The sequence below is a fragment of the Gossypium raimondii genome, chromosome 11 (genome assembly GCF_025698545.1).
Source record: "Gossypium raimondii isolate GPD5lz chromosome 11, ASM2569854v1, whole genome shotgun sequence".
Lineage (NCBI taxonomy): Eukaryota > Viridiplantae > Streptophyta > Magnoliopsida > Malvales > Malvaceae > Gossypium > Gossypium raimondii.
The window spans coordinates 17,301,962-17,374,050 of NC_068575.1; the positions used below are offsets into that span (position 1 = coordinate 17,301,962).

The 72,089-nt window shown below is 33.5% G+C and overlaps 6 protein-coding genes across 11 annotated transcripts; 3 read left to right on the plus strand and 3 right to left on the minus strand.

The window, feature by feature from the left end:
• Positions 1 to 9,204: 9,204 nt before the first annotated feature.
• Positions 9,205 to 13,878, plus strand: LOC105804425 (vacuolar-processing enzyme). 6 transcript variants are annotated; one of them, XR_008191113.1, is made up of 8 exons: positions 9,207 to 9,603; positions 9,698 to 9,777; positions 10,084 to 10,132; positions 10,411 to 10,620; positions 10,757 to 11,882; positions 12,212 to 12,293; positions 12,413 to 13,170; positions 13,612 to 13,878. XR_008191113.1 is itself a non-coding variant. In XM_012637051.2 (6 exons), the coding sequence occupies exons 2-6, from the start codon at positions 9,737 to 9,739 to the stop codon at positions 11,812 to 11,814; spliced, it is 519 nt and encodes a 172-aa protein (XP_012492505.1). In that variant the 5' UTR covers positions 9,205 to 9,603; positions 9,698 to 9,736; the 3' UTR covers positions 11,815 to 12,205. The 6 variants fall into 6 exon arrangements, 1 of the variants encoding a protein (XP_012492505.1); XR_008191114.1 differs by having other exon boundaries at positions 12,759 to 13,170; XR_008191117.1 differs by lacking the exons at positions 9,207 to 9,603; positions 9,698 to 9,777; positions 10,084 to 10,132; positions 10,411 to 10,620 and having other exon boundaries at positions 10,820 to 11,155; positions 11,803 to 11,882; positions 12,413 to 12,523; positions 12,759 to 12,813; positions 13,050 to 13,170.
• Positions 13,879 to 16,901: 3,023 nt separating this feature from the next.
• Positions 16,902 to 17,957, plus strand: LOC105804424 (uncharacterized). The gene is made up of 2 exons (XM_012637048.2): positions 16,902 to 17,354; positions 17,431 to 17,957. The coding sequence occupies exons 1-2, from the start codon at positions 17,031 to 17,033 to the stop codon at positions 17,902 to 17,904; spliced, it is 798 nt and encodes a 265-aa protein (XP_012492502.1). The 5' UTR covers positions 16,902 to 17,030; the 3' UTR covers positions 17,905 to 17,957.
• Positions 17,958 to 18,037: 80 nt separating this feature from the next.
• Positions 18,038 to 23,065, minus strand: LOC105804423 (5-methyltetrahydropteroyltriglutamate--homocysteine methyltransferase). The gene is made up of 12 exons (XM_012637045.2): positions 22,898 to 23,065; positions 21,681 to 22,033; positions 21,499 to 21,586; positions 20,795 to 20,922; positions 20,282 to 20,673; positions 20,015 to 20,178; positions 19,809 to 19,889; positions 19,528 to 19,694; positions 19,334 to 19,439; positions 19,002 to 19,252; positions 18,690 to 18,891; positions 18,038 to 18,587 (listed from the first exon to the last, which is right to left on the minus strand). The coding sequence occupies exons 2-12, from the start codon at positions 22,028 to 22,030 to the stop codon at positions 18,219 to 18,221; spliced, it is 2,298 nt and encodes a 765-aa protein (XP_012492499.1). The 5' UTR covers positions 22,031 to 22,033; positions 22,898 to 23,065; the 3' UTR covers positions 18,038 to 18,218.
• Positions 23,066 to 32,936: 9,871 nt separating this feature from the next.
• Positions 32,937 to 34,200, plus strand: LOC105801584 (transcription factor UNE12-like). Its single transcript, XM_052623468.1, has 2 exons — positions 32,937 to 33,759; positions 34,030 to 34,200. The coding sequence occupies exons 1-2, from the start codon at positions 33,643 to 33,645 to the stop codon at positions 34,153 to 34,155; spliced, it is 243 nt and encodes an 80-aa protein (XP_052479428.1). The 5' UTR covers positions 32,937 to 33,642; the 3' UTR covers positions 34,156 to 34,200.
• A 26,978-nt stretch (positions 34,201 to 61,178) lies between these two features.
• LOC105804422 (protein VAPYRIN-like) lies at positions 61,179 to 62,994 on the minus strand. Its single transcript, XM_052623260.1, is given in 2 exon segments — positions 61,179 to 61,844; positions 61,847 to 62,994. Coding segments are annotated over 2 exon segments (1,488 nt in total). The 5' UTR covers positions 62,823 to 62,994; the 3' UTR covers positions 61,179 to 61,332.
• A 440-nt stretch (positions 62,995 to 63,434) lies between these two features.
• Positions 63,435 to 64,043, minus strand: LOC105801185 (uncharacterized). Its single transcript, XM_012632519.1, has one exon. It carries the CDS (start codon positions 64,041 to 64,043, stop codon positions 63,435 to 63,437), a length of 609 nt encoding a protein of 202 aa, XP_012487973.1.
• Positions 64,044 to 72,089: the final 8,046 nt, after the last annotated feature.

Below are 72,089 nucleotides of genomic sequence, written 5' to 3' on the forward strand. Positions count from 1 at the left end.
TCAGCTATTAATACATTGTTTTCAGGATAGTCTCATTGGAGCAGCATCGAAATGGTACAATCAATTGAGCCGTACCGAGATTAGTTCATGGAGGGACCTAGCACAGGTATTCATGAAACAATACGGTCATGTAACGGATATAACCCCCGACAGAATCACCTTACAGAATTTGGAAAAGAAATCGAATTAAAGCTTTAGACAGTATGCACAGAGGTGGAGAGAGGTTGCAGTCCAAGTTCAGCTGCCACTCCTAGAAAAGGAGACTACAATTCTCTTTATCAACACATTGAAGGCATCATTCATCACGCACATGTTGGGAAGTGCTTCAAAGAGTTTCTCAGATATAATCATGAATGGTGAAATGATTGAAAACGCCATCAGAAAAAGGGGTCGCTAGTCAACAAGGTTCATTGAGACAAGAATCTGCAGTGAAACCAAGTACTGAGAAGCTCCAGTTCACACAAATTCTGATGTCGTATAAGGAGCTGTATCAACGCTTATTCGATGCGCACATTATTTCCCCTTTTCTACTCAAAACCCCTGCAACCTCCGTACCCCAAATGGTATGATATAAATGCACAGTGTGATTATAATGCGGGAATTGGGGGACATTCGATAGAAAATTACACTGTCTTTAAAAAGCTTGTTGAAAGGCTCATTAACATGGGTGTTGTCAAGTTTGATGACTCCAATGCAGAAAATCTGTTACCCAATCATAATTGATAATGGAGTGAATGCAATGCATGAAGAAGAGTGGGAAATGTTCACATCGACGAAAAGCAACTGAAGAAGGGACCTTGTTAGATATCCGCCCTTATAAAATTGGGAGTGTTCTAAGCAATTGGGCTGCAGAAGAAAGTCCTGTAGTTTTTAGAGCTTATTTAGAATAATGTTCAGAACATTTTTGTTGTTTTTAGCCTAAAAGTGATAGAAATTCCTTTGTGAAATAGGCTAATGTCTGAACGCCATTATTCTAATGAAATACATCCTTGCGATCATTTTTGAGCCAATATTCTTTCATTACTCATTTATTCTTTTAAATTGTCTTCCACATCATTCTTTCATTCATAATTATATTGTACAAATAATTATTCATAAATTCACACATTCTTTTGTATATTCTTTGGTACTTGCTATGGGTCCTCAGATATCAATGACATGAATGACACTGCTACAGACTCAAATTTTCTTCTTGAGCGAGGCATGTGTTTAGACGGATCTCATGAATTTGGAAATGAAATAGATCATAGCTTATCTCTGAACTTGTCGAGGATGGTAGAACAAGAGGATAAACAGATCCTACCTCTCAAGGAATCATTACAAATTGTGAGCTTGGTAAAGATTAGAATTAACCTGACCACAAAGACAAAGCAATACCTTGTCGAGTTACCTCTAGAGTTTTGAGATGTCTTTGTATGATCATACCAGGATATGCCTGGGTTAACCACTGATAATGAAATCTGCACAAAAGCACGATGTCAGAAATTTACAGTATGAACAATACAATTCTTCGTCGGGGCAATGCCTCTCTCGTTGTCTCAGCATAGCTTTGCCCATTTAAAGTCGAGTTTCCATCCCTTCAAGATGTTGATCAGAATTTTCTGTCATAGTTGCACCCCAAAAGGCTCTATGAAAGAAATCTGATACCAAAGAAGGTTTCGCATACAAGATGAAAGTGAGAAATCTTATGTAGAAGACTTTATCTATAAAAACATTAATTTTGATCGAAAGAGTTCAGATTCAATAAAAAAATCAAAATCAAAAAATTAAAATCAAAATATAAAAAAATGAAAATGAAAATGAAGAAAAAGAAAAGAAAAGGAGAGGCCAAGGTGAAAACCCGCAAAGGGCGTTTTGTGACCAAAGGTGGTTTTGAGTTGAAAACCCAAGAAGGGTGACTCAAATTTTGAGCAAAATGGGGCATGGCCGTCATCATCATCGAAGGCTTCTAATGGGCATTGCTTCATTTTTTTGATCATTAGAGGCTGCTTCATATGCCAATGTCATCATATGCTTTTATAGAATTCCAAAGAAGATGGTATTAGAAAACGTATTGAACTTCAACAATAGCACGACAGCTGAGGTCTGAGATCAATTTAGAAGCAGACACCACGTCTCGTCACTGAATTGCCTAGAGATGAACAAGGACTGACATGGGAAATTACCATTGGCCCTCATTGCTTGCCAAACATCTTTGACTGGGACAACACATTTCTCTTTGGTTTACGGGATTGAGGTAGTCCTACCTATTGAAAACCCCTCTCTCCGGGTATTAGTTGAGCTAGAGTTAGACGGATCCAATCGTGACGTGATCAGTTGAACCTAGGAAAAGGGTTAAAAGCTACTCATCAGGGTTGGGTGTATCAGAAACAAATGATACGAGCCCATAATAAACAGGGTCATCTCAGAGAATTCCACAAGAGGGCTGGATGTTGAAAAAAATCCTTTCTCAACAAATGGATTCTAGAAGGAAATGAATGCTAATCCGGGGATGTCCCTGTGTTGTAAAGGAGGCCTTTTTCAAAGGAGCACTAATCCTGAGAGAGATTGCTAATCCTATAAACTCGGATCCATTCAAGCAACACTTCGTTTAAAGAGGAAGAAAGGACCAAGGTGAAAACCTGCAAAGGGCACTTTGAGTCAAAAAAAATGATGAAAAATGAAAACATGAAAAATGAAAAAATGAAAAAGTAAAAATGGAGAGGCTAAGGGGAAAACCCGCAAATGGCACCTTAGGCCAAAGGGGATTTGAGTTGAAAACCCAAAAAGGGCGGCTCAAATATTGATCAGAATGGGGCATGAAGTGATCAAAGCAACTCGTATCTTGATCAGATTGGGGCATATGGTAATCTTGTTATATCTGAATCAACAGGAAAGGGTAGGCGACATCTTGGGGCATCGACAAAGCACTGCGATATTTGGGGCACCCAATTCTCATATTATTTACATTGAATTTGTTCTTTTCCAAGATATACATTCCCGATCAATTTCTTTATTATCCTTCTTTACTATTTGTGACAATTTATTCATTTTGAGCTATGCCCAGAACCAACTTTATTCTTATCCATTGTTATGACCCTTTTTGCAAGCATGTTGCATTGGAATAATGATTAATGGACTAATAAAACTTTTACAAAGGAAGTTTTGCATAATACTTTGAAAAGTTTCTAAATAATATAGGAACCTGAAACAGGACTATTGTTTATAGCACACCAAGTTTAATGTTGGAAATTTGAGAAGGAAGAGTCTAAATTTGGACTTTCTCTTTGGATTTTGTTGTCAAAAACATTGATTGAACAAAATGGCAAGGATGTGGTATGGACAATAGATAAACAAGCAAACAATGATTATCAGATTACCTCGGAGAAGAGAGCCTTCATTTGTGCATGAGCCTTTGGTACAACACCCTGAGAATGGTGTAAGAAACCAGAACGATTCAGATCCTATATCCTTAATTGTGATAAGAGAGGATTGGGGAAAAGATACATATTTCTACCCTTGGATTACAGTGGGAGAATGATGGTACAAATTTTGTGCCCTAATGGATTAAACTTTGAGGTTTACAATGGGGGGCAACCTGGCTAAATGTTTCTTCAGAAAAGCCAGTCAAGTAAGAAGGTGTTGTAGCACGTTAGCGATAAAGCCTTAATAAACTTCGAGTAATGACAAAGTGGAATCATTGTCGGAAAAATAAAATTTTGCATTTATGCAAACACCATTCACACATGTCTATTTAGGAGCATTTGATTCATTTTGATCATGATATCCTAATCGTTAGGCATAATTAGGTTTATTATACAGGTCGTGTTCCCCAAAGAACATATCAGTGAATATAACAGATCTTATCTCCCTGAATAATAGCGGAGCAGATCGAAAATGATGAATCTTATCTCCCTGAGATTACAGCGGAGCAGATTGAAGCCAGTAATCCTATTTCCCTGAGATTACAGTGGAACGAATTAAAATAAAGGATCTTATCTCTCTGAAGTTACAGTAGAGTAGATCGCATCAGGTCTTATCTTCCTGAGATTACAGTGGAATAGACCGAAGAATTACAGATCTTATCTCCCTGAGATTACAGCGAAGTAGATTGAAGCCAGTAATCCTATTTCCCTGAGATTACAGTAGAACGGATTAAAATAAAGAATATTATCTCTCCGAAGTTACAGTAGAGTAGATCGTATCAGGTCTTATCTCCCTGATATTACAGTGGAATAGACTGAAGAATTACAGATCTTATCTCCCTGAGATTACAGTGGAACAGATTAAAGTCACATCGGTGAATCTCGCTTCCCTGACGTTGCAGTTAAAAAGATTAAAGCCACAGTGGCGAATCCTACTTCCTTGGCGGTGCAGTGGAGCAGATTAAAGCCACATCGGTGAATCTCGCTTCCCCGACATTGCAGTTAAAAAGGTTAAAGCCACAGTGGCGAATCCTACTTCTCTGGCGGTGCAGTAGAGCAGATTAAAGCCATATCGGTGAATCTCGCTTCTCTGACATTGTAGTTAAAAAGATTAAAGCCACAGCGGTGAATCATACTTCCCTATCGGTGCAATGGAGCAGATTAAAGCCATATCAGTGAATCTCGCTTCCCCGACATTGCAGTTAAAAAGATTAAAGCCACAGCGGCGAATCCTACTTCCTTGGCGGTGTAGTTGAGCAGATTAAAGCCACATCGGTGAATCTCGCTTCCCCGATATTGCAGTTAAAAAGGTTAAAGCCACAGCGGCAAATCCTGCTTCTCTGGCGGTGCAGTGGAGCAGATTAAAGCCACATCGGTGAATCTCGCTTCTCCGACATTGCAGTTCAAAAGATTAAAGCCACAGCGGCGAATCCTACTTCCCTAGCGGTGCAGTGGAGCAGATTAAAGCCACATCGGTGAATCTCGCTTCCCCGACATTGCAGTTAAAAAGATTAAAGCCACAGCGGCAAATCTTACTTCCCTGGCGGTGCAGTGGACAGATTGAAGCTACAACAGTAAATCTTACTTCCTTGACATCACAGTTAAGTAGATTAAAGTTATGAGTTACGAATCCTGTCTCCCAGACGTTACGGTGGAGTAGATCGAGGCACCAATTCCTATACCTCTGAAGATGCAGTAGGATGGAATGAGGCTACTCGAAGAAAAGGAGCACCGAGATCCGGTACGACGGGGCAAAATTGGCCCTTTTTAAGTCTTTACTTCATTCCCGTTGCACGACAATGAGCAAAGAGGGGCAGCTATAAGGCCTAATATTTGGTCGGCCCAATAGATAATAAAAAAACCAAATACCACAGTTTGTTAAACAACCCAATTAACCTAGCCCAGACACTAAGCCCAATTAGCCTAAACCTAAGCCCAATACCCTGGCCCAACACCAGAACACACGGCATCAGGAAACCCTAGCAACAGCCCCTTCCCAGCGTCGCAGCGCCTCACAGCACATCGCCTTCGGCCCTCCCCTCGCACGTGCTGGCCTCCGTATCCACCACATCCACAGCTCCGTACCCGTACCTACAAAGGACAAGCAAACGCAGCAGAGACAAATAAAGGCAAAAAACATTGTATTTGGGGGATTTGATTTTTATTTTTTATTTTTATTTTTCTTTTTCTTTGTTCGGCTATAAAAGAGCCTTTCAAAAAAACCTGTAAAAAAAGGGGGAGAAAACAAGGATATTGTATCAAAATTCTGAAAAGCAATAGAAAAATAGTTTCTAAAGGTGATTTCTTTTGAGCTTTTTTCTTTTTTAGATCATCGTTTCAAATATATTTTTAATAATAATAAATAGAAGAGAAAGAAAGGAAGTGAGAGGCTTACCTGGTCTCCGTTCGCTCCGTCGTAATCAGGGTCGAACGAGGCTGAGGGTCCCCTGAGCAGTCGATCCGCAGATGAGGCGAGAAGGGTCATCTCTGTTAGTTTTTTTCCTTTTCTTTTTAAAAAATGGAGGAGTCTGCTTAGGCTAGGGTTTATTTTAGCTTTTATATGGTGAAAAACGGCGTCGTTTGAGACCGAGTTTGATGGTCTCAAAACGACGTCGTGAGGGGCTGGTATTCGTGCGGTGACCAAACCCGGGGGCAGGATCTACTCATTTTGTTTGACGGACTATTTCCTCGCACAGCCCCTCTACTTTTCAAGCGCGCTTCAATTCAATCCTCTTATTTCTTTTTAAATTTAATCTCTCATTTTATTATTGTTTCATTTTAATCCATATTAAAGCGTTGCGTTTTGGGCAAGGGATTATTTCCCTTTTTGGTCCCTAATATTACGCGCGTGTTTTAATACAACCTTTGGATATTTCGAATTCCATTTTTTGTCTTTACATTTGGTTTTACTTTCGATTTAGTCTCCTTTTTGCCCTTTTTATTATTATTAAATTATTTTTATTACCCTGGTTATCATCATTATTGTTAGTATTATTATTTATATTAGTTTATATATTTATCTACATATTTTTTATGTATATACTTTATTATATAATTTTAGGTGTTAACATTTATATACGATATTATTTTATACATATATACAATTTATATTAAACCATATTGATTATATACATGTATATACTACACCAAAACAGGCTTTTAGCAGCGTTTTTAGCAGCGTTTGGACAAAAAACGCCACTAAAAATCGAGCATTAGCGGTACTTTTATAAAAACGCCTCTAAAGGTATAGCATTAGCAGCGCTTTTTGGAAAACGCCTCTAAAAATAAGCATTAGCGGCGTTTTCTGAAAAGCGCCGCAAAAAGCCTAAGCCCAACGACACCGTTTTCTGAGTTTTTGGGGCCTTTAACGGCGTTTTTGAAGAAGCGCCGCTAATGCTCTGGCCTTTAACGGTATTTCTAAAAAAGCGCCGCTAATGCTCGGGCCTTTAGCGGCGTTTTTGTAGAAGCGCCACTAATGCTCTGGCTTTTAACGGCGTTTTTGATGAAGCGCCGCTAATGCTCGGACCTTTAGCGGCGTTTTTGATAAAGCGCCGCTAATGCTCTGGACTTTAGCGGCGTTTTTGAAAAAGCGCCGCTAATAATAATAAAATCTAAAACCATTTCAATTATCTCATTCTTTGATATATTCTCAAGTAATGTTTCAATTATATTTTTTTTATTATAAGTTGAAAAAATTGATATTTCGTTGTATTTAATATATATTGGTCAAATTTGCATTTAAATGATAACAAATAATATTGTTTAATACAAAATGTTTTTATTAAAGAGAAGTCCTAACTCCTATTTATTATTATTTTCAATCACAGTTTATTTAAACTAATTTACTAAAATATATATTAAATTATGAGTAAAATAAAATATCATAAAACTTAAATTGATAGTTCGATTAAGTAAATCAAATAAAGTAATATAAAACACCAAATATGGTGATAAATAATATTATATATTGATAATTTTATTACAAAAATAATTTTATATTTAGTTAATCAAACATGAACACAACAATGACCTAATAGTACCTACTCAAGAGTAAGAACGAAAATGAATGAAAAGGGACAAATGAAATTAGAGTATTAATTTTAAGTATTAATTTCAAATATAATTGTAAAAGATACGATAGTATTAATTTTAAAATATTTAATTTAATTATCATTATAGTTTAGGGTTTAATATATATGGTTTAGAGTATATAAATGGTTAATTTAGGATTTAGGGTCAGTTTAAAAGTTACAATTTTAAGGTTTATAGATTATAAAATTAGGGATTATGGATTAGGGATTCTAATTTAAGGGTTGTGATTTAAGGTTTATGTGTTAGGGGCTAGGGGTTAGGGGTTAGCGGTTAAGATCAGTTATGGATTTAGGGTTTATGAATTTAGGGGTTAGGTTTTGATTAATTAGTGTGTTTTAATTTATATATTAAATAATGTTTAGGGGTTAGGGATTTTGGGTCGAGTTAGGGTTTAGGGATTAGGGATTTAGGGTCGGGTTAGGGTTTAGAATTTAGATTAATTAGTGTTTTTTTTAATTTATATATTAAATAAGGTTTAGGGGTTAATGGTTAGGGGTTTGGGGTTTGGGGTTTAGGGTTAAGAGTTAGTGATTTAGGGTTTAGAGATTCAGGGTCAGGTTAGGGTTTATAGATTAATTAGTATTTTTTTAATTTATATACTAAATAAGTTCTTATATAATTGTAAAAGAGATAATAATAAATTGTAAAGATTATTAATTTAAAATTGATATGCAATATACAATAATTGAATATAAAAAATATAAAATATATGAGCTTTGGCGGCGTTTATAGCAAAAACGCCGCTAATATGTATTAGAATTTTTCAAAACGGTGTCATTTCATTACAAGAATTTAATTTATTAGTGGCGTTTATTCTGTAAACTCCGGAAAAGGTAACATTAGCGGTGTTTATGACTAAAAAATATTTAATTTAAACCATTTGATATATTTAAATATTAGATTTTAAAAAAATTAATAAAAATGTAACAAATTGATACGGATAGGTAACTATCTATTTTGGATATATAGGACCAAATTATAACAAATAAAAATAAAATACAAAAACTAAAATCATTCCACATCGAACATGTAGCAAAATAATTATATTTTCATTGGAAGAAATATCTCTAATAAAATGGAGATTAGATCGAAATGAATAATATAAAATCATTATTAACGTCTCAATCTTTAATAGAAATTTGATATGTGAGAGATTAATTTCTTACATTGGATAATTCTAACTTAATAATTAATTACAGACCATTTAATCATTTTTTCTTATTAAAATATACGATATTTATTTTAAGAGTACTTAATTTTTTAAAAAATTCAATTTATAAAAATAATAATAAATGAGATAAAATTCAATTTAACTAATAATTTTTAATGAGACAAAATAAAAGATTTTTAGTAAAAGGTAAGTAATAGCTGCGTTTTTATAAAAATGCCACAAAAATAATTTTACTTTAAAAAAATAGCTCCTTTTTAGCATAGCAAAATAGTGTCGTTTTATTCTAAATAAAATAATTTTTTGCAGCGTTTTTATGAAAAACGCCGCAAAAGTTAAGCAATAGCGACGTTTTTTTTTAAAAACGCCACAAAAAATAATTTTATTTTAAAAAAAAAGTGTCATTTTATATAGCAAAATAGTGTCATTTTATTTCAAATAAAATAATTGTTGCGGCGTTAATAGCGGCGTTTTCATAAAAAAAAACGCCACAAAAAAATTTACTTTTAAAAAAATAGCGCCATTTTATAAAATTCCCTCCACCCTCTCCCGAAATCCCCAACTTTCCCCCCTAAAATTCCTTATTTCCCACATCCAAGAAAGAAACCCAGAAGCTGGGAAAATCAAAATCAAAGAACCCAGAACCAGGAAACCAAGGAAACGATGAGAAAAAGAGAAAAAGGGATTAGAAATTGAAAGGTACCGAGTGGAAGGGTTGTCAATAGGAGGGCATGAAACTTGCATTATTTTTCCCACTCTTAACCTAGCATTTGATATCGGTCGATGCCCACAACGTGCCCTTTCTCAAGATTTTCTTTTTATTTACTCAATCCAACTCCATTAATTCCTTTACCTTCTTTCAATCTTAATCTAAATTTTCTTTAATTTAGGGAAACAATTATTTTTTATGGCCGATCATCAGTTCTGCTTATTTTGCAGGTAATATTCCAATCTTATTCTTTCTGAAAAAAGAAAAAAAGTCAACTTTTTTTCCATGTTGCTTTTTAATTTGAGTTTGATTTTTTGGTTAAAGTGAAAAGGAAAGGAAGATTTAGTTTTCAAGGAAAAAAGTATGGATTCGGTGCAGTTCAGTGTTGCTTGGATGGAGGACAGGTACATATAATTTTTTATTTACCCTTCGGTTCGTTGAATCTGCGAGGTTTTTGAAGTTGAAGCCTTATTGCCTATATCTGTTTTCGATAGATTTCAATTTAGCATTTTCAGTTTATTTCATGTCTCTAAGAATTTGGTAAACAAATACAAAAATCAGAGGCAAAGTAGGTGGATATATTCTGATTCTTTTGATATCACCTGGATTAAATTAGGATATATTTTAATACTAAGGAATCAGCTTTTTTCTTAGTAGTTGAGTTACATCTCTCGGTATGTATTTTTAATGTTCTGTATCTTGTTAAGCAGTGACATACATAATCTGCGGAAGGAGACTTTGCACCAGAAATATGAACTTGTATGGCTTTTTTAAACCTATGCTTTGCATGAGCTGTTTCCTTTCCTTAAAAAGAGAAAAAAAATGGCGACTTTGATGTCATCTTCCTATAGTAGTTATTTATTACTGCTATATAGATATAAATAAATATGAAACTATATACTGAAAATGAGAGGTCAGTCTAAGTTCCTTTGACATTGAATTCAAGTGCCAATGAGTCTTATCCAGTATTATGCTAAAATCCAAATGGTTACCCAGTTGAGTTATATGGTGAAATTTCACTGTGCTGGTCTTTACAGGTAAAAAGGAGGACTATCAATGACAATTCTGCATATGGCTCTCATGTTATGCAATTTGGTGATATAGGAATTAGCATGGACAATCTCTTCACATGTTTGGGTACCAATCCTGCTAATGATAACTTCAAATTCGTCGATGGGAACTCATTGTTGCCACCCACCAAAGCTGTTAATCAGCGCTATGCTGATCTTGTCCATTTCTGGGATAAGGTTTGTATCCTATGTCTCTTGCATCAGATATTACTGTGAATGAGTGTAAGATATGAACCTTTGTTCCATACGTTGAAAGCTGAACTGCTAGTTTAGAGCTCATCCCACTCAAGTTATTTTCGAACCTATTGTCCAGTATCGCAAGGCACCTGATGTCTTGGTTAGGAAGGTTGAAGCTCAAAAGCAGGTTATGGAAGCCATGTCCCATAGAATGCATGTAGACAACAGTATACAACTCATTGGAAAGCTGTTATTCGGAGTCAAAAGAGGCCCTGAAGTTTTAAACACTGTTCGACCAGCTGGTCGACCTCTTGTTGATGACTGGAAACGCCTTAAGAAAATGGTAATATCCTTGATTCTCAGTCCCTCTTCCTCATTTTCCTTTTTCTTATCATGTAACTTACAAAGATGCTCTGTTCATCGACACATGTGAGAACCTTTGAAACGCACTGCGGATCACTGGCTCAGTATGGGATGAAACACATGTGTTCCCTTGTTAACATTTGCAATGCTGCCATTGAGACAGAAAAGATGGGTGAGGCATCAGCACAAGCTTGTTTCAACATTCCTTCAGGACATTGGGGTTCTCTTAGGAAAGGGTTCAGTGCATAAAATATAGCAGAACTTTCAACTATTGAAGACCTTAACTTTTGAATACATTCGTCAACCACGTATATTTAATAGAACCACTTATCGATTGACTCATACATATGAAGGGTGACTAAATTTGTTTTGAAAAGAAATGAACATGAAAATAATTGCAGGGATCCTAAACCGATAAGCTTTGGTATGAAGAATATCGATATACTGTCTTTTTTTGGTATGAAGGAAGTTTTAGTTAGTTGGCCATTATTAAGGTCAGAACTAGAGTCATTGTTTGGCTGCACTTCGATTTTTGTTAAGTTGAGCTCAAATTTTATTAGTTTTTTTGGCTCATTGAGCTTATATTTTCTTTTTATACATGCAAAATGGAACTGGATTTAATTGCAGTTAAAAAATGTGCAAGTTCTGTGCCTGTGCCGCTGATCTTTTTGTTTATTTTGTGGCACTAATTCATAGATTAGAAATCATGTCTTCTCGGTAAGGGAACGTTGGTTTAGTACTAATCTTCTCTTCTTTTGTTTGTCTTGTATCTATTTAATATTTTTTTCTTTTTTGCATTTGTATCATTTTACGTGACAGTGGCTGTCCTAAGGCATACCACCCAGCCTGTATCAAAAGGGATGAGGCATTCTTTAAATCCGAGGCAAAATGGAACTGCGGTATGTTTGGATTAATTATTTATCACTTTTAGTTCGATTTAATTAATATAAGTGCTGGGGAGAGTTGAAGCATGAATTCTACTGTCTAATATATCGTAAAATATGAAGGTATAATGTGTCTCTGCCCTTTTCAGACCTTATTTTGTTGCAAGATAATTCATAGTTAACAACTCAAAAGATAAGTAATGCGCATCCAATATTATTATAGCATTTTTATTTTTTGATATTATATATTCTAGCTTATCCAAAATATAAAAATAATGTTTACTATAATATATTTATTTATCTTATTATTTTTTTAAGACCTATACTCGTGTTTTCATTTTAAGACATACAAGGATAAAGAAGGTATCATGCAGCAGCAGTTGTTGGCATTTATCCCAAGACATCACAAGCACTACATTTTACCGAGTAAGAATAGTTGATAGAGGCCTTCTTTTTTTCCTGGAAGCTAATTAGTGGGTTGAAGTTTTGTATGTTTTCTCATTTCCATTTCCTTTTTGTCCTGTTTCTTTGCCTCTCTTCTATAGCAATTTTTTTTAAGCCAGATTCTGTCAGCAAAAAGGTACATTTTAGTCCACAGTTACAGACAGATCCTAGGGAAAATTATCTCCATGCTAAATCTTGTCTTCAGCCTTCAGGTATAGTGTTTCTTAGCAAGTAGGAACTCTTCTATGTTAGTTTTTTTCTGCATTGTTTTGAGGGGGCCAAAGCATAATTTTCCTTTATATTGATTTATAATTTGATCATATGTAAGGGGTTATAATTTGATCATATTATTGGTTTTATCAACTGTTGGGAGATTGTTCTCATAACACTAGCTACTGGTCCATTCATTGTTGCTGCTGGAGGCATATCTAATATATTTCTTCATAGGCTTGCTGAAAACATCCAAGATGCTTATGGTGAGGCAGCTAGCATTGCTGAACAGGTTTTTCTCTTCTCTCCTGGTTCCATTTCTTTCAACCAGACTTATTTTTCTTAATGTTGTTAAGTGAATTTAAATTGGTTATTTTGCTTAATGTTCATACAGTTCTAACCCTATTCTTACATCAATGGTGTATGTTTCAAACCAGGCATTATTTTATTTTCTAACCCTCATTTTTTAGCATACTTTTCTTAACATGGAAGAATAAGCTATGATTTCGACCTTGATGTTGATGGCAGTCGCATTATTTAACACCAAAACCCATATTTTATGGGTTTTTCAAAGAAGAAAAATGCTAAGAATAGATGGTCTCTGCAAAAAGATGGGCTACAAGGACGCCAAGTTACTGATGCTTTACGGGTATTATATTTATCCTTTTTCATCTGTTTCTTGTGTGTGCCTAGCTTTCACTGTAAAATGGGATAGCTAAATTATATGGTTTCTGCATGCTCCAAATTCCTGAAAAAAGATTGACAAACATTGGCAAGTAAAATTTTAGAGAAAGTTCTATGAAGTTTTTTATGGATTCTGTGGCGCAGACCCATATTTTTTCTTTTGGCATATCATGTAATTGTTGTACAAGTGAAGTAAAAAGTAGACTGAAGCAGTTTACTATGAAGTTTTTAGAGAAAGTTCTATGAAGTTTTAATCTATGCTTTGCTTTCCCATGGATTTCCATTCAACTAGCTTCGATACGGATCTGCTGCTTTCAGTTTCATGCGATCTCCTCACTGTTAACTTGTAATTATCCTTTTTCCACCTTTTGATGAGTGATTTTGCTGCTGCTATTGTTGTTATTAGGCTCTGATAGCCAATGGCGTTGAAGCGGGGACTATCCAGTGTGGGCGTCCAAAGGAACAGAAGTTCTGGATCTCGTTTGCGTACCGTGATTCTTTTTTTCTTCTCAATTTTGATGATCATTGCTTTGAGTTCATTACAATTCTGCTGCTTTCAGTTTCATGCTCATTGCTTTGAGTTCATTGCAAGATTTCCTTGATTAAATAAATGTATTATATCTTTTATTACCAAGATTTACTTGATTAAGAAAATGCATTGTATGTTTTATTACCTTGCATATGTATTATTTATTTTAGTTTTGATTCTAAATTTTATTTTTATTTAAGAGTTCTAACTTTTGGATTTTAATTGTGTTATTAATTTATTATTTTAAATTCTAAAACTAAATTCATTAATTTTTATATTTAGTTTTAAAGTTAAAATTTTATAGAAAATTCAATTTAAATAATATTTTTATTTATACTTAAAAGTATATTTAAAGTTCAAATTTAGAAAATAAAACATAATATAATACTTATCATAAAAATAAATATAATTTGATTAAAATAATTTTTTTAAAGGTTATGTTTTTAGCGGCGTTTTCGCCAGAAGCGCCGCTAAAGTTTGATCTATAGCGGCGTTTGTGGGGAAAGCGCCGCTAAAGGTCTTTGTTTTTAGCGGCGTTTGTGGGAAAAGCGCCGCTAATGGTCTTGGTCTTTAGCGGCGTTTTCGTGAGAAGCGTCGCTAAAGGTTTGATCTATAGCGGCGTTTGTGGGGAAAGTGTCACTAAAGGTCTTTGTCTTTAGCGGCGTTTGTAGGAAAAGCGTCGCTAATGGTCTTTGTCTTTTGCGGCGTTTGTGGGTAAAGCACCGCTAATGGTCTTGGTCTTTAGCGGCGTTTGTTGGAAAAGCGCCGCTAATGATCTTGGTCTTTAGCGGCATTTGTGGGAGAAGCGCCGCTAAAGGTCATGGTCTTTAGCGGCGTTTGTGGGAAAAGCGCCGCTAAAGCTCATGGTCTTTAGCGGCGTTTTTTGCAGCGCTTCTTAAAGCGCCGCTAAAAATCTGTTTTGGTGTAGTGACATGGTATTGATTATACATTGTATCTTTTTATTTATTCATACATACATATTTTTTAAAAAAAGAAAAAAAAAAACAAAAAAACCTACTTTAATATATTTTGCTTATTTCAACTTTGTATATTATTAGGTATATATTGTCATTTATATTATTATTAAAATTTTCCTTCCATATGTATTATTTATTTAAATTAATAAATGTATATGATTTAATGCATTTTGATTTTTTTATATAGTGTTTATTTTGAATGTTGATGTTGGTATTGGCATAATTGAGGCTATTGTTACTATGTTTGTTTGTATTTATCTATTGATTGTTTGTATTCATTGGTGGATATTTAAATTTATGAATAATCAATTCGCGTTGTACATTTTCATTCTATTGCATTTTATTTGCTTAAAAGGTTACGTTTCATATCATTTAAAAATCGAAAGCATTTTTATTCAAAAAGCCTTCAAAATAACGCGACACTCGAAATTTAGGATCCTCAAAAAGATTGTGTCCTAACTTACTGAATTTCAATCTTCCTCGCTGTATCCAAGAAATCGAGTATCCTTTTTAAAGCATAAATAAAAAGTTCATGCTCGGGAATTCGATACGTCGTGTCCTAACGCATTGGATATGACGTGTTGTTTTCTCGAGACGAGGATTTTTCTAATAAATAATAATAAGGGCAATATTTAATGCTCGGAATTTTGAGAAATTGTGCCCTAACGTATTGGGCTTCGATTTTTCATCTGACTTAAGCAATCGAATAACCTTCTTAAAACACATGATTCTCTTAAAAAAGGAGACAAATTAATTTCGAAAATTGAATTGTTGCACCCTAACTCACTGAGTGTGGCAATTTATTTCTGCGAAATATGCGACTTACCATTCAATTTAGTTGATTCAAGTTTTCTCACCAAAGGATTGTATTTTAAAATCTTTTCAAAGTTTTGACATTAAGACATCAAACAATTAATTCGGTACCAATCTTGGGCGTACGAGGGAGCTAACCCTTCCTCGTGCGTAAGCGACTCCCGAATCTATTTTCTCAAAATTTCGCGGACCAAATTCGTTTTTAATGGTGAACCGGTCACACCTTAATAAAATATCGGTGGCGACTCCCATTTTCGTTTTTAAGTCGACAACCAATTAATTTTTTGTTTTTCAAAAAGTGGTTTCGACATCGATCACTCCAAATTTGTTGTTCAAGTCATTGTTGATTACCTTCTAGAGCTATTGCAATTTCACTCTTCAATTGATGTCTGTGCACTATGGGTAATCATTAGAGCTTTTAACCACTCAGATATTCAAATATATTTACTATGATTTATTTATTATATCATGTTTAGTTATAATTGGAGACTTATAATCATGACAACATGAATAAAAAATTTTGAGAAGGAAATAATTTTTTATATAACGATAATTTGAATCCAAACTATTTCTAAAATAAATAAATATTTTACCAATAGGTCATAATTTGAGACTCTTGAACTATGTCAATATGAGTTTGACTTAGATAGGTTAGGATAATTCTAGAAAATAATTTTTAGGCAATCAACAAAACATATTGCATCATTTTTTTCAAAGTACATGAATAATATAATACATAAAAATATTAAATCAAATTTTATTGTTATTTTTAACTTTAAAATTAATAAAATTAATCTATTTTTTAGATTTAAAATATTATTAAGAATGAATGATCTTATGTTAGAAAGTGTATATATTAATTAGAATTTTTAATATATATATAAAAACTAGACATAATGTTTTATTTGGCTCTTCTAACTTTAAAAAATTATTTTAGATATTTATTTAATTTTTGTCCTTTTAATTCTTGAATTTGTATTTTTTGTCAAATCATACTAAAATGAATAGAAAAATTAATGTTTTTAACTTTACTAGTATGATATACACGGATTGGTGGATGTCACATTAGTAATTAATTATTTTTTAATTTTTAAAAATTATAAAATTAATTTTGAAATTATAAAAAATTAAATATTTTAATTTTAAAAATGAACAGTATATACCACATCAATGTTAAATTTTTCAGTTAATTTTGGTGATTTAACAAATAATATAAATATAACAGGTAAAAGAGAAAATTTAAAAATAAAATAAAATTTTGTAAAGCACTAAATTGCTGGTTTTATGGTGGAGTGATTGCAGGTAGGACCACGTAGTTTAACCAAAATGCTTTGTATTTGTATCAGCGTGCATTGCCATTGATTCAATGAAATGCAGAAGTGGCAATTCCACATCCATTTAAATCTGATGCTAATGTTTGTGGTTGCAATTCATCCAAATGCATAAACTTTTGCTACATTTATAAGATTTTTACACCCAATCCCATGAATAACAGCGGGAATAAAAATGGCGTTGATGAAATTTCTATTCCCACCATCTCTGTTCGTCACTGCAACGTCTCTGGCATCTTTTACGTTAATGGCAACTTCTGGGTTATCGGAATTGAGAGGAAAGAATCTTGAATATTCTAAGTTTTTCAACATTGGTTCAAAAGCTTCTGATGTAGAAAAATCCAAGTTAAAGCTCCCTAGTAGAATCGCCATGGCTACGCTTTATACACCAGCTTTTCTTGCTGGCGTTTCTTCGTTTGCGATTTTCCCAGATGAGAATCTCAGGTTTTTGTTGCTCAAATCCACCATTTCCATCCATTTCTTTAAAAGAGTTCTTGAGGTAATTACTTCTCTTTCTCTCATAAATCATAATGATAAAACAAAAGTGATGGTTATTTATTTATTTATTTTTGCAGTCCTGTTTTCTTCATAAATATAGTGGCGAAATGGGACTGGATACAATGATAGTAATACTCTCAAGTTATTTCATTTCCAGTGCACTCGTGATCTTTAACCAGCACCTAACAGTGGGGCTCCCAGAGCCACTAATTGATTTGACAAACCCCGGGTTTCTTTTGTTTTCCATAGGAATTAGTGGCAATTTCTACCATCATTATCTTCTATCCAAACTGAGAAGCCAAGGTCCCAATAAAGAATATAAGATCCCAAAGGGTGGTTTGTTTGGATTTGTGATTTGCCCTCACTATTTATTTGAGGTTTTAGTGTTTTGGGGGTTTGCCTTCATTTCTCAGACTCTGTTTTCATTTGCATATGCAATGGGCACTACTTTTTACTTGTTGGGTAGAAGCTCTGCCACTAGGAAATGGTACCTTTCAAAGTTTGAAGATTTTCCCATGAATGTTAAGGCTATGATTCCTTTTCTTTTCTAAATTCTAGATGTTGAGACTTTTACAAAATACTTAAATTCAGCCTTGTTTTTGCAGATTTGGATATAGGGTTTTTTAGTTTTGAAATTCATTACTTGAATATATTCCAGAAATACAAAATAGTTGGTAAAAAATAGAAACCAAGAAAGAAGGAAATAAATTGGCCTCAAGGGCAAATCATGCCTAACAAATATATCATCAAAGAAACAGAGTTATTCAAATTGTAACACAGAAATTTCTTTCAATTTTAATTCTTTCTCGTCTTGGGTATAAATCATTAATGGAGTAAGGATCTCCAATCTCTCATCATGAGCCTCTCACTTGGCACTGGCAAGTTGGGTGCGGAGCAGCTTGGCCGCAGCAACCATGTTGTTGAGGGCCGGTTTCACCTCAGCATACTTACGAGTCTTGAGCCCGCAGTCAGGGTTGACCCACAAGATGTTGGTCTCGAGCACAGCAAGCATCTTGTTAATCCTGTCTGCTATCTCTTCGGTTGATGGTATTCTGGGAGAGTGGATATCATAGACACCAGGGCCAATTCCAGCACCGTACTTGACTCCCTCACGGAAGACTGATAGGAGCTTCTCATCAGAACGGGAGTTCTCGATGGTGATCACATCAGCGTCCATGTCAATAATTGAGTGGATGATATCATTGAAGTTGGAGTAACACATGTGGGTGTGGATCTGTTACAAGATTTCAAAATGAAATACCGATGAGAACTACAGTGATCCAAGAGAGTTCGTGTATAAGAAAGTTCCAAAGGTTGAAAGAAGCAAATATAAAACCTGGGTGGTATCCTTGACACCACAGTTAGTGATCCTGAAGGAGTGGACTGCCCATTTGAGGTAGAAAGCATGCTCGGACTTCCTAAGAGGCAACCCCTCTCGCAAAGCAGCCTCATCAATTTGAATAACATTGATACCAGCCTTCTCAAGATCCTCGACTTCATCCTTGATAGCCAAGGCAATCTGGTAGCAAGTCTCAAATCTGGAAATTTGGCAATTGAAAGATGTTTATATTGCAAAGCAAAAACCGCAGGTAGAAATACAGATTATCGGATCTGCTTTTTTTTCCTTAATTGGCTTTCTCCTGCATACCTGGGCTGATCATTTCGGACAAACGACCAGTTGAGGATGGTAACAGGGCCGGTAAGCATTCCCTTCATTGGGCGTGAAGTCATGCTTTGGGCAGTAGATGACCAGAATACAGTCATTGGTTTGGGGCGGCTAACATCACCATAGATGATTGGTGGCTTGACGCAGCGAGATCCATAAGATTGCACCCACCCATTAACGGTGAAAGCAAAACCAGACAACTGCTCACCAAAGTACTCAACCATATCGTTTCTCTGCATAATTTAAAGTAATACTTAGGATGCTTCCAGATAACCAACCAACTTCAAAAGGCCAAAACAGAGTGGAGTACTCACCTCAGGCTCTCCATGAACAAGGACATCAATGTCGAGCTCTTCCTGAAGGTCAACAACCTTCTTAATTTCCTCCTTGATGGCTTTAACATAGTTGTCCTCAGAGATCCTGAAGGGGATGAGAGAGCATTAATTAAAAGAATGGTCGCATTGACATATTATAAGAAAGATAAGGAAATTCTTCCGGATCAACTCACTTGTTAGCCTTGAATTCACGACGAACTCTCCTGAGTTCCAAGGTTTGAGGGAAGGATCCAATGGTTGTGGTGGGGAGGATTGGCAGATTAAGCTTTTTCTGCTGGGCATCCAGCCTAGCACTAACGTTTGTTGCACGGCGGTGGTCAGAGCCCTTCAAAGCAGCAGCCTGAGAATGCAAGCACAGTAAAACATGGTAAGCAAATAAAGATTTCAATGATGGAAACGATTACCAGTTGCTTGAAAGAAGAAAAATGGAATTTTAATATATCAAAACACTTACAGCCTTTTGAACAGCCTCATTGGTCACTCTTGGGGAGGACTTCCTTGAAGCCTGAGCAGTGGCATTGGAAGCGAAGAAGGCCTAAAAATTGGATAATAACTAGTGAGTGACATGGTGTCATCTGAATCTTGAGAAGCCCAGTTCAGAGAAGCTATCCTAGTTCATAGAAAACTAGCAAAACAGGAAGAAAAATTACAAGGAAATACCTCATCTTTCTGACCAGCCAATGCCTTGGCAAGTGCATTGACCTCGACAACTTTCTGGGCAGCAAAGGCGAGCCAGGATTTGATTTCATCATCGAGCTTAGTCTCATTTACTAGATCAACAGCAGTATGGAGAAGTGAGCAGGAGGTGGACACCACAAGGTTGTCTGCACATCACAAACGAGTCAAAGATATTAGTCTACAACAAATAACAAAGTTATAATACTCACCATTTACGAACGCCATAAAATGCAATTAAAAATAGAATACCTTTCCCAACAATGGCCTCAAGCGCCTGCAAGGTGCCAAGAGAAGAAGCAAGATCATTGGCCCAAATGTTCCTTCCATCAACAACTCCAGCAAAGAGGAATTTGCCCTTGGGGAAATTAGTCTTGATCAAATCAATGGTCTTTGTTCCGCGAACCAAATCCAAACCATAAGCAGTGACACCCTTCAATTCAATGAGGGTCTTGTACGCACCAGAAGTAAGATCGGCAAAGTAGGTCTCAATCAGAACATTCAAACCAGAGAGAGTAGATTCCAGATCAGCATAAGCTGCAGTGAAAGCTTGCAATTGATGAGCGTCAAGGTCCAAGACAAGGGTGGGTTCATCAAACTGAATCCAGGAAGCACCAGCAGCCTTAAGCTCAGATATCACTTCCCTGTGGAGAGATTCAATGTTACAAAGGCAAATTGAAGCAGCCATGTTAATGAAAACTTGGATAAAAAGAAAACCAAGTCTTACTTGTAGATAGGTTGGATAAAAAGAAAACCAAGTCTTACTTGTAGATAGGGAGGATTTTGGGGAGGAGAGAGAGAAGAGAGAATGTTTTTTCAACACCCTTTGCAGGTTTAGACAGCAACAAGTATGAGACAGGACCAACAAGGACTGGCACGGTGTTGACTCCAAGCTGCATTTGGGACGGTGAATCAACATTCATGTTTCAGAATGACTCAGAACATCAAATAAGAAGTGCATAAAATAAAGGATAAAAGTGGAGCACCATAATCAAATGGGTCTAATTAGTACTCAGTCTCACTCGGAGAATTCTCAAAAAAGGGGTTGTATAAAAAGTAGAATTCCAGGGAGATATAAACTATTATTTATAAAAAATCAGTCACAATAATAGCAAACATGAGACCATCACCCAGTTAACCATAGGCATTAAATAAGAAAGTATGCTAAAAGATTTTTTATCTAGGTCCAAAGCTTTGAAACCATATTTGGGTCATCATAAATCTTCATACATTAAGAAGACTTATAAATCCTAATATTTTCATAAAAATCTTCGTATGTCATGGAAAGTTACTCATGCATGCATCTCATTTCCCAATTTTCAGGTGACTTTTATGCTTGCAGGATCTTATCATACAAATTATAGTACCTTACCTCAAATTCCAAATGAGCTGCTAGTATAAGTACACATAACAGAAACTAAAATCTACATTGTGATAATATATAGAAAAATTAGACCCAAAGAACATACCGCCTTAGCTTCCTTGTACTCATCCACTGCCTTGTGAGATGCATAAGAGAATCTAACATCAGGTCCCAATTCGGGAACAATGAAGTGGCTGAAATGACACATTGCACAGAATATAAGTCAATTTCAGAAATTTCTGTGTGCACAACAAAGTAAATAAAGCATGACCAAGAATGGCAACTTACTAGTTGGTGTCAAACCACTTGGTCATTTCCATTGCAGGCACGGAGGCATTTCCTCTGGCCATGGAGAAGTAAGTGTCGAATCCGATCTCACCACCATTCCAGCCATATCTAGGTGGTACAGCGCCGAGCAATGCTGTGGTATCGAGCACTTGATCATAGTAAGAGAAAGTATTGCTGGGAATGTACTTGATCCCAGCATCAGCCATCTGTTTCCAGATGGATGACCTGAGACCAGCTGCAACCTTCTGCAAATCCTCAGCACTGCTCTTCTTATCCCAGAAAGATTCCAAAGCAAACTTAAGCTCTCTCTTAGGTCCCATGCGGGGATATCCAACAATGTGTGAAGCCATTTTCTGAAATAACATAAAAGAACAGATAAAATTCAGCTTTATTATATAAAATCAAATGCAAAAAGTAACAAGTTTGCATGTCCTATATTCTTAAACAGAAAACCATCACAATCAAAGCTAAGATCCATGATATATCTGCAACTCAAATGAAGTCCATAAAAAATAATTGATATCTTCAGATCCAAATGATTACACCCTATGTTACTGTGAGCTTAGGATGTAAATTTCAGTTATAGGGAGGCCATTTATATCTTCAGATCCAAATCTTAATATGTCAAACAGAATAACATAAATAACACCCAATAAATTGCTATCATAAACAGACTAAATATATAAAAGCCAAAAGAATATAATCAAATGCTAACTCTAACCAACAGATCTCACTAGAATAACACAGAATCTTGAATAATTCCAAAAAAAAAAAAGAGTTAAAAAATCAAACACTAATACATAGCAAAAAGATAAATCAACTGAAATTGTTAGATAACAAAAGGAAGCTGTCAATGCTTACACTTTCTAGTAGATATTAGCAAGAAAACAACACAAATAACTTGATTTTCGAAAACCCAAGTTGAAAATATAATTGTTTTAAATCATATTAATAAAAGCCCACAAAGAAAACCAGTAGGAAAAGTAGAAACGTTGACACTTGCAGGTAGGTCAAGGTGAAAGGGAAAAAAGAAAAGAGTTAAAGCTTGAGAGAAGTTTAAATATTAAATCATTTAACGACCCAGAAAGGAAAAAATCAATAGAATAGTACAAAAAGGAAGGAAAGAAGGGTTAGAATTTAATTAAGGGATGATAAAGGAAGATGAATGGGGAAAGGGAAAATAGACATGAACCATGAGAGAAGGAACCGAACCGTACCGTAGAGTTAAGGGAGGTGGAACCGGAGACAGAACTGAAAAAGAGTTGCTTGGATATAGAAAGGAAGATAGAGATACAGAAGAAGAAGCGGCACGAGTTGAGGCAGTGGAGGAGTTGCCTATTTATAACCAAAATGGTGCTACTGCCTACCAACCATATCTGGTTTTTTTTTTTTTGGTGATTGTGAATTTAAACGCACGCGCGCGTGGCATTTTCAGGCGGCGTGTGGGACTGTTTTGGGGGGTTGGTGGATGGGGGGTATCTAAAGGGTTAGCATCATTTTTTTTTTATAATTTTCCGTGCCAAATATTTTTCTTTTTATGAAATCTAGGATAAGAATTATTTTTTAGTTATAGGATTCAAGTGATATTTCCATTTTATGGTAGATTTATTCTTTTTTGGTATTTATGGTAGAAGGTTTTTTATTTTTTTTAACAATCGATGATATTTGTTTTATTTGATATAATATCTAAAATTACTTATAGTCCCTCATCAATCCATAAATAGGAGGATAATGTACTTTAACACACTTGAACTCATGTCTGCCTGAATAGGCAATAATATCCATACTAATTTAGCTAAAACTCAATCGGCTTTTTTTTTTTGTATAAGGAGAAAATGACTCAAGCTTAATTAGACACCATTTTAATTATTGTACGTAGAGGTGAGTATTCGATCAAATCGAGTCAAATTGAGTAAAAAAATTCAAGTTAATTGATTTGACTAGTTCTATTTTATCATCCTAACTCAATTTGAAATTTTTTCGAATCAAGTCAAGTGAAATGAAATTCGAGTTAAGTTAAATCAAGTGAAACTGTTCGACTCAAGTTAAAAATTAAACATATCAAATTATAATATAATTAATTTCATGTTAGAGTACATAAATTTGAAACCATATGTATTAGATTTTTTTTCAAATTAAATGAGTTACTTTAGTATGATAAGTTGAATAGTTAATTAACTTATTTAGGTCCCAAAATTATTATCGACAAAAGTTTTAAAATTTTAACTTTCTTTATATGTTTTTAGATTTTTTAATTTTAATAATTTTTAAAAATATAAAATTTGGAATTTATATAAATATTTTAGTTTTAAAATTTATTTTGAAAACTTTTTGTAATTTTGTTGAGAGAGACCAATTTGCTTATTTTCAAGACTAATGAGATCAAAGAGTATTTACATCAATCTGTTATTCGATTTTTTAGAATTGAATCGAATTTTGTTCATCCTCATTTGTATGTCCCTCTAGTCTTCTTGAATAAGCTATTGCATGATAGAAGGTTTTCAACACTTGAATAAATCTATATATTCTGTTATTATATTTTAAAAATTATGATTTTAAGAGTTTATTTGGGTATAAATAAAATATTAAATATTTAAGTAAAACTGAAAATTTAGGATTTGTTTGATAAGTGGTAAAATTAAAACATTGAGTGATTTGATTTTCTTGAAGTGCTTTTGATAATACACAATAAAATCTAAATCTCCTTATATAATTTTGAATAAAAAATTGTTACAATGATAAATAGAAAACAATATATATAGAGGGAAATTTTTAATAAATTATTTTAACTTTTACTTAATATAAAATTTTGAACAAAATATGTTTTTATCTTATCATTTATGCTATATTTGATAGTAGTATTATTTTAATATGCGAGTTAGTAATAAACTAATTCAATTGCTAATATTTAGCCACACCTATGACTTATTTTAACCAAAAAAAGGGAACTTTTAGTTTATTTCAAGATATCTTATTTTCTTAAAGAGTTATTACTCATCTTTCTAATTTTAAGTTTAAATTTGTACTAACTATTCTTTATTTTACGTCTAACTATTGTAATACATAAAAAAATATCTCACGTTATTACACTAGTATCCAAACGAGGCATTAATTTTGAAAATAATAATTTTATTTTTGAAATAAACTATCCTTTAAAAAGTGATATATTCAGATTATCATATATAAATTTTATTCAAAATAAATACAAAATATTATTTAATAAGATTAAAACTAAAATTTAAAAAAATTAATATTTACTTTTATCTGTTCCTTAATTTTTACTAAGCTTCCAAATAATTTTCTAATATGATTTCAACGCTTATAAAATTCAGTACTAAAAGTTCAATTTATCAAACATCACCTTAATCACTTTTATTTTATTATTATTATTATTATTATTATTATTATTTTCCTTTTAAGACCATATTAACTTTAACTTTATATTAATTTATTTAAGAGTAAATTGTTATGAATATAATAATTTATTAATTTATTATGGAAATAAAATATGAAATTGTCCATTACATGAAAATTGAGTGAAAAAGATGAGGACATGTACATTTATTTTTATAACATAATATAGATTTAATTTTCCTTTGTTTTAAAGTTGAATCTAATTGCATGAATTATAGGAACACAATTCTTGCATAACAAGAAGTCATGATTTTAAGGTATTACCATTTTTCATCATACTTTTAGTATTTTTAATACACGATGTTTTATTAAGAATTGCAAACTTGAAATTTGAATTCAGATTATTTGTTTTCAAATTTAAACATTATGTTTCGCACTTGTTAAATCTAATTTTTATTAGAATTATCATTTTGTTTTGTACTCAAACTATTAGTCAAATATTTAAAAATTAAAATTTTATAACAGAAATGAGTTAATACATAAATCAACTCATGCATCCCACCACGCGATAAAAATTTAGTATAATGTATATTATCCAATTCTTTAATAATTATTTTGCATTTTGCATTTATATTTATAAAGATAAATTTTACTTTAATAAATTTTATCATTCATTTCAATTATTTAGTTTTAAACAATGTGGTTTAAATCGGAGCGGATCTGATGGTCAATCGAATCTGTTGAATTGAAAATTAATCGGTGTACTAATTCGAAAAGAGATAAAAATCAATTGACTTGTGAACTGATACAAGTTAATTAAAATAGACTAAAATTGATTGAATTGGAAGTTTAATTATATTAATACTTTTAGTATTATTATATCGGAAAGTATTTGGTACACTACGAGAAATTTTGAACTCTATCAAGACGATTAAAGGGTTAACAAGTATCCTAAAAGGATATAGTAAAATATTTTAAAAAAAGAGACACGTGCTAAACTTTTAAGTCTATATTTAAAATAAAAATATATATTATCAATTTACCAAATACTCATCTTAAAATAAATAGAACACATGATAATTTATAAAGTTAGAAAAAGTATGTTGTACTAAGTAGTGAAAAATAATTAAAATTTATTATTATTATTTGGAGAGTGAAGCATTTGGAGAACCTAGGGAGTTGGTGGTGGCTAAAAGTTGTTGGGGGTGGTCCACTTTTTCAGCAATATGGTTTAGTTGAGGAGAAACTATAAAATTTTACTGAAGGAAAAAAAAAGAGGATAAACTATCTCAAATTCCAAAATGACTCATTCATTTATACAAGTGATTTGGTTTTGTTGGGTGAGTAGGTGAAGTCACTCCAATTATTCCTTTATTTATATTATAGATATTTTTGAGAGAGATTATAAACTTTATAATATTAATAATACATATTATACAACTTCCTATATGTTTTTATATATTTATTTTGAAATAATATGCTTGTATATTGATTTTAAATATTATATTTTAATTATAGAATTTTTAAGAAAAATTTTTTTTTCTTGTTTACTTCCATTGATTTGCAAAAGGTGAGGAAATTCCTAATATGTCCTTTACTGATACTTCTATTTAAGCAATTTCATTTTCCTTTTCACTACTGTTTGGAGTTAGAAAGGGGATGAGAGGTGTATTGAATTTACGAGATATATGGTGGTGGGGAAGATTCATTTTTAGAGGATACTCAATTAGTTTCAATAGTGGTCGAGAGATGTTGCGTTAATGGAATTGGATTTCTTCCAGCATGATCTGCCGATGGAATGGCTATCCAAGAAAAATGTGAAAAAAATTGGTGAGTAGATTATTCAAAATGGTTTTGGAATAGGTTTCTTTAGACTGAGGGTGGCATGGGACTTGCAAATATCGCTAGTGGAAGGAATCGCGGTATGAAAAGCTCTTTCACTATTGCTATTAATCTGATTTAATCGGGTATATCTTTAGGCAATGTTGATTAAAAATTAGTGTTGATGACAACAGTATGAAATGAATGAGATTTGCTTCTAAGCTTCAAGTACTTGCTCTAAGAGGGACTGGTGAGTTTGAGAGGGTAAGGTTTGTTATGAAAAGAGGAGATCATGGATAGAGAGGTAGGAATGAGTTGGGATTAGAGGGTGGCATGCCAGAGTTTGTGCGAGGGAGACCTGAGAGTAAGGTGGAGGGAAGGTAGAGTGTGTTCTATCTCATGCTGTTACATATCTAACAACAGTATCTCGATAGTAACAAGAATGAAACAAGAAGAAAGAAAAACTTATATGTCATTATTGTGGTATTCAGGTTATATTACACTTCCATGTTAAAAGTTTATTAATGATTTGAGATGAGAGCAAAATTCATATATGATATAAGGTGTTTTAACAAGGCAAACCACATTACTTATGTAGCATATGTTACAACAATCCTACATTACTTCTGCTGCCAAGGGGAGTAAATTTCATTAATTTGTTTTTTATGGTTGTCTTGAGGCTTATTTGACTACATGTTGAGTCTTTGATATAATATTGCTTAGGGTCTGACTTGGTGATGGTTAAGACTCTATATGATGATATTGTTTATCACTCTCTTTAATTGTGTGATAGAGAGAATAGTTTCGTATGTTTGAACTCACTTGTTAATTCTGTTATGGGTTAAAAAAACTACGAAACTTGAAGATCATGTGACACTTGATGTTGGCAACCTGCTATCATATTTACTTTGATTTTTTCTAAAAAGGGGGAGATAGAGGAAACTATTATTTAAGGGGATACATTATTTCTATATTATATTTTAGGTTTCATTCATTCGTTAAAGTTTAAAGCTCTTTTAGCATGTGATTTATATTTCATTTCCTCTCATTAATTTATGGAGTGATTGTTTTTGTCAAGGTTTTCACAGTCGAACTGATGGTCGAACCAAGAAAGCTATTGGTTCCCAGTTCGTCCAGTTTGATCAAGCAAATTATTACAAAAATAAAAAAATAAAAAAATTTAAAAATAAGAAGAGAAAATCGGTTGAAACACTGATTCAATTGGTTTTTAACTTGGTTCAATCGATTTGTATCGATTTACGAGTCAACCGATTCAACTCATCTTTCCAAACTAATACCCAAACTGGTTCCCTATCCAACCAATTTGATCGGTCATTCGAGTTAATTTATGAAAATAATTATTTTTTATGCAGGTGTTTTGTAAGAAAAATGTCAAAGGGGAGTAAATAATGGTTTACGAAAATAATAGTTTTTTAACACACCCTTAATTTACCATCTATTAACACATGGAATGTAACACCCCTCACTCGACCTGATTGTTGGGTTCGAGCTAGAGGATGCTACATTCGTTGTCGGAGTAACTACATTTAAACACAACATAATTTCCATCAATTCAAAATTTTAAATTCATTAACATGATCATTATATCATTATATCATAACATTTATTCAATTTGGTCCATAATGTTACAAAGCTAACAAACAAGCTTAATTGACTTTACAATTTAGTCCTTTTCATAATCTAAACTCAATATCTATCAATTCCAAGCATATTTCATCAATTTATGAACAATGTCAACTTCATAGAATTTTCAAAAATTGCACAAAGTGATACATGTGCAGCTAAATCAAGCTCTCATGATCATAAATCTATAAAAATTACAAAAAAAAGACTTGATTTTCGTACCTATTAAATGGATGAATGTTAAATAAAAACCCTTGAAGCTTTTTGACTGCCTCCCTCGCCACCCTCGTGAACGACGAGAGAGATAAATCAACAATTAAAGACAATGACCGAATAAAACTAATAAGTGCGGTGTTTGTAAGTGTAACAAGTCAGTTGTAATATATTTGTACAACGGGGTACAAGAGTATTCCGAGGATCGAACCTAAGAGAGTTGGGGATTGAACAATTTCTACTAATAAGCATGCAAAATAGAGAGTCTAACCAACTAATTGCTAAACATTATAGTACGAAAAATCATGAAGTCGAGGATAATTATACTAGTATAAAATCTAGCTACCAAGGACTAAATTGTAAAAGGCGTAAGATTACAAGATTAACAAACAAATAACAGATAGTGGTTGATTGATCTTGATGTGGTTTACTCATCCTTGAATTAGGGTTCCAAATTGCTTAAACTCCTAAAATGGTTCCATTTTTCCTTTCGGTATCAATTTTATCAAGTTAGACAAGTAAGAATTTATTTTCTAAGCATAAATTCTACTTTTTGTGAATAACAATTCTACCGGTTTCTATTGAGAGGGAATTATTTTCCTACTGAAAGTGATAAATTATTTCTAGTTCTGTGTTTGATTTGTAATTGTTCGAGCCCACACTCAAAACAATCCGTGGTAAGAGAATAACAAAAAAAGTCGTCGGTTAAAAGTCGAGAATGTCTAAGATCCATCTCGCACAAAGCACAAGTACTTTTCGGGAAAATTTTATTGCTATAAAATTTTCAAATATTTAACTTTTCACAATGATAGAAAATTGTTTTTAAACAAGATTTTTTCCAACGGTCACGTCATATAATTGGACAAGAAGACCTCTTTTATAAATACCTTGATGAATGATGAATGATGAAGAAGAGATCAAACTTTCAATAGCCTAAAGTTACTTTGTACAACCATCTTCTCAATCAGTTTGTCCTCTTGTCCCAACTTCGGCTCTCGGCCTCTTTAGGTGAACCAACCTCCATTGCACCATCGTGATCTCCTCCTTGCTCCTCTTTATCCTCTTCCCTTGCTGTACACTGTATCAACACATATAATATTCAAATATTTTTGTTGAAAGTAATCGTTTCATATGTTATTATATCATTCTTGATACGAGTCTCAAGGTCCAACTTTAGGCCCATGGATACGATGGGCTTACACTACCTTAAGGCCCAACAATAAGGTCAAAGGTCAAGAAAATCAAATCAATATTCAACCAAAGCCAATATGTGAGGATGAATCTTTTCGAGGAAACGAGGAATGATACATACATGGAATGAGTGAAATTTATTAAAGACAATTCAACCAAGCTATCAATTTTCAAGCTCAAAAGATTAGTCAATTTACGAAAATTATTTGTATGGGATCCAAGCATTTATGGATTAAGATGTCTTCATAGCGTTCGAATATTTATCTCTTAGCTTCAAAAAGCACTTTGAATCACTCAATTTCGAGTTCGGAAACTCAGGTTATGACAGTTTTAGTGAAGACTATGCAAGTAAAATTTTTGGACGGGATTATGATGAGAATTAGGAGTGTTGGGCTTTTGTTTTGAGTTTAAATCGAATTGGGTTCGAGTTTTAAGCTTAATTTTTATTATATATTATCTCAATATTGTATTTATCAGCTCTTATTATTTTATTTCGAATTTTTTATAATTATTAAGGATTTTAAGTTATTTAAGAATTTTATGTCAACAAGAAAGTTTAGTTTAAAACTACTTATTGTTTAGATTAATTAGAGTTCTAGTATACTTAAGAGTTTTATCTAGATTTATTTAGCTAGTTTATATAAAAGCCTTTACATTTACACAAAAGAATCAATTCATTGATTATTCACTTTGTGTTTATAAAATTCTCTTTTAAGTTTCCAATTCAAGAATTTTTCTTTTAAAAATTTTTTAACAATATTTTTAGATTGTGGGGATCATCTTCAAACTTTTTCTTGTCAAGTTTTCTTTCTTGGATCTAACTTGGATTTAATTGCGTTTTAGGTTATTTCAAAATGCAATTATTTTTCCAAACGTTTAGAACCTTAAGTCAAATCCGTGACTTGAACAAACTTATGATCCTCTTCCACACTCATCCCTATCAATTCCAATAACAAGAAAAGTTGGTCAAATTTTAAATTATGATTTACTATTATTTGTTTGTTAAGAAACAATGAAAATTTCCAAGGCAACACATGGATGTCTACCTGTTTCAACAACATTTTTGAGATTTGTGTGAATAGAAATACAAATAATAGTCATAGAATTGGCATAAAAAAATTCATGGAATATTCCGCAAATCACTTAACTAAAATATTTTGCTTTCTTTGTCTGCTTGTGACCTGAGAGTTATGCATCCTGCTTTGCTTTCTACATTTTCCCAATGTCCTGTGCTTATCATGATTATTTACCTTCTCATAAATTGACTTTCAAGTCATACTTGCTTATTTTGTTCATATTTTCTTTCTCTAAAAACAAGAATCCATTTTTTTCTTATTTATCAACAAAATAGAATAATAGAATACATATAACACATAATATAATAAATCTAAGTTATATCTTTTTATAAATAAAAAATAAAAATAAAAGTACCTCTATAAATATTTCACTAAAACATCTTCACTTTATTAAAGATGATTAATTGAGAAGAATCACATTACTTATCACTCTTCACGACAAATAATTATTCGATTAATCATGCCAAGTCAACGTGACTACAACTCAATCTAATTCATTATCATTTTATTTTTAAAACTTAAAATGAAGAGTTTTAATTTAAACGATTTGTGAAAAGCTTCCAAATCCTCTATAAAATCTTTTGGTGATTTTTGATATTACGGTGTGAATTACATCCAAACTCCTTAAAAACCCTTGTTGATAAATCTACCATTAATAATTTATATCATGCATTTAAATTACATAAAGTTTTTATAATATTAAATTTGACGAATACTATTATAAAATATAATTTTCAATTGGATCCAAATTGTCCGACCCGGACGCATTGTCTGGCTTACTGTATAGCATGAGGGGGTCGGTGAAGAGCTCTCGCAAATCGAATGAGAAACAAAAAAGGGGTCAGATTCATTGGGGAAGTGACCTGGATAGACTGTTGCGCGTTTTACTGCTAGCGTCGGTAGTACCGCGGATCTTACCGTACAACTGGCACCTTCAGGAAAAAAAATGAAATTTGTACTGCAAATGTCCCACGCCCTTTTTGTAGCTCGTGAGAGCACTCAACCTCTCTTTCTTTGTCATCTAATTGAAAAACGGCTGAAGGAAAATATCATGTGGTAGGCAAAAAGAGTCAAATAACTACAGTTTATGAAATAAATAATTCCCATTGACTTTTGATTAATTAAAATTTTATATTTTTTTATATAAATTTTGAATATGTTATGATATTCGTATTTCAGTTTTAAGCAATATTTTAATTATTATTTTATTTCATATAATGATATTGCGTTTTGTTGGAAATGAAAACTATATTCCAACTTCCCTATGCTATGCTATTGGCAGATTGGTTTAGACCCAGTTTGTCTCTTTATTCTTACTTAAAACAAACAACTACCAACCCAATATTGTTTGAAATCATATATTATATAATATTAAAAAATTAACATATGCCGACGGTGTCTCAACTTGATTGATTGGTATAGACATTGTTGTCAATGCAGGAAAATGTAGAGTCGAGTGCGCAGAAGCGCATTATCCTTATATTTATGAGTTGAAAAAATGTTATGAGTAGTTCCAAGCATTGTTCAAAAAAAATCGAATAGTGAACGAAATTTTCATAAATAAATTATTAATTACATAAATATATAATAATAAATAAAAAGAATATGAATATGATGAGAAGAGAAAAGGTAACGAGTGAAATATAAGGGAACTAACAATGCCTACCCTACCCAAACCGTGTTTTCATCACCAACCCCTGATTGTTACGTTTTCCTATCACACAACAATGGAAACTAATCCTTCACCTTAAGTTCATTTATTTCCTCATCCAATTATTTAATAAATCCAATCCAATTTGCTGAATTTTAATTATAAAAATATTTTTTTTGAATTGATTTTATGAAGCTTGATTGTTGGCTTATGTTTTTATTTTCGTACGTTCAATTTTATTTTAATTTTAAAATAAAAATCATTAAATTAATTTTTAGGGTAACTTTTCCAGTTGGTCACCCAACTTTTACCGATTACATCTTCCCCTTTCTCTCTCCCTCCTTTCTCAGTTCTCAGTAAGCTTATGAAACTTCTCCTTCTTCCATTTTTCTCTGCAAATGAATCCCAAGAAACCTCCCAAGCCCCCTTTTTTTTATTACCTTTTTTACCTTTTTCACCTACTTCTACACCACTAAACTAACTTTCTGTAGACAACCAACCAAACCAAAGCAATAGGCAAAGCTTCCAAGTGGTTCGCAGGACACTCGGCCTCAAAAAACCCGACCCCCATAACCAACCCTCCCATAAAGGCAAACGGCGTTGGAGTTTCGTCAAATCCTACTGTGAAAAGGAATCCTCCACGAACGGTAATGTAAAGTTGCCGTGGTCATCTCAGCAAAACGGGCGTCTGCGGCAATAGAAAGGAAAGGGAACAGTGAAGTAAAACATAATTATGCTTTTGAATGAAGAAAGATTACCTGGAAATTTTTTAAGCGAAAAACCATATAAGATAGCAGATTAGATCACATTTGAAAAATGAAAACTTGAGGGATTAGTGGTGAAAAAAATGAAAATCATGAAGAAATACCAATTTCACATGGCAAGACATGTGATTTGCCCATCTCCAAACAAGAGGGTCAGCATTACGTTCTCTTTTAGCTGGTGAAGTTGCTTTTGATTGCCCACTTCTTATGCCATGAAATTGCATAACTGAAGTGAACCTGCTCAACAAATGGTTGCAACTGTGACTAACCATGCTGAACTTAACCCTTCAATTTTCTCCCTTGGTAGGGAGACAATTGCTGAAAGAATCAGGGCATTGCAGGAACGTGTTCCTAGTGTTAACAAGGTAAATTCCTTTCTGTTTACCGTGCCGTAAATTTACTTATGAAACTACTTGCACATTTCCAAGCTAACTCTATTCGTCTATTACTCATATTGTGTACAGATATTGAATGGATTAATGTCCTAATCCCTCATCTTGTAATAACATTACAGTTCATTATTGCAGCAATCTTTTTGAAACATGGGTGACTTTAATGGTAGATTTATGTCTTGGGAAGAGAACCATGTATAATGCACCTTACTCCATTTAAGTCACGTATGTTTCTTTGTGCAGACTGACAGAGCAGCCATGCTTGATGAAATTGTAGATTATGTGAAGTTCCTGAGGCTCCAAGTCAAGGTATCATCAACTCTTTTACCTGTTTTCTCTCACATTTCTTTTTCATATTTCTATTTTTAAGATGATGTAATTTTTTCCTTTCCTAAAGTTTCATTTGTTGGTTTAGCTTGTTTTAGAATTTTAAAATCTAATGGTTGAAATTGGAGTGTAGAAGCCCAATTTTGCCCGGCCCAAACAAATAAAACAAAAAAATCAAGTTAAAACAAAAAATAATAAAGTCCAATGAAAAAAAACAGTCCATTTACAAAAAAAAAAAAACCTTAAATACCCAACTACCTAAGCCCAAGCACAAATCCCCTAAACCTAAAACAGAAAACTCTAATTCCTCTAAGCCTCCCGCCGCAGCCACTCCTATGTCTTCGCCATGTCAGCACGAACGCAGCCCAAGGTCTGCAACCTTTTCACCAAAACAGCAAGGGAGCGCCTCTCCCCACTGTTGACTCCACCGCCACCTGCAAAAAGAAAACACAAGGACAAAGACAAACATGCAAAGAAAAGTAGAAAAACAGTAAAAAAAACAACAGTTTAAGTGTAATATATTCGGCTATAAAAGCCATGGCAACCATGTATTTATTTTTTACGGAGACAAGCAATCAAAAGATATAAAAAAACTGAATACAAAAGGCGATTCTTTTTTTCGCAACAAATAAGAGTAAAATAAAAAAAGGGATTTTTTTTACCTGTGTCGGTTGTCGGAGACCTACCTCTAGCTCGAGAAGCCTCATTGACCTTCAGTCCGCTTTTGCCACTTTTTTGACAATTTTAACCCTAAAACAGGGTTCCTGAAAAGAAAATGGATTAAAAGGGGCTCGTGGCCGGCCTAAGGAAAATTTCAGAGAAAAAAAGGGAGAAAGTAGATTTTTTTTAAAAAAACCAAAGGGGAAATGAAAATTTTTGGAAAATTTTTAACGTAAATAGGGTATTGGAACGACATCATTTTGGCCTGGTTCCATAAACCCCAAAACGGCATCATTTTAGGCATGGTCTGCCGACCCGACTCGACCCCCTTAGAATTCGTGCGTTTTTAAAGGGGAGTGTCTAATTGCTTCTTTGGCCCTTCCGCTTTTTTGTCATTTTTCAATTTAGTCCAATTGCTTTTTTTTTCATTTTCGCCCTTTTATTTTGTTTTTGTGCAATTTGGTCCTTCGGCTACTGTGGACACATTAGGGGGAGGACACTTGTAAATTTTGGGGAAAATTTTCCTTTTGAGCCCTATATTTTTATCCTATTTTAATTTAATCCTTTTATGCCTTTTTCTTTATGATTTATACCTTTAATTTTGTTATATTTTCGATTTAGCCTTTTATTTCTTTATTTACCCATTTATTTATTTCTTTAAATGTCATTTAAATTTTGGTTTAGTCCTTTATTTATTTAATTTCAACCTTTTATAAACTATTATTTATTTATTATTTATTTTTTATATATTTAAAATTATATTGTTTACATTTCCTTTTATTTGTGTATTCTTTTGCCCATTTATTATTATTGTCGTTATTATTTTATTTTATTTCATTCTTGTTATTTTATTATTTCTTTTATTATTCTCACGTCATTTATATTTACCTTTGTAATTATGCATATTTCATTTTTAATTTTTATTTTGAGTTATCTTATTTATTTTAATATCTAGCATGGTATTATGATTATTATTGTTATCCTCATTGCTACCAATCAAAGTTATTATCATTATTATTATAGTTATATTATTCATGATACATTATTATTGCTATCGCTACTATTATTTCATTTCTTATATTTTATTTATAATATTATTTGAACTCGTATAGCAACTTCGTTTTTGCTAAGCATTCCACTATACTTACATTTTATTTTATTTTTGTTACAACCATGCCACTTAACTGTGCTTAAATATACTTATTCATTTTTATACTATGCCAAAATAAGTTAAATGCACATTACTTTAAATGTTATATTCATTTTTATTCGATGCATAAAAAAGGGAGAATTTTAAAATCAAAGCAATGTTCTATATTTGGAGATTTGAGAAGTTGCGCCCTAACTTACGGGGTTCAACTTTCTCTTTGAACCTATATAACCGAACAACCCTTTTTTTTAAAACTAAAACGCATGAGATTTAAATAGTGATTAAATAATGAGCAAGTTTATTTTCAAGGATTCGAGATGTTGTGTCCTAACTTACGGGACGTGATCTTTTTGTTTTGGTTACCTCGAGATAAGGAGGCCTTTTACACATGTTTTAATTTACTTAAGTGATTTTAATTAAAAATATCATTATGCAAGGTGAGATCGTATTTTAAATTCTCCTCACATTTTCTATTCTCGACACTATGACATCAATTAATCAATTGGGTACCAATTTTGAGCGTTATGAGGGTGTTAACCCTTCCTCGTGCGTAACCGACTCTCGAATCCATTCTCTAGATTTTGTAAACCGAAAATCATCGTTTTAGTAAAATCTAAACTTTTATTAAAATAATCAAATTACGAAATGATCCAATCACATTTAATAAAAAGATTGATGAGGACTGTATTTTTCGTTTTAAAATAAAAGTCGATTTCAAAAGGTTTGGACATGGGAATATTAGCATTTGAAGTTGCGAGCTATGGCGGTGTGTAAGTGATAGGCAGGTTGAGAGAGGAGATCAGGACTTTTGTGGGGTTTTAAGAAGCTGAAAATGAAGATTTACATTGGACACTCTTACCAATATTTTTCATTTCTATTTATGTGGGGATTAAGTAGCTTACCTTCAAAACTCAGGATTTGTATATTTTAAAATTATTTTATTGAATTAACTCTTAACTTATATTATGTTTATGCTAATTACCTTAAATTTTAAGAAGAAAGAGAAAATAATAATGTAAATTAGTATTAAATTGAAGAAAGCAAAATTATTAATATAGCTCATTTAACAAATATGCAAATTAATATTTAAATTTAATGTAAATATTTTTATTTGTTGAAATTTATAAATTTTTGAACAAGTTTTTAAATTTTTAATATAATTTTCGCTGATATTTTAAATTGTCTTAAAAAATATTTTATTTTTAACGGGGTTAAAAGTGTTAGGAAAATTTGTGCCGGCAAAGGGTTTGCACTTTACTGGCATTTATGGTCAACTCATTAGAAAATTTTTACCGGCACTCACCTAGTCAACAGTCAAAAAATTGCTGGTAAAATCAATATTGACAGTATTTTTTTTTTCACTTTTACCGGCGCTTATAAAGGTTTTGGTAAAGTGAATTGTTCCTAAACCCTTGGGAGGAGTCTACTGCTAAAGTGTTGGCTTCCACTTCCATTTGCAAAAGCATCCTTTGCTATGGATGTGTTGGACCAGGTGACAAATGTCAGCATCAATATATTTGCTACTAAAAGATCCTAGGTGGCACCAATATGTTGGCTTACCTCATCTCGAGTAGCTTTCGTTAATTCTAGCACCAAACGCAACCATGAGAATTTTTTCTGTTACAGGCGTTTTAATCTAATTTCTTAATCTTTGAAATTTGACTACTTGATGACTTTTGATGATCCCTCAATTGAAGAAACCCGCCAGAAGTTGAATTTCATTACCCTAATCATAAATCTTTGGGTTCATACGTTCAGTAAGTACACAGACCCTCAAATTTATTCTTTTAACACCCCTACTCTTTTGAAGCACTAACAACCCTAACCTCATTTCCCTAATCCCTAACATTTGATTACATGGTGACTTTTGTTGGCCCTCCACTAAAATTTTTTATTGTTTCACCTATGAGGTCATGCATTGAGTAATGGGACATGTGTTAAATAAAGTGCAGAACCTCGAGTGATATTTTTTGAACATTACATCTTTCTCAAAGCACTCTTTTCCTATTTTCGTAAACCACAACATTTAACTCTAACCACTCAATTCTAAATTCAAATATTTGGTAAATGCTTGTTAAATATTTTTTACCCACGATCTTATAACTTGATTTTGATCCAACTTTAATGAGTGTCGAATTTATAAAAAAATAAAATGAAAAGGAGGTTTAAAGTATGACATAATTAAATAATAAAATTTGAAATAAAATAAAGTAAAACACAATAAGAGATTTTCGAAATAAAAATAAATTTAACCACTGGATTCAGAACTTTAATTTCGGTTCTAGAGAAACCTTCAATTATTCCATGGTGGTAAATTATTTACAGAAACAACTCAATAACTAAATCTAGCCAAATGATCAACTCCAAGATTTGTTCTCGCAGTTTAATTCTTCAACAACCTGACGAACGAGAAGAACATAACTCAAGTTAGGACAACCTATTTAAATTACCCGATTGCACACCAATTTATTACTTGATAGGTAAGACAATAATTACAGATTTAATTGTTTTATCAAAAATGTATTGCCCCATACATCGAAGAACTAACGAATCTGAAAGTGAAAAATGAAGCACCATTTCAAAGCTCACAATTAGTTGTGAATTTAATATCGTGTCACCCTGCAAAGTGGCCTGCACATATATACCAAAGTTGTTGCACCAACCCTATAATTTAGAGGTGTTTTACTAGGCGGGAAGGAAAAAAGATAGAAAATTTGGTGTTTTCTTTACTGGGCAGGGGAGGTATGGAGAATATTCCAATAATTATAATTAAAATCATTGCATGAAAAATATATTCAAATTTAAACTTAAATAAATCTAGATAAAAAATTACGGAGATACACTTTAGGCTAATAAATCAAATAGTGAGGTTTAATGGACTATGATGATGTACGGAAGATACGGGATACATATCACTAATGCTTCGCATTCACTACTAGCATTTGTTAGAAAAATAAAAAAATGCGACGTGTTGAAAATTTTTCGTAAGCTTTTAAAATGCCCTTACCACTCCAAACACAATAGTAAAAATGAGATAGTGAAGTCTTTTATATAGACATTTAATAAGTGTGTCCCTTCAGGGGTTGTGTTCGTTTATAAGTAACTTTATATAAACTTACGTCAACTTTACTCATATTTTTTTTTGAGCAATAAACCGATGTTCGGTTCCAATTCCCATACCCCATTCACCAACCTTTTCCTCTGCCTCAATTTGATTGGTGCCTTGAAAGTAACAGGATAAAAAAAAAATTGGAGATAAACCAGATATTTTCAAATAAAAAAACAAAACAAAACATTAAAGAAACTATGGGAAATGAACCATCTTCCTAGGAGATCCTTTCTTCCTCCCACCGATCTAAAAAACCTCGTCCTTCAGCCCTCTCATTATAGTTCGCGCTGATTTTGATTTTCTATTTCTTCCACTTTTGTTGGAAGCCTCTTCGATCCAATATGTGGGGGCATCGTAATGCCTTCCCTCCTTGCCAAACCGTGTGCTGCTTCATTTGCTTTCCGAGGTATGTGTCGAAACTCTATGTTGTCAAATCTTTGAATCCTTTCTTTTATTTCCTTAACTAGAGTGTTGATGTTTGATTCATCCTCCTTAGTGACCCTTACTTTCTTGATGATAGTTAAGGCGTCCCCTTCCACTAACATCCTCCTAAAACCCAACTCTTCTGCGAAGAATACAGTTTGCAAACATGCTCACACTTCCGCCATGGTTGAATTTAACACATGTTCATTCGGGTGAGTACACACTACCATAACAAGGTCTCCTCTGTTTCTAATTAAGATCCCTGAGACTGATCTATTTGACTGTTGATGAAACGAGGCATCGAACGTTATCGCCTTCTGGCGACTCCCATTTACTTACTCTTAGGTTTTGCATTGGTACCGTTATATCTTCCAATTTCTCTGTTTCTGAAATATAAGCATTGATAAATGCTAGTACTTCATGCATACTTTTCCTTGCCCCTTCATGATGTACCTTGTTTCAATTGTACCATAATGCCCAATAGATAATGGCTATTCTTTTGCACATAGAATGGCTATTGCTTACATTTTCCCTTGCTAACCAAAATTTCCAATTTTGCTCTCCATTTGTGGTTGAGAACACCACACTTAACCCTTGCAGGATTTGCCACGTTGCTCTACTGATTCCTCAGTTTGGCGAACAAGACAATGGCTTTCTACTACAATCCTTTTTGTTTGTAAAGTTTTTAAAGTAGGCGACTATCCATTAGCAATTGCCCACATTGCAATCCTGATTTTGCTTGTGATATTTAAATTCCACAACTTTGTATAGAAGGCTTTTAGTATTGTAGAATGTGTTGTATAGTCGCCTCCTAGCAAACCCAAATCCTCTATCACAAGCCATTTGTATCCCCGCCTTTAGCCGTATATACTCTGGTATTGTCTCCATGCCACACCACTTTATCTATCTTCGCACTGCTGGAAACAGGATTGCCAATACCCTTTTCACATGTTCTTCATCAAATAAAGACCTTAATACATCAGATTTTCAGGTAAAACTGTCCGTATCTATTAAATCTGAAACAGTCGTGTAATTTATATTGATATCCTGAGCTTGCACTATTCCTTGACCATGTTCCTGTAGCTAGAAATCATTCCAAAGATTAATTATTACTCCATTGCCAACTTTCTAACCTATGCCTTGTTCCAGTAGTCTTCGGGCACTAGATATACTACACCAGGTATTCAAGGGGTAAAAATCCAAACTTGCGTTCATAAAATCTCCCACTGGAAAATATTTTGCCTTCATAACTCGTGCTAGCAAACTATCAGGTTTCACAATTAATTTCAAATCATATTTCGCTAAAAGGGTTACATTGGACTTGGTTAACTCCCTAAATCCCATCCTCCCTTACGTTTTTTATTTGCACATCGTACTCCATTGGCACCAATGTATGCCTTTATCATTTTAACATTACGCCACCAAAATCTTCATAGTATTTTTTCTAAATCACGACATCACAATCTCAGCAAAAAAAAGCATTGCATTACATAAATTGGAATTGCCTGTAAAATTGACTAATAAATACTTCCTTCCCACCTAATGACAGTTGTCGTATACTTTAATTCTCTATACTGTTTATAAACCTCTCCTTAATACTAACAAATCCATCTTCTTTTTTCGCTCACCATTGTTTGTAATTTAGGATACTTTTTCAGATTGCTTGAAATTCGCACTCCAAGTACGTTCTCAACTTGTTCTCTCATCCCCAAAGATACATTCCCACTAAAATAAATGAGTGATTTATCAAAATTAACCAATTGGCCTAAGACTCCTTCATACCCTGACACTACTAGTTTCATAGCATTAGCTCCCTTCATATTTGCCTCACCAAACATAATACTATCATCTACAAAAAACAGATGCGTTATAGATAAACTACTTCCTACTCTTGCCCAACAAATTAATCCATCTCGCTTAGCCATATTAAGCAAACTAGAGAAGACCTCGACACAGATTATGAATAAATATGAACTTAATGGATCCCCTTGCCTCAAACCCCGTATAGGCCTAAACTCCTTTCCCTAAATTCCATTGAACACCATTGAATAAGATATTGTAGTTATACAATTCATCAATAGAGAAGTCCATTTTGTTGAAACTTAATTGAAGCATCATCTTTTCAAGAAAGCTCCATTCTACTTTGTCATAAGCCTTCCTTATATCTAACTTTAAAGCAAAAGATCCATTAGAACCTTCCCTCCTTTTTTCGAAAGAGTGCAATATTTCATGAGCAATAAGTATGTTATTTGAAATCTGTCTCCCTAGTACAAACGCTTCTTGAGTTTTATCGATACAATAATTAAGTATCCGTCTAAATCTTTTGACCACCACTTTAGAAATAATCTTGTAGATAACATTGCAAAGATTGATTGGTCTAAATTGAACCATGTTTATTGGCATATTTATTTTTGGGAACAACACTATATTTTTTCAGTTGATAGCTTCGATTTCTCTCTTTTTATTCAACACATCCATGCAATACTGAGAAATATCTCTCCTTATAATATGCCAATATTTTTGAAAGAGTAATACTGGAAAATCATCCTTACCTAATGCTTTAAGGGGAGTCGTACTCTTTACTACTTCCACGATTTCCTCTGCTTGAAACTCAACTATTAGTTCTTCATTCAAATTTTCAAAAATGCAAGGTTGAATCACAGATAAAACATTGTCGCAATCCTTCCCAGGTTTTGATGTAAACAACTCTTTAAAATAATCTGTTGTGATTCCAACCATTTCTTTTTCTCCAGTTACCAAACCACCATTCCTATCATGCAACCCCCTGATGTTATTCCTTTCTTGCGGTAGGATGCAAAATTATGGAAAAAAGATTATTTCGATCACCAAATTTCTAACACCCCTAACTCATCTCCGTCCCTAAATTGTGGTTACGAAGCGTTACAGTACAAATCAGGACATTTATCATCAAACAGAAATAAAAGTATAAAATAAATGATAACATTCAATAGCTTATACAAATTAGGGTAAAAATACACTTAAGGGCTTAAATCGGACTTACGAGGCCCTAAAAATAGTTTGGGAACAATCTGAGACTAATTTGAATCAAAATAGAAAAATATGTAAAAATTTGAAAATTTTGGAAACATGGGTCATAAGGTCGTGTGGCTAGACCGTGTAACTAACTATGATCGTGTGAAAAATTCTGCACCTAAAAATTTATAAGTTGCATGGCCGTGTGTCCAAGTCGTGTGTGTCACATGACCATGTGGCCAAGCCGTGTGGAATAGCCTAGGCCATGTGAACCTTAAAAAGCTTCTAAAACAAGACAAACTTTCATTAACACTTAGGTTCCAATCCAAATCAAAATCAACCAGTTTCATACTTTAAAAACACATTTAAAAAATCCTTAAACATGCCAAAACAATCAACCTAAGTGCCTAACCAATGTGTCCTCATTGACACAACAATTTAATTATCAATCTCAATTCACATGACACATCAACTAATTTGCATTCAAATTCATAAGTTCATATATAAAACTTATGCCAAACTTATCATTTCTTCTTAATCATTCACATTCATTCATACCATGATTCAAACACTTAAATAAGTTTTATATCAAATGACCAAAACAATTTTATATGAACATATTCACACCAAGATTAAAGGTACATACACAATTAAGCTTATACCAAGCTTAAAACGTAAAATTTGTAATAATTATCCAAACATATAAAGTACACCTATTACATATACATTGAATGGTTCAAAACACTCCTTGAACACACACAAACATGCCAAATCAATCAACCTATAGGTTCTAACCAATATGCCATTCAAAGGCACCTCAACTTAAAATAATTTACTTTCACTCCATAGCCTAAGCTTACTTCACTACAACCATAAACATTTCAACCACACATATAAACATGCCTAAAACATGCATTTACATGTCACTCAAGGTGACCAAAAGACACTTATTTACAAAGCTTTACAAGTCCACCCCAAAACATAATTGCCAAAAGATATGACCAAACCAAGTGGAACAAGTAACATATTCATGATATCTATTACATATGAGCCTTATACCTGCCATTTATAACCATAGCCAAAATGTTCAAAAACTACCAAAATTATCGACGGATAATGTGATATGGCTCTGATAAGATTCCAACCAAATGAGCTTTTCGATGATCTACAAAATAGAGGAACAACAACTATGTAAGCATATAATGATTAGTAAGTTCGTATAAAGAAACTTAAACTTATTGTTCCATAACATTAAATCATACAATCATACACATTAAATCATATAGCACTTGCCTTTCCTAACACTACAATTCGCATCATTAGTATATAGATTAACAATACATCCTCTATGAACATGGTATACAACATGAATTGTTTATAAATTACTTATATTGCATCACACATGTGATTAGTGCTCTTTTTCCATGCATTATTAAAGCTCACCTTACCGTTTCGCACTGTTATCGTTATCCATAATTCCATATATAAGCTTTTTCATTCCTTTACTTACCCATTGAACCGTATAAAATAACATCGGATACTCGCGAACACCTTTCCATAGAACCATAACCTTTTCAATAATGTTCACACGAGCTGTGGAATGGGCCTACTCACACGAGCTGTGGGTTGGGGCATTAGCTACACAGTGTTGCTCACACAAGTTATGGAGAATCCGTAACAAATGCAAGACCTCAGCCATCAGTAGGACATCCAAGACCTGCACCCGAAACATATAATCCCTAATGACATGTCATTTGTATCCTAAGCATTTTCTAGGTTCAAATGAGACTTTTGCCCTCAAGTATTCAAATATCAATTTATTATCGATTCAATTATAAATAACATAATATTAACGAATAATCAACCAAAATAACATTTAATAAGCATAAAATTCATACAAACTTACCTCAACCACAACGGTTGTATCAACAAAAGTTGAAAACTAATCCGAGACTTTCGCTTTTCATCGATTCAAGTCCGGTTGATTCTTTTGTTGATCTAAATAATAATTTAACTCAATTAAATATTTCAATTGACTACAATTATCCAATTCAAACCTATAATCCCTATTAATGTGAAATTACAAAATTACCCTTAATATTTTAACTGTTTACCATTTAGCCCTTAAATCTAAATCTTAGAATTTGACCAATAAGAATAAAATATCATAATTCTTAACTATTCTTAAGGTTCCATACAGCCCCTAACTTTTACTAAATCACAACATTAACCATGAATTTTGTTATTTTCACTATTAAGTCTTTAAACTCTAAATTTATCAAAAATTACTTAACAAAACATGACTATCTAACAATTAAACTGAATAATCTATCAAACAAATTCACAAACACTATTAACTCATGCATGGAAAAACCTTAAAATTTTTACAACTTTACAATTTAACCCCCCAACTAGCTAGGTTAAGCTAAAACGAGCTTAAAAACATAAAAATCATTAAAAACGAAACTAAAAAAAACCTTATCATGCAAGCCCTTGAATTTGCCAAAATTTAAAGCATGAAAATGGGGTTCTTTGGCTATGAAAATCGGTGGAAGAGGTGGAATTAAGAAGATATACATTTTATCATCTTTTGTTATATTTTATAATTATTTATTTACCATCTTAGCCTTTAAAAATATCAAATTTTACACAAACATCAAGCCACCAAATTCCACTAACACATATATATGGTATTATTACCATTTAAATCCCTTCCTTAAATATTCTACATCCAATTAGCCTTTTAACAAAAAAGATAAACTTTTGTACCTTTTTCCATTTAGTCTTTTTTAATTAATTAACTATTTAAACCTCAAAATTTTTTAATGAAAATTTAATACGACCCTAATATAACTTTATAAACAGTAAATAAACATTAAAATATTTATTCACTCATCGAAATTGTGGTCTTGAAACCACAGTCTCTAACACCACTAAAATCGGGCTGTTACAAAATTGGAGTCAGTTTGCTCTTGCTTGTTGCTCCCAAAATATCTCCTCCTTATTTACTTTCATATTCAACGCCAATTTAACCTCCGTTAGTTTAGCTAAGGTGTCATCATCAGGATCTACCAAATTCAACTCACTCAATCTCGCATTTAGTGTCAACTTAATGCGACCCCTATCCATTTGACTCACTATCGCCCACTAGCTTAGCTTGGATCCTAGTTCATGTAGCTTTGTAAGAACCTTCGTATTATTTGCCTCCCCAAAACTTTGTATTATATGCTTAAAAGTTTCTTCAAGTACCCAGTTTGCATTAGAATGAAATTGAGAGCGTGTCTTTGACAATTGACCACCAATGCCTTCAATTGTATGAATAAGTACCGGACAGTGATCGAAAAAACCATACGGGAGGTGTTTAATTGTATAGCCCGGGAATAGATCCCACCAATTCGAGTTGGCTACCCCTCGACTTAGAAATTCTTATATATTATTTACTGGTAGCCTTCCTCTCTTCCATGTAAACCATTGTCATGAGAACTCCAAATAACTTAGATCACATTGCTCCAAAATTCCCCGAAAAGCCATCAATTATTTGTCTTCTCGGAGGCACCCCTTTTTTTCTCAAACGAATACATTATTCATTAAGATCTCCCATTACTAACCACAATAAAGAACTATTTCTGCTCAAATGTTGCAACAAGTTCCATGATTCTACCCTTCGTCGTTCCACTAATGACCCATAAAACCTATAAACCTCCATGATATTGTCTCATCCCCTTAATTTATTTCAACATCAACATACAATGAAGAGAAACTCCTTAAATTAACATTATAGTCATTCGTCCAACCCAGTGATAAACCTCCTCTTGATCCCATAGCTTCCACATCAATTCCATTCATAAACTCGCATTTCTTCCATACTTGTTCCATTCATCTTGCACTAATTTTTGTTTCTATGAGAAACAAAAGTTGAGGCTAAATTTGTCTTAATTTATTCTTGAGATGCTTAATGACCCCTGGCTGCTCTAGGCCACGGACATTCCAGCTTAATATTTTTATTGCGACCGGCTGGCCTGCTTTATAGTAGATGTCGATATTTCATTAAAAACTTCTGATTTCATTGAATCATTATTGCCTGAAGTTGGAATCATCTATTGTATGCATTGCCTTTTCTTCCTGTCAATGAACTCAATAGGGCTATATTCAATGTCCAAGCCCAATTTCAAATGCCCATCAAAGCCCGACCCATAAATTGATAAATTATAACAAATAAAAATGTGTTAACCACATATCATTTTTGGCTGAAGCTGCTAAATAATGTCTCATTTTTCTACCCCCTTAAAATAAGGATGAGAAGTTTGGATGTCCTCAAAACTCCTATCATTTCTCCCTATCCAAGTCCATCACTATTATCGTCTTGTAGCCACCTACTCGCAACCTGCGACGCCCTCCATGATGCTGTTCTTAAGGAGATGTCCTATCCAAACACCATATTATATGATCTTAACATCTGTCGAACCGGTCAAAATTATTTATCGTGGCCCAACTTTCTACGCAGAAAACAGAATAATGTGATTTTTTCATATTGAAACAAGGCGTAAGTTGATCTAGTTTAATCTAAGGCTATCTATTTCTTCCTTTTCAAAGGAAGTCAATCATCTAACTTAACTCTTATGTGCATAAATCTCTTAACGCCTCTTGTCACTAAAGCAACATCATATTCTAGGAACTGGCCGATGAAATTTCCAAATTTTCACACTATTCCCTCGAACATAAACCCCATTAGCAAATTATGAACTTGAACCTAGAACTTGGTATAGACTAGAGTGACTTGTAACGAGTCCTCTCCCTTTTCTAATCAATGAAATATAATGAGATGACTATTGAAGAACCAAAGCATACCTTCAACTACTCTCTTCATATTTATCTCATAATAAAAATGAAACAAACTTTTTTCCCCGATATCATAATGGACAGTCCTCCAACAGATGCCAAAAATCTGCTAGTATGTTTTTTATTACCGATTGACCACACTGTCCGTTAAAACTTGCCCCACCAAACATAGGCTATAATCTTCCTTAATGATATTTACGTTTACATGGGCATGTACTGGCTCTTCTTCCTCATCAGCGATGTTAAGATTTGCCAGTTCCTCTGTCACGCCTTAAGTCTAGCGAATTTGAGATTAAGGCGTGTTGTAGTGAAATTATCTATTTGGTGTGGTGTAATCCACTCATTTGCTTTTTTTGGAGAATATGTGTGGATGTATAATAATCGTCTTGTAAGTAAGTGAAAATTCTATTTCAAGTTAATTTTCAATTTAAAGAAAAATAATATGTAAGTGAAAAGGACAAATTCTAGTTGGGTTACTGCCAAATGCATAGTACGTGCCTGAGTATTGTGCTAGTTGGGTTATAAAGTGGCCTTGTTAGGAACCAACTAGATTGACGGGTCTAATAGCCATTATGCAAGATTTTTATTTATGTTTCTCTCAGAATCTGTAGGACATTAAGAAGGACAAATTCTAAATTAAGTTACACTTGTTAAGTTCCATTAAGTGGGATTGGGTTATATGTATATGTATGAGAAGGGTTCATGAAAAATGGGTTTTTCTTTCTTTAATATTACTATCTAATTCTTTTTCTTAAATTTAATTGTATATCTTCCTCATTAAGCTAGAAGCTAAGTTTCTTGATTTAATTAGTGGTTATTCCATCTCCGGGTAAGTAATATAGCTCTGTATGTTAATTTTTGAATAAGTCTGTTAAGAGGTATTTGAACTGTAGATTATGAATACAAGGCCTTGTATAGGGGTTAGCTGTGATTGGGAAGTTAGCAACTTGTATGTAAATGGGTTTTAACAGTGAATCTATGTTCTTTAAGCAATTATTGCTATTGGGTCAAGATGGATGTCTGAGTCTAGAGCTTCGAGGTATAATCTATGTGAGTATAAATATCAGGTGAATATCTATTCTGAATCTTGTATGTTAATTACTCTAGTAAAAACTTATATATATTGAAAACACCTCAGATTACAGGAAAGTGGGTGAAGCATAGTAAAAATGCTATGTGTATGTGATGATATTATGTACGAACTACTATATGAATAGAAAGTGATTCGTAAGTATGCAGGTAAAGTTTGATATAGGAATATACAAATCAATTAGCTAAGCATGAAAAAAGTTGGTAAGTAAATTCTGGCTAAACGTCCCTTGTGATGCCTTTGGTAGGGCAGGTATATTGCTAACCAGACTGGGAGATCACGATACGAAAACAAGTGTAAGACCATGTGGTTGAGACTCATGGAAATGTATGATATGACGGCACTCATGGTGTAGCCTCCAGTAAAATGAAGAGTGGATTGGTAGATCACGACATGAAAGTGTGTAAATCCATGTGGGGGAGACCCACGATATAATATGATAATATGGATGTTCATGGTGATGCCTTTGGTAAAAATGTGATCAAACTAGGAGATCACGACATGAATTTATGTATAAGTCCATGAAGGGGAAACTCATGTCACCTTTTGTGAAAGTCTGTCGGGATAGTAAACAAACGATTCTGTACGATTGCTTGTGTTGCGTGATCTACTAAGCCTTTGTGGCGTAATCAAAATTACCTCTACAATGAATCCTGATATGTTTATATGGCGTATTCATTGATATGTATGTGTATGGAGAGTTAAGTTATTCGCTCTTATGTTAATATTTGGGTAAGTTCTGATATATCTTCGATAGTTAGTTCTATGATGAGTATCTGACAAGTTTGGAGGTAGATTGGGTTGTTCGATCTAGTAGTAAAGTTTGATAAGTCGTACGAGATATATTTTAAATGAGAAATTGTGTCTGTATATCTAAAGAGAATTCACCATAATAGCCTGTCAAATTAGAATATGGGTGTATTCAAATTACGAAAGGTATAAGTGTCTGTTAGTTCGAATTTGGACTACGCTATGAAAGATTGAAATAAGAATTATTTAATATCTGACACATTTTAGTAGTATCATGCCTTATATGGGGATAGTTGGAATCTAAGTTTTCAATAAATATGATATTCTTCTACTGTGAAATATAGATGTTTGGATTTCTTCTGAATGGCCTAAAGTGTTCCTCATCAGTATAAGTATATATATTGGGTTGAATCAGGGTATGATTTGGTTGATGATTTGATTTAGCAAACTCAGTATGAGAATCTGCCAAAAGTAATATCAGTGAGTAGTATCCACCAAGAGAATAGTACTTGTGATTAATTATTCTAGAATGACCAAAAATAGCTGTTTGAAGAGAAGAGAAAAAGGTAGTATCGTCTGGTAAGGCCTAGAGTCAACCATTTAGTTAGATGAAAGATGACATGTTAAGAAAGCATGTGGCTTATAAACATGTATTTATCCAACGATGTGAAGGTATCCACCAAAGACAGAAGTGGGTAATTTAAATAATCAAGATGAAGAATTCAGCATGAAAGATTTAAAGGTAATTTGCATTTCAAACTCATTAAGTTCGTGTAACTTATAAGTATTATGTTTATGTTTCAGGTATTATTGGAAGAATGAGTTCGCCAATAGGGACTGCGCCAAGGAAGTAGGGATCCGTGTTATTATGCATACAGTGGACAGCTTTGGATAGTAGCGTATTGCAGGATTACGCCTTGAGAGCCTGTCCTTAGCAAACTTTTGGTGTTGTAATAAGTTGTAACTAGTCAGATTTATTATTATTATTTTATTTTTAAATACCTCTATTTTTTTTTGATATTGAGCATTTAAATAAATTGATAAGAAAAAATGTGATAAATAATAAGTTATCGTCAACTATTTTGAAATTTTGTTATGTGTATTAAAACCCGAGATTCGAGCCTGGTGAATTGTGTCGGGTTGAGGATGTTACATCCACCTCCATATTTCTCACTTAAAGAAACACCACAAATCTCATGAACAAAACAAAGACCTAAACTATCAAAAAAAAAACGTGTTATAAAAGCAAATAAGGAAAACACGCTACGAGAGCAAACTTTTAAAATTTTAAACATAAATATTTTAATATTATTGAAATGATAATTCACCTCTAATAAAAAAATTTAAAAATTAAGTAATTATTAATATTTTACTTTACTTTACCTATAAAAGTTACATATTCACAACACATTTATTTGTCAAGAATTATAATTAGTTAAACTTTTCTAGATAATTAAATACTATCACATTCTAATATTATAAATTACTAACAATCCCCTTAATTTAAAATGTTGGTAACTTAATTTATAGTCTTTTACACAAACAAATATTACACATACAAGATGGTATCTCCCAATTTGAACCATTAAGTAGTGGGTGTATTTCAGAGTTCTAATGAAGTTGTTGGTGTCCAAAAATTAAACCACAACTCTTGGTATTAAAAGTGGAAATATACCACACATGATATTCAGTTATTTTTCTGTCAGAGATTGTTCACTTTTAGCAATAATATAGACATGTGCTTATCTTAGTCATAAAAAACATTTACATGAGAAACCCCACATCTATTGTTTGAAGCGACACCATTTCTTATGTTGCTTGAAGCGACACTTCTATTGTTTGAAGCGACACCACTCATATAGGTAGAGTTCTTTTAAAGTCTTCATTGCTTTAGACATTTAAACAATAAACAATGAACTCCATTAAGATTATTTAAATTCATCTTCTACACGCGATGGACTACACTAGTTTCCATTAAACTTGTTTTCTAGAATGAGTTTTATTAGTGCACCATGACACATAACAAAAACTTAATTTTACCCATTGAAATTTAAAATTAGAGGTTACTAATTAAAAGTTAGGTTCTCATTATCAGTGTCTAATAATAGGGTCAAAACCCATTCTAATTGTAGAACTACTAAACAAAAAAATTATTTTTTCCCATTCAATATCTTAAATTAAAGATTGAATCTTTAATATATAATAAATTCATAGGCTAACATTTGCATTGGAAAAATATGATAAATAAAAAAGTTTATTACTTCAATTTGTATGAGGAAATACGACATAAATAAACCATCATATCAAAATCTTTACATAATACTAGAAATCCTATCACATTTATATTTGTGTTGAAACCATGTATTCAAAACATAGATGTGTGTTTAAAAATAACATACAATATAAATAACGAAATGTATGATTTGAATCTAATAATAACACATGAAATATGTACATCATAAAATTAAAATGTATAAATAAATTAAAATAAAACTTTGATTGAATGGAAAATTTAAAGTTTTTTCAATGTTATTGGTGTCACACCCTGAAATCTGGGTTAAATTTCTGGGTTAAATCTGTAATTGTTGAATTTATTTTATTTCTTGTTTAGGTGTACGTTTGGGCCTCTGTCTAGGACTGGTCTGTTATGAGCTTTTAAGAAACCATAATCCTCTCATCATATTTTTCCTAGTGTCCCAAAACCTTAAGTACTTAAACATACTTTTCTCTAGTCGGCCCCCTCTTTTAATTTTATTTGTTTCTATAGTTACCTTAACCCTAGCCTTCTGCTTTATTTTTTCTCTCTTCCTTGTATCGTTTTTCTCTTCTCTTATCCTCTCATCTCTTTTCTTTCTTTTTCGACCATCGTGTCTATAACATTTATATCACTCCTTTGTCTCCGTCGCTTCTTACCCCACTTTTGAGCTATCGATGTCATTTTTTCCTAAACTATATTGTTCGATTGGATCACATTGGTGCATAGGACTGTCGACGATTGTTTCTGTTCCTAATTGCAGTAGGTTGATAAGCGAGATCCCTTATATTGGTTAGATTCCATTTTTAGATACGCAATTGATTTGCGATTGACTCTCTTCCATTTTGCTTAATCGCTTTTTATTAGATTTTCCAGAAACCATTGATCCTAACTATAAAGTTATGTGTTTTTGTGTATATGTCATTTGAAGGTTCAAATCTTGACGTGAACGGTTCAGATCTGAATCGTAAGATTTTATCGGAGGAGTGAGGGTGTCGCATAAGCGTACGTAGTGAGGTGTGTGTCTTAACTGTGTGTTGCAGTGTACGTGTATGGGTTTGGCCAATTGTATAAGTGTCTGCTTGTGCGATTTGGTTGATGGTCTTATCTTTTAATGTTGGTTATTTTAACCTAATGGTTTCAGTTGTGACAAGGAACCTCAGATCTAGTTGGAATATGATCATTGTTGAGGTACTAAGAAACTGACGGATCGACTTAGTTGGAAACATAACCGTGTATGGTAGATCTAGTTGTAGCATGTTGCCATTTTTTGAACTGACGATGTTGAAAATGTGTGTTGTTGTTTAGTGTTATTTCTACACATATTACTCATGCATGCCTACTGTTATTGCTTGAATAACAAACTGTTACCATTCACATGATAATAGCACATTGACATTGTTACTGTTACTATTTTCTGTCATCGATAACATGTCATATTGTTGCATAGGGGTTGGGTTGTTAAAGGAAGATGTTCAAGCTTTAAAAGTCAGATTGGTTCACCTATAAGATTTACTAATATACTGATGGCTTGTTCGCAAATATTGTTTTGGTGTATAAGGCTGGACGAGTTCAGAGGAACTCTTACTGTGGTGTGTTGAGTTAGAATGGATGATTGGGTGGGGTAATAGGGGGTTACATTTGGTGGAATCAAAGTCGAGTTCTAAAACTCGGACTGTGGGATTAGTAAGGCCTGCATGCATATTTTTAAAAAGGGTTTTGTCAGGTACCATGCCACAAATATTTTTTCAATGTTTTCAAAATAATTCTGAGACTCTGGTATCGTCCCTAACTAGATGTTGTCTTTTCCAAATCTGTAGATATACGATAGACTATATAAATTCGAGAATCCATTGTAAATACCCGAGGTAAGAGAAACCGAGGTACGTTACGTCGAGCTACTTAAGTTGAGCTGTCTTTACCTCAGGACGATACTCTGATTACTGAGGCTAATTTTAGAGACAACTCACTTGCCTCTGATGGCAGAAATCATGAAATGGGAGATGATGCATTATCTCATGCTATGTTGGGGGTGCTTTAGAGGGTTGCTATAACCTAATTTAAATAATGTGGTTGTGGATCAGTGACTGAAAGGCTTCGGGCTAATGTAGCTGAGTTGTTTAGGGGTATGACGGAAACAAACTTAACTGTAGTCGAGTATTGGATGAAGGCTACATAAAGGATTTTAGAGGATATGGGTTGTACCCTAGAGTAGAACCTGAAGGGCATAGTGTCTCTGCTAAGGAATTAAGCATATTGTCGGTGGCAATCTGTAGTGAGGGGTACTCAGGCAAAGCGTCTGACATGGGAGTATTTTCAGGAGGCTTTTTAGAAAAAGTATGTCAGTACAAGGTATGTTAAGGCTTGTAGACTGGAGTTTATTGAACTAAAACAGGGTTATAAAACTGTGGTCAAGTAAGAGGCCAAGTTTCTAATGTTGAGCCGTTATACTTCGGGTATGATGGCTATTGAGTAGGATAAGAGTCTGTAATTTGAAGATGGGCTGAGCTACGATCTTAAGGTTCAAGTTACACCGCATCAGGAGAGGGTGTTTGAGACTCTATTTGAGAAGACTAAGATTGTGGAGGAGGTTAAACGTTTGGAGAGAAACAAATGTGATAAGGATAGGGCTCCAAGTAAGAGGGATTCATGCCCTACTAGCTCATTTTTACGACCTCTGAAGCAAGCCATTGAAGGAAAATCATAGTAGAGTGTTGTAAGGGGTAGTGTAAGAGGTTCATCTGGATTGAGAAGAATTCTAATTTATGTGTACTATGATAGGCGGCACTTGAGAAAGTGTTGGAAGAAGTTTAGAGCATGTCTGGGATGTGGGTCTACTAAGTACCGAGTGAAAGATTGTCCACGTTCTGTTGGTTAGATGCAAGCTACAAATCAGACTCAAGGTTTTAGGTAGTTACTTTCGAATGGTCATGATTAGGGTAAAAATGGTGATTCTGGAGTCGCAACTAGTATGACAGGTACAGTGGGTCTAGGTTAGGGAGCAGTCAGTCAAAATTTGACCATGACTGAAACTAGACAGTCAGTACTTGTTTCTGTAGGTAGGTGTCGAGGGGATCGTGACTCATCTAATTTTATTGTATGTACATTTACAATTCAATCTATATCGTACTTTGCTTTGACTGATATTGGTTCTACTCATTCCTATGTTTCTAGTATGATTTTTGATAAACTGGGAATTGAGATAAAGGAAATTGTTAGTGATGTAACTGTTGTTAGTCCATTGGGGCAATCTGTGGTGGTGAATAAGATTTATAGGAGGTGTCTATTGGAGATTCAGGGTGAGGTGTTTCCAGTTTATATGATGGAGTTACCTTTTGGGGAGTTTGACTTGATTCTAGTGATGGACTGGTTGGTTGAACATCGTGTAAGTTTGGACTATGCCATTAAGAGGGTAACTTTGAAGACAACTGAGAAAGGAGATTGTTATGGTGGGGGAATAGAGACATTATCTACCTAATGTGATTTCAACAATTGTAGTGGAGAAACTGATTCGAAAAGGTTGTGAAGTGTATCTTGCTTACATTTTGGATGCAAGTACGGGTAGTCTAGCTGTGGATAATATCCGTACCGTAAGGGAGTTTACGGATGTTTTTCTTGAGGGACTACCGGGATTACCTCTTGATTGATATGTTGAGTTCGAAATTGAGGTGTTTCCTAGAACTGCACTAGAGTCTATTGCTCCCTATCGTATGACACTTAACAAACTCAATGAACTTAAAGTCAAACTTCAGGAGCTCATGGATCGAAGATTCATAAGATCTAGTGTGTCACCTTGAGGAGCCTCAATTTTGTTTGTTAAGAAGAAAAAAGTAACATTGAAGTTGTGTATTGATTATTGGCAGTTGAACAAGTTCAGCTTTAAGAATAAGTATCATCTACCAAGAATTGATGACTTGTTCAACCAGCTTTGTGAAGTGACAGTGTTCTCTAAGATTGATCTAAGATCTAAGTATTATCAACTAAAAGTGAAGGAGTCAAAATGTGCCTAAGAATTTATTCAAGACTTGGTATGGGTATTACGAGTTCCTATTAATGTCGTTTGGTCTAATGAATGCCCCTCTTGTTTTTATGGACGTGATGAATATGGTGTTTCAGTCATTCTTGGAATAGTTTGTCGTTGTATTCTTTGATGACATTCTGGTTTACTCAAAGACCGAGACTAATTATGACGAGCATTTGAGAGTTGTCTTGTAGATTCTCAAAGAAAAGAAATTTTATGCGAAGTTAAGTAAATGTGAGTTCTAGCTAAAGGAAGTAATGTTTTTGGGTCATATTGTATTGGCAAAGGGTATCTGTATAGATTCGAAGAAGATCAAGGTTATTCTGGAGTGGAGGCAACCAAAGAATGTTCTTGAGATTCGGAGTTTCTTAAGGTTAATCGGCTATTATCAGAGTTTTGTATCAGGATCTAAAGAACTATATTGGTGACTTGGCATAAAGAGAGAGATAACAGGTTTTGTGGCTAAGTGTCTGGCGTGCCAACAAGTAAAAGTTGAGCACCAGTTTCCTTCCAATGTACTACAACTAATTAAGATTCCTCAGTGGAAGTGAGAGCGTATGACTATTGAATTTGTTAGTGGGTTGCCTTTGACACCCACGAAGAATGATTCAATTTAGGTGGTTGTGGACAGATTAATTAAGTCGACTCATTTCCTACCAGTTCGTATAGATTATTCACTACAAAAACTAGGTAAGTTGTATATTTCTGAGATTGTGAGACTGCATAGGGTGCATGTTTTGATTATTTTTTACTGTGATCCTCGTTTTAAGTCCCGATTCTAGAAGAAATTGCATGAAACACTTGGTACTATACTAGATTTTAGTACGAATTTTCATCCACAGAAAAATGGCCAGTCGGAACGAGTGATTCAGATTTTGGATGATGTATTGAGGAGTTGCATTATTGAATTCAAAGGTAGTTGGGAGGAGCACTTGGCATTGGCTGAGTTTGCATACAATAATAGTTTAAAATTGAGCACACAGATGACACCATATGAGACATTATATGGTTGTAAATGACGGACACTATTGTGTTGGATCGAGTTGGGTAAAAGGAAAATTTTGAGTCTCGAATTGGTACAAGAGACTGAAAGGAAGTTAAATTGATTCAAGAAATACTGAACGCGACTTCGGATAGGCAAAAGTCATAGAGTACAGTGTGGGTGATCAGGTTTTTCTGAAAGTGCCACTGTGGAGGAAAGTGCTGAGATTTGGGCAAAAGGGCAAGTTGAGCATGACGTCCATTGGGTCGTATAGGATCCTTAAGAGGATTAGGTCAGTGGCATGTCAATCGGAGTTACCTCCTGAGCTAGATCGTATCTATGATGTGTTTCATGTCTCTATGCCATGAAATTACTAATCTGACTTGTCGCATGTTGTTTCGATTGAGGGGGTAGAGGTGAGACCGAATTTGACATATGAGGAGGAGCCTGTATAAATTCTAGATCAAGAGGAAAAAAATTTAAGAGGAAGCTGATTCTGTTGGTTAAGGTACTGTGGTTGAATCATAGCACTGAAAAGGCTATATGGAGCTGGAAAACTCAATGCGGTGAAAATATCCTCATCTGTTTGGATCAAGTAAATTTGAGGATAAAATTTCTTTTAAAGAGGGGAGAGTTATCAAACCCCGAAATGTAGGTTAAATTTCTAGGTTAAATCTGTAATTTTTGAATTTATTTTATTTCTTGCTTGAACGTGTGTTTAGGCCTCTGTCTGGGATTGGTTTGTTATGAGCTTCTGAAAAACCCTAATCATCTCATCTTTTTTCTAGTGCCGCAAAACCTTAAGTACCTAAGCATATTTTTTTCTAGCCAGCATCCTCTTTTCATTTCATTTGTTTCTGTTGTTGCCCTAACCCTAGCCTTATGCTTTCTCTCTTTTTTTTCCCTTGCGCTGTTTTTCTCTTCTCATCTCCTCTCATTTCTTTTTTTCTTTTTTTTCTTTTCCAACCACCGTATCTACATCGTTTAGATCACTCCTTTTTCACCGTCGCTTCTTACCCAACTACTAAATTGCTGATTTTTTTCTTTTTCCCGAATCATTTTGTTCGATCAGATCCCATTGGCGCATAAAACTGTCCACAATTGTTTTCGTCTATATTGGTTAGATTTCATTTTCAGATACACAATTGAGTTGCGGTTTACTCTCTTTCATTTTGCTTAATCGGTTTTTGTTAGATCTTTCTGAAATCATTGATGTCAATTTTGATGTTATATGTTTTTGTTTGTATGTCATTTGAAGGATCAGATCTTGAAGTGAACGGATCAGATCTGAACTGTAGAAGTTCATCAGAGGAGTGAGGGTGCCATATAGATGTGTGCAGTGAGGTGTGTGTCTTAACCGTGTGTTGCAGTGTGTGTATGATTTTGGCCAACTATTTAAGTGTCCATTTGTACGATTTGGTTGTTGGTTTTATCTTTTAATGTTGGTTATTTTAACCTAATGATTTCGGTTGTAACTAGTAACCTCAGATCTGGTTGGAATATAGTCATTATTAAGTTACTGAGAAACCGACAGATCAACTCAGTTGGAAATAGAACTTTGTATGGTAGATCTAGTTGTAGCATGTCGCCATTTTTTTAATGGAACTTTGTATGATAATGTTGAATATGTGCGTGTTGTTGTTTTAGTGTTATTTCCGCACATATTATTGATGCATGCCTACTGTTACTGCTTGAATAACAAATTGTTATCATTCATATGATAATAGCATGTTGACATTGTTACTGTTACTATTTTCTATCATCGGTAGCATGTCATACTATTGCATAAGGGTTAGGTTGTTGAAGGAGGAAGTTCATGCTTTAAAAGTCGGATCAGTTCACCGATAAGATTTACTGATATACTGAAGGCTTATTCGCAAATACTATTTTAGTGTAAAGGGCTGGACAAGTTCAGGGAACTCTTACTATGGTGTGTAGGGTTGGACCGGGTAGTGAACTGCACTATTATTTATGAGCTTGCAATTGGATATTTGAAATATGTTGATACCGTAATTCTTATTTGTACTTTGAATTGCATGTTTGTATGCTAATATTTACTGCTTTATATGATTACTACCTATATGTTAAGACCACACTGAGCTTCATAGCTCACCCCTTAGTTTTCCCATCTTTTCAGATAACTTGTGAGGTTAGGGCTCGGACTTGAAACTCAAAGCACTCTCATCGGTTTTGAATAAACGTATTTTAAACTTTATTTTATAATCTTTGTTGGATTTTGCTTTGTTAAACGGACTATGGCATGGACTTGGTTACCCGTATGGTTTTTGGGTTTTGCATTACTCATTTTGACATTAAACTTGTACATGGCTAAGAACTTCAAGGTTGTCAAATTACTTTAAAATAATTACAAAAAGGATTTTTATAACAACTTTGGAGTTAAAATTGAATAAATAATAACAAAAACAAACTTATGTTTCTATAAAACGGATTATATTGATATGTGTTTTTTTAACTGAAGGGACTAATGGGTCATTTGATGTTGTGTTTGAGCATGAAATGAAAGTTTTTTAAAAGTGATTTTTTACCAATTTTGGCAAAAAGTATCGATATCCTGGCATTAAGTATTGATACTTGACCATATAATCAGTTTTCAAAACAAACATAATGCCAAATTGGTATCGATAACGTTTTGTTTTATAAATTACAAAAATTGGCAGAATATTTAAACCGTATCGATACTTAAACAAGTATTGATACCTTTCTAATAAGTAACAATACCTTTTATGAAAATTTGAAACTTTGCAACTTAAATCTATTTCATGCTCGAATTATTAAAGTTTATTCCCTGTATGCTCGTTTTAGATTAATTGAAGTAAATGCTTGATTAAGAATTGTACAACTTGAATTCTTTCATGAAATGGATAACGTCAATTGCTCTGGCAACGAATGAAATATCCCGTTGCTCAAACCTGATGATTGGGTCGGGTAATAGGGGGTTACAATTGGCATTGTTAAAATCTCACCATATGCATATTTTTATTGCCTTATAAATTATAAATAGACTAAAGTATCCTTGAGTAATATAATTTATTTTAAACAAGAAAGGTTAATTTTACATTGCTTTTGATCGGGTTGGTGCCTGATTGACTTATGCCACTAACTCAATCAGAAATTTTATTAATAGTATATCATATATAGATTCAATATTCCATAAATCCAACTAATAATATGCGAGTTTAATTTAGATTAAGATGATCTTTAAAAAAGTACTTTTACACATCCAATAATAACATGTTGCGTCATTTTTTTAAAGAACATAAGTAATATAATACATAATGAAACATCAAATTAACTCTTATTATTATTTTTAACTCTACATTAATATATTTTTATATAAAATTCTAAATCTAAAATCTTAAACCCTTTATATCCTAAATTTTAATCTAACTCTTTCCTAAAATTATAAATATTAAAATTTATACCCTAAGTCATCCTACCATACATCATAAATCTAGTTAGAACAAAAAGTCCATAAACCTTATATTACTATTACTATTACTATTACTATTACTATTTGATAATTATATTTAATTTTTTTACATTAATTTTATTTAATTAGTCAACAATATGGGTGAGCAAAACTCGATTCGACTCGAAAAAATTGAAAAAAATTCGAATTTCGAGTTAAACGAATCGAGTTATTCGAATCAACTCGATTTTTTTTTCGAATTTCGAGTTCGAATCGAGTTGAGTTTTTGAATTCGAATAACTCGAATAATTCGAATAATTCGAATATCAAACTATAATATTTTATATTTTTACCCCAAACTCCCAAACCTTTTTACTTTTCCCTCAAAACTTTTACTCCTTCCCACTTTCCCCCCAAAACTTTTACTCCCCTCCCCTCCCAACCCCCCAATCTACTCAAAATCTATTTCTCACCAAAATTTTACTCTCCCATTTATTTTTCTCAAAATTTTACTCCCAAAAACCCTCAAAACCTTTTATTTTCCACCAAAATTTTCACTCCCTCCCACTTTTCCCCTAAAACTTTTATTCCCTTCCCATCTCACCTCTCATCTATCCCAAACCCTCCCCCTCCAATTTTTTTTTAATATTTTCCCTCCAAAATTTTACTCCCTATTTACTTTCCTCAAACTTTTATTCCCAAAACTTTTTTATTTTTCCCTAAACTTTTACTTCTCACCCTTTACTCTCAAATAAAAATTAAAATTATCAAAAAAATCACTAAACATAAATAGTAATAATTTTATTTATATTTACCATTTATATTATTAAATTAAATTTCACATTTTATATTATTTATATTATTGAATTGTTTAGTCATATTGAATATTTATATTAAAATTGAATTATTAATTATGCCATAAAATATTCGTGTTAAAATTTTATATTGGTATCAATTTCACATTTTATTTTAAAATAACTTTTATTAAAAATCATATTTTACATTTAATATATTTTTAATTCTAAAATACATAGTGATAAGAATCAAGATAATTGAAACAACTAAGCAAGCAAAGAAGCTAACCAATATATAAAAATTAATAAATAAATTATGAAGTGATGAAAATTAATAAAAATTTGATTAAGGTGGACAAATTTTATTACGATGGGTGACAATGGTTACAAGGACCCAAAATTATTTTTTAAAATTTAAAGAAAACTTCAAATAAAGTTAGGATGATAAAATGAGATTCGAAAACTCAATTAACTCGAAAAATTTCGATTCGATTCGATCGAATGCTCACCCCTAGTCAACAGTAACTAATATTAAAATATTACTGAGAAGAATTCTTTAATATTAAAAATTCTTTTTAAAAAATATGAAGCGGCGCACTTTTTATTGGATGCGTAAAAATATGCATATGTAAATGGAAGATTAACACAGTTGTTGAATACGGATATTACAAGAAAAGTAAGAGGCAAGTTTAAATTACTACCAATGGTAGTGATCTGTCGAAGCTACCGGGCAGGGCTCTTGGTTTCAATCTCTTTCCCCAATTTTCCGTTTCCACCATGGATCAGTATCTTGCTAATGCCTGCATACTGCAATGAATCTGCAATTTGCAGCGCTGTGACACCTTTATTAGTCCTTGCTTCCACATCCGCTCCTTTCTTCACCAACAATTCCACCCCTTCGGCATGGCCCGATTCCACCGCGCAATGCAAAGCCGTGTATCCGTCTTCGTCTTTGGAATCAATATCGATGTTATCAATCAGCATCCTTACAGCATCTGCTCTTCCTTTGAATGCGGCTCTATGTAAAGCCGTCCATCCATGTTGATCCATTCCGTTGATCGCCGCACCGTTTTTTATCAGCCTCTGGATGGTTCCCGCTTCACCTTTTCGAGCAGCTAAACATAAGCTGTCACCGAGCTTGAGTGCATCGAAAAGGCATGTGTGACCATGCTCAGCTGCAACATCGTAGGCGGCTTTTCCTGCTTTGTTCCGTTTATCTTTATAAGCCCCCTTTGAAGTAAAAGCTTCACCGTCTGCTCATCTCCTAGTCGTGCAGCGATATGTAATGGTGTATCGCCATTTCTTGTATTGCGTACATCAGGTTTGGAACCATTAGCTAATAGTAGGCGCACACAATCTTTTCTTCCTGCCTTGACGGCAAGGTGTAAGGCAGTGTTGCCATCGTTTGTGAGGGAATCAATATTAGCCCCTTTGAGCAGAAGAAGTCTAAGAACCTCTACATGGCCACCAGCCGCAGCGAGGTGAACAGGACCCCAACGAGAGGACTCGAGTCGCTCTGTGCTAGCGTTATGTGCCAATAGAAGTTCAACAATCAATTCTTCACCACAGCTTGCAGCAGCCCCGAGCGGGGTAGAGTCTGACCGGCATCGGAACTCAACATCCGGCTCAAATTCAAGCAGTAATCGGACAATATCAGGTCTTCTTTGAGTTATGGCAATATGAAGCAATGTTTGTCCACGTGAATCAACTGAATCAGCTAGTTTCCAAGTGGGATCACTAAGCTCCAGTACCTCTCTGATTCTTTCCATAGAACCATCCATCACAAGTTGAACCAAAACAGGTGAACCAACAAACATGATCTTGATACCACTATCAATAAACACCTGTTTCTTCTTTGTAGTGAACCAGTCATTATGAACCACATCGAAGCTCGATACCGAATCTTTGATCGCCGCACCGGGAACCACGGCACTATGCAGATGGAAAGAATCATCACTGTAAGGAAACGAGTCCGGAAGAAGTGAACCAGGAGGGAGATGATACACAATCTCCACAGTTAGTGTCCCAAGTGGCACTATGATTCCGGACTGAGGCTTGACAGTGTATCGGCCCTTGTTAACCGGCAGCATCCGGATTGCAATCGGCATGGTGTACATAACATTGCGCAAAGTAAGCTCTCCATAGCATTTCTGCCCTGGCTCAATCCTAATAGCAACAAGGTTTGATGGTTCCAAACTAATAAGCCTATCCATATTTTAATTTTTTCTTGCAAGCTAAGGTATGGTTAAACTATTTCCACAAGTTAGCAGTGTTTTTCTTGGTGGGAAGTGAAGAACAAGGCTTTTGTTGTTCTACTTAAAGCAAAAAAAGGAGAAGAAAAACATATAATGTCCGACTGTAATGACAAATTGCCAACTGGTAGTGTTAAAACCAATGAAAGACAGGCCAACTCACAATTGTTTAAGTTTATACAAGGGAGATCGGGAATATTAGGCACGACATGAATATAACATAGAAAACACGACATGTTAAAAAAAACATAAAAAAAAATATTCTAAAACAATAAAGATATTCTGCAATATTTTATTCAAACTAGCATTGTTATATTGATTTTACAATTATTTATACATGAATAATGCTAATGCAATGTTTTATTTATCTTTAAAATTTACACTTACATATTTTAAAAAAATAAATTAAGTAGTATTCGGATAACAAATACTAATTAATTAAGAAAAGAAAAGAGAAATACCTTATTTTCATATCAATATATATTTCATTCACGCTCTCCACTTGCAAACAAGAGAGGCGTGGTGGAGTTATGGAGATGATGATAATGCATGTTGTTTATGGATGATGATGATCTAATGATCATCATCACTACCGCTACCATCGTCTTTCTTCTTTTTTCCTTTCTTCTTCTTTTTCTTCTTCTCGTCATCACTACCACCATCGCTATCACGGTCGCTTTCACGATCATTATCACGGTCCCGATCGCGATGGTGCTCACGACTGCTATCACGATGGTGGTCACGATCACGACTGCTATCGCGACCACGGCTACTATCGCGACGACGGTCGCGGCCACGATCGTCATCCCCGTGGATCTTGTCTTTGATCTTATCTAGCATCCCTTCATCCTTGTGTTCTTTGCGTTCCTTGTGCTTATGGTCATCTTTCTTGTGCTTATCGTCATCTTTATCACCAGTGATCATGTCCTTGATTTTATCCATCATCCCTTCATCCTTGTGCTCTTTGCGGTCCTTGTGCTTATGGTCATCTTTCTTATGCTTATCGTCATCTTTATCACCCGTGATCATGTCCTTGATTTTATCCATCATCCCTTCATCTTTGTCTTCTTTATGATCTTTACCTTTCTTGTGATCTTTGTCTTTCTTGTCCTTTTTGTCCTTCTTGTCGTCCTCGTCCTCGTCACCCATCATGTCCTTCAGTTTTTCCACTATTCCCGACATTTTCTTTTTCTTTTTATCTCTTTTTACACTCCCTTTTTTTTTTTTTTACTTTGATGAGAAAAATGCAGAGTTCTAAGGTTTCCATTTATAGATTGGCATATATTGTGGAATTTACTTTACCCTCCTCATTACGTGTATACACTATAGATTTCAACTTGCCTAATTTGGTATAGTACTCGTTTGAAGGATAAAAATATGGAAGAACTGAAATTAAGCCCCTGCTTTCGCTAGGTGTCCTTTTCTTTTATCTAATATTAATTAAATTTCATTATGTAATTATTTATTCAGTATTTTATTGTTAAATTATACTTCATGCAAATTAACTATGCTTAATTTTTTCTCATTCATCCAACTATAAAAAAAAATTACAATTTCCTCGTCCAACTAATCTCGCCAAGCGTCATTAACTTTTGTGATGCAAGGATAAAGTGACAGTTTCAAAACTTACATAATAACAAGTTTAAAATTTATACACTATATTAATTTAGGCATAATTATAAAAGATTCAACTATCAACATTTAAAACTTGTCTCAATTTAACCCTAGTTCTATAAAAAAATTCTTTCCTTTTTTTTCATTTCATATTCTTCCTTAGCAAATCGTTGTCGTTTCAAATCAAAGAAGCTATAATTGTCACCATATTTTACTATTATTAGAGCTCCAATGTCGTCTCCAGCCAAAGAATGATGCGGCTAATTTACCCAAATAATATAAAAAAAATTTAATTTCTAAAACGGGGTGTAAACAGGATTAATAACGAAAATAGTATGTTTTTTAGGTGGTGTCTTTCTCATCGGCAATACCACCTATTTTTTAATAATTTTTTTGTTTTTTAAAAATATATTTTTTTTATTATTTAAAAATATATATATCTGGACTGGCGGCACCAATCGCGCCTTTCAGATAGGCGGCACTGGTGCTGCCCAGTCCAGTCATCCTGCGCCGATTCCCCCTTGCGCCGAACTCCCTGCATGCCCCAGCTCCCCTCCCCTGCATGCCCCTACACACTGCTTCTAAGCAGTGTTTAGTCCCTTCAGAAAGGAAAAAAAAAATTTGAAATGGGGGACCTTATAAGCATGGTCCCCCTTAAGATGAAGGGAGCAGGAGTGAAGAAAAAAAGAGTGAAAGAAAGGAGAAGAAAAAAAGAAGAAGAAGAAGAAAGAAAGAAAGAAAAAATGTAAGTATTATTTTAGTAAATATTTTTTTAATTTAAAGAGTTTAGTTAATATGTTGTGAAATTTTTTGTTTTAAATTATTAGGTTATAAATTGTTTGTGTTTAGTGTTTATGGTTTAATGTTTTTTTATGAATGTAATTTTTTATAATTATTTTAAAATCATTTTGTAAATAATTTAGGATTATGTTATAAATTGTTGTGTTTAGTTTTTATTTTGTGATTTTTATTAATGTAAAATTATTTTGTTAGTAATTTATGATTAGGTTATAAATTGTTAGTGTTAAGTTTAGTGTTTTGTGATTTTTTAGTAATGTAGATTTTTAAAAAAATTTTATAGTTATTTTGTTAGTAATTTATGATTAGGTTATAAATTGTTAGTGTTTTGTGATTTTTAAGTAATGTAGATTTTTTTAAAAAAATTATAGTTATTTTGTTAGTAATTTATGATTAGGTTATAAATTGTTAGTGTTAAGTTTAGTGTTTTGTGATTTTTTAGTAATGTAGATTTTTTAAAAAATTTATAGTTATTTTGTTAGTAATTTATGATTAGGTTATAAATTGTTAGTGTTAAGTTTAGTGTTTTGTGATTTTTTAAGTAATGTAGATTTTTTTAAAAATAATTTATAGTTATTTTGTTAGTAATTTATGATTAGGTTATAAATTGTTAGTGTTAAGTTTAGTGTTTTGTGATTTTTTAGTAATGTAGATTTTTTAAAAAATTTATAGTTATTTTGTTAGTAATTTATGATTAGGTTATAAATTGTTAGTGTTAAGTTTAGTGTTTTGTGATTTTTTAAGTAATGTAGATTTTTTTAAAAAAATTTTATAGTTATTTTGTTAGTAATTTATGATTAGGTTATAAATTGTTAGTGTTAAGTTTAGTGTTTTGTGATTTTTTAAGTAATGTAGATTTTTTAAAAAATTTTATAGTTATTTTGTTAGTAATTTATGATTAGGTTATAAATTGTTAGTGTTAAGTTTAGTGTTTTGTGATTTTTTAAGTAATGTAGATTTTTTTAAAAAATTTATAGTTATTTTGTTAGTAATTTATGATTAGGTTATAAATTGTTAGTGTTAAGTTTTGTGTTTTGTGATTTTTTAGTAATGTAGATTTTTTTTTAAAATTTATAGTTATTTTGTTAGTAATTTATGATTAGGTTATAAATTGTTAGTGTTTAGTTTAGTGTTTTGTGATTTTTAGTAATGTAAATTTATTTGATTTTTGTTTATTTGACAATTTTTATTGATTTACTAAAATATTGATTAAATTTGTTTTTATATAATTTTTATAGGTTATTTGAAAGAAACTAACATGTATATTTCTTTTTTTATTCGTATGTTTTTATGTTTAGATAGTTTATATTTATTTTAATTGTATTATTATTGTAAACTAACAAAAAAATTATTGTAGGTAAAATATGAGAAATTAAGAGATATTTACTTGTATTTTTTGTTTCTCAAATTTCAAATTATTTATTGTGTTTTTGCAACAAATTAAATGAATTCATTTTTAATTGTAGATTTACAACAAATGGTTCTTTGATTAATAATGATAATTACATATCAAGTACTATTAATGGGATGGTAATGAAATTGTTATTTGATACTCACGTCATTTGCGGAATTAAATTAGATTGTATTAACTGTTTTGCTAATTTAATAATGTCAGAGCTCGTACCACGCATTGAGGGGTCGTGTTAATAGTGTAGGGTTTCTGCGAGATGAACGCCTAATGCCATACTTGGAGTTAGCCGGATCTGGATTAGCGGCATTGATCTGGACCTTTGATTTGCGATACGACTTAATATCCGCTTTAGTCGAGCGATGACATTCGGAGACCCACATATTTCATTTGCTGTGTGGGGAGTGCACCATTACTCTACAGGATGTTGCACTACAGCTCAAGCTCCCCATAGACGAGAATGCGGTCACAGGCGTAAGTTCAATCTCTAGGCCGACCGCCTTTTGCTATGACTTACTTGGATGCTTACCCAGTGAGGGAAAATTTATGAGTTTGAAGTTTTCATGGCTAAAGGCCAATTTCGAGCATTTGTTGAGTATTGCCAGTGAATGAGAGGTGATGCACGCTGTTCGAGCTTACATTATGCACCTTATAGGGGATGTACTCATGTCAGATGCAAACAACAATAGGGTCCACTTGATGTACTTGCCCCTATTATCTAATTTGCATAACATTCGATCGTACAGTTGGGGGTCTGCAGTGTTAGACATGTTGTACCGCGAATTTTTTCGGACAACAGATCCTTTTGCGGTGGACATAGACGGATGTCTTATATTGTTGCAGTCGTGGGTGCTTTACTGGATGCCATTATTGGCATCGATTAGTCACCAATCATATGTATTTCCACTTGTTAATAGATGATGAATTTTTACTCATTATAACAATAAGTTGACTTTTTTGGATTATATTATTCTAACAATTTGTTTTTGTAGATGGAGCACTAATTTGAGTATCGGGAGGTCATACATGATTTCGATATACCATCTGATGATCGAGAATCATGCTGGAGGGGGCAAGTTTTTCCAATATCAACTTAATTTTATTATTTTATCTCATTCGACCTGCGTTAATATAACTATGTTATTAACTGTGTAGTTCATTTGTGTGTCGTATTTTGTTCCAAAAATTATGGCGATTATTCCTTCGTCTACCCACGTCCACTTAAACCTATGGTGCATTAGTGCACCCGTTATCAATTTCCAAACAGTAGAGTGGTATCATGATGACCGAGTACTCTAACAGTTCGGTTGCATACAGTATATCCCGACACTACTAGTACGGTTGGGGGACATCCGTGGAATTAACAAGAGGGGGAAACATGGAAATGATTGGGCGAAAGTGCTTGAAGAATATATTGCAATGTGGAACAACCAGTTGGGACAGGTACTTCAGATGGATCGTGCTTTAGATTTGCAGCCCTCATTAGAGTACATACAATGGTACTTTGAGATTGGGAAATCATTTATGTTTGGTGGGCAGTCGATGGTAGTCCCCCCGCACATGATACGACTTGGACAACCCTTCCATCCCCTTCTACATCCGCCTCATGCACCTGATCCAAAGGCAGAGCCGAAGCTACACTCTAGGGATTGTTCTTATCATCCAGACTTGGGGGCGATGACTATTTCCCGGGCTCGTCAAGCTATGAATATCATTTAGAGTTTGATATCTTCAGCCCACTACCACCTTAGTACTCCACTCCTTCCGGCCCGTATCCACCTCAATACTCCACTCCTCCCAGCCCATATCCACTTTAGTACCCACTCCTCTCGGCTTGTATCCACCGCAGTACTTCACTCCCCAGCTCAAGTTCATTAATGACGTTTAAGGTATATGATTTTTCATCTATATTTCGCACACCCCCACGTGTGGGTGAAGTGAATGTTGATCGCCACAATCACCCGCAACGTAAACGTCAACCTCCACAAAAATATACCCCTAGGACCACACCATCAAACCATCAATTTAAGGGGGTTTTGCAATTTGAATAATCAAGTTTGTATTTATGTAATGACTTTTTTTCCATTTCAATTATTAATTTTAGGGGTTTTTTTCAATTTAAATAGTTAAGTTTGTATTTATGTAATGACTTTTTTGTCATTTTAGTTATTAATTTTAGGGGTTCTTTGTATTATTTACTTAAAAAAGCATTATTTAATTCAAAAAAAAATATGAACGCAACAAACTTTAGACTACCTTTGTAATTCAAATTAGATTAATTGCAACAAATTTTAGACAAATTTTAGATCCAATCCTCTCTAAATGTAGTGAACGTAATTAATAGGGCTTGAACAACATCTCAATTCCTACCCGATCATGACGATTGTCCAATATAAAGTTTCGGTACAAGTATTTACTCCGATTATGACTGACTAATCTGCATACACCACACAGCTTCCTGTCGGGTTTCTTCCTAATGTCCATTTCATTATGGAATTTAGATAATTGCGGACGACCTTTCGGATTCCTATGCAACCCTTTGTCTGGGACAAGCTCGAAAGTCGTTAGAGGCACCTCACATGTAGATAGTTCAAGCAGAGCGGGGAACTCGTTCTCTCATACATGCAACGTGCACTTGAGGGTGTACACTTTATTGATAAATTGTTTAACATTGAGCGAGACTTTAGCACAAGCTGTAACGACATGTGCACAGGGATAATAAAGTGTCTGAAACATCCTACTATCGCACCATCTATTTCAGAGATCAACTCCGTAAGACCTAGGTGGTATACCAAGTTGACGACCTATGGTCTCCATAACTCGAAACGTTTTATTACGTCGTGAATATACTTTTACATTCATCGACCTCACCGTCCGACGGTTTGCAACCATTACATTCCTAACATCTTTAACAAACATGTGTTCCACCTCTATCTGGTTAACTTGGTATTGTCTCATTCTGGGCATCAAGGTAGCCAACCTGTAGAATGTAGTCGAGAAGACAAGTGAAATTGAAAGATTTCGTGTTTTCATCAACATGGAGTTAACCCCCTCTGCCAAATTAGTGGTCATATGACCATAGTGAAAGCCCTCGTAACTTTGAGCCCATTGCCACAGCTCTATAATACCCAACCATTGTCAAAAAAAGGTGTTTGTGTGACCCTCCATGTCCCTCTCAAGTCCTAAAAAATGGGTAGCTCTAGCTCGTACATTGTATATGTATTAAGAAAATATAAGTTACAGTATCGCCCTAAAACATTAGGTTATATATTGAAAAGATTAGGTTATTTTTTAACCATTCTCACAACTTGTCTCTGCCAGTTTGCATTCTTATAATCTCGGTGGAAGTTAGTCGTGATGTGCTGAAAAATGGGTCTCTATGGCACACCGAAACGCCTAATAGTTACAATAATCATTTCCCTCTACCAGAGATGATGCAAATTTTACCGTTACTAACAACATACCTCCTCAGGTTCGTAAGGAAGAATTCTCACGACTCCATGTTCTCCTTATCTACGATGGAAAATGCTATCGGGAGTACGTTCTTGTTCTCGTATTGAGCAACCGCAAGAAGTAGGATCTGTATATATTTACCGTATAGCCAAGTCTCATCTACTTGCACAAACGGCTTGTAGTGGGGAATGTACGCACGCATGGATCAAACGTCTAGACCATCCGTTGAAATTTTTTTCCCAGTTGTAGTTGGTCATTCTGGCCGTAATAAGTTCGTGTCTGTAACTCAATGACAGTCCCCAGCACGCACTCCCACATAGCAACTATCCATCCCTGTAACTTATTGTACAACGCATCGAAATCTCCATACAATTGCTCCATTGTCATCTGTTTAGCTATCCATGCCTTCCAGTATGATACTCAATACTAAAATCGTGTCTACATTTTGACAATCAGTACCAAAAATTTAATGGTTGGCATGTCTTTCACCATTGGCATGATGCCCATAGAGATAGTTTTGGAATCAAGTTTTCAATGACCTTCTGTCATATGTGTTGAAGTGCATGTGTGATATAACAACCCGTTTTCAGTGAAATCAGAATAGTGGTTTTGAGACCACAAATTCAAAGTCAAAAAATTTATTTTAATATTATTTTAATATCTACAGCATGATAGTATTATAGTATAAAAATTTTACCTTTTGTATGCTCAATTTGTGAAAAATGACTAAATCGCATAAAGTGCGAAAGTTGTGTTCTAATAGCTAAAGGTGTTAAAATAGCTATAGAACTTTAAAGTGGAGGTCCTTATATGGTAATTAGAACATTAAAGGTGATAGTGGATGTGCATGGCTTGGCAATTATGAAATTTTTAAAGTTAGGTAAGGGTATTTTGGTAAATAGGTAATTAAAAGTTAAATTTAAATAAAACAAAATGGTCATCTTTTTCCCATTCATGCAACTGAAAATTTCAGCAAGGTTTAGCCATTAGAGAGCTCAAAATTTCAACAAAATAAATCCTTTGCATGTAAGTGATACCTTGTCCCGTTTTTGTTGATTTTTATGTTTTCAGGATCGTTGTAGCTTAACCTAGCTAACTAGGGGACTAATTTGCAAAACTATTGAATAGTTTGAGATTTTCCATTGATGAATATGTCAGGGTTTTGAATTTTAATGGAAGAAAATGAATTCTTGTTGGCAATTAAACAACTTTTGTTAAGTGATTTTTTAATGAAATTATCAAATAGGGATTAAATTGAGAATTATACAAATTATGTGTTAAATATGTGAAATTGTGAAATTTATGGGCTGCTATAGGCTTATAAGATATTCAGCTAGGCTTGGGTGTAGTGAAATTACATGAATTTCATTTTTACGAGCCTAAGGACTAAATTGTAAAGAAGTCAAAAGTATAAGGGCAAAATAGTAATTTTTCAAAACTTGAATTTTGGATTGAATTGAATATAATAAAGATTAAAGTAGTTAAATTTGATATATAGATCAAGAAAAGTAATGTACGAAATTAGATCGAGGGAAAGATAAAGTATTGGATTGAACGATCGTTTTTCGTCGTACGAGTTCGAGGTAAGTTCGTGTAATTAAATTGCATATTTATATTATTTAAATTGAAATATATGTATGTGAATAGTTTAATTATTATGTATAATTATCGAGCGCATAACTGACAACATACGAAAAATACTAAACCTCGTTTGAACCTTAAGAATTCGTAGGATACAAATGACATGTCATTAGGGTTATCGATTCCAACTCTTATGAGCTTACCGATACTCAACTCGTATGAGCTACCTTTTTTAGTTCGAAGGAGCTTATCGTTTATCGCTCATATGAGCATACATGACAGATTTATAGCTCAGTACACCTCGTGTGTACTACCCACATATCTAACGATATTCTAAGTGGTTCAACGGGCATAGTGTTATTACGAGATTATAC

Coding starts and splice junctions, on each gene's coding strand:
- LOC105804425 (XM_012637051.2), top strand. CDS start 9,737: ATGGATTCGGTGCAGTTCAGTGTTGCTTGGATGGAGGACAG. Junction 9,778..10,083: donor GTTGCTTGGATGGAGGACAG/GTACATATAATT, acceptor CTTGTTAAGCAG/TGACATACATAATCTGCGGA. Junction 10,133..10,410: donor TGCACCAGAAATATGAACTT/GTATGGCTTTTT, acceptor TGGTCTTTACAG/GTAAAAAGGAGGACTATCAA.
- LOC105804424 (XM_012637048.2), top strand. CDS start 17,031: ATGGCGTTGATGAAATTTCTATTCCCACCATCTCTGTTCGTCACTGCA. Junction 17,355..17,430: donor TCTTTAAAAGAGTTCTTGAG/GTAATTACTTCT, acceptor TTATTTTTGCAG/TCCTGTTTTCTTCATAAATA.
- LOC105804423 (XM_012637045.2), bottom strand. CDS start 22,030: ATGGCTTCACACATTGTTGGATATCCCCGCATGGGACCTAAGAGAGAG. Junction 20,923..21,498: donor AGTACAAGGAAGCTAAGGCG/GTATGTTCTTTG, acceptor TCCCAAATGCAG/CTTGGAGTCAACACCGTGCC. Junction 18,892..19,001: donor GTCCGAAATGATCAGCCCAG/GTATGCAGGAGA, acceptor CCAAATTTCCAG/ATTTGAGACTTGCTACCAGA.
- LOC105801584 (XM_052623468.1), top strand. CDS start 33,643: ATGGTTGCAACTGTGACTAACCATGCTGAACTTAACCCTTCAATTTTC. Junction 33,760..34,029: donor GTGTTCCTAGTGTTAACAAG/GTAAATTCCTTT, acceptor TTCTTTGTGCAG/ACTGACAGAGCAGCCATGCT.
- LOC105801185 (XM_012632519.1), bottom strand. CDS start 64,043: ATGTCGGGAATAGTGGAAAAACTGAAGGACATGATGGGTGACGAGGAC.